Below are 72,089 nucleotides of genomic sequence, written 5' to 3'. Positions count from 1 at the left end.
AACATCAACATCCACATTTTAAAAATATTTTCAACCCTACTTTGCATGTACTGTAGATGTGATTTTTTTATGGAGTTTTTCACCTTCGGGGCCCTTTTAACATGACCCTCCCAACATCCTTTGATCTCCTAGTGATGCTGCCATCGTCTGGTCCCGTTTCTCAACATAGAGTTTGGTGGGAGTCACATGTGCCTGTCACCAACTTACTTGTCCGGGATCCAGCATCACAGTCTGGGGCTCGTACATGGATGGGCCGTGTGAGACGCACTGCCGGGGCGTGACCCTCGTGATGCGCTGCCTTACCACACCCTCTGGTGGCGTGAGCACATCCATGACAACCGTGCACTCACTCATCTCCTCCCCTCAGTGCGCACACGCTGGAGGAGATCCATGTAGTGATTTCAGTATTTATAAGAATTTGGTGTGTGTTCTGGATGCTAAGTGACAGCTCAGCCTGCCTATCTGTAGAATATTGGTGTTCTGGTCCAATGGGTGCTGAGTCCCTAGATCTATCAGGTTCTGTTTCAGGGACTTGGTGCTCTATTTAAATCCCCTTCTGGCAATACACAATTCTGGCCAGTTATGGGGTTTCTCCCTTGCTGTGCTTCCGGTTCTGTCTGTGCGTGCTGGATGTAATTTTGACCTTGACTTGCCTCTGGCCTCCCTCTGTCTAGTGATTCTGTAATGTGTTACCCATCTGGTTCTTACTTGGCTTGACTATTTTGACTACCTTCCGTCTTCTGATTTTGTTCCTCTCAGTTTTTACCTATTTCTGTATGACCTGTCTTTGTGTAGTTGTGTCTCTTTGTCTCTTGGTCTTTTTAAGGTGCATTCTTACAGGCTGGTAATGTGCCACAGGGTCGGTAGAGGTTTTGTGATGCAGTTTTGGCCACACAGTTTTTTCATCCAGTTTTTTTTTCCAGGTATTTTTAAAGTTTTTTTTAGATAACCCTATAGGAAAAGGCTTGAAACACCCCACTAATTACACTACTCATGCAAAACACAACACGACAGATTCGGCTTTGGGCTATTCTTGAGGGTGTTATTCTAGTAATACCCTGGTTGTCATTAGCGTTGAGTGCGAAGATTTGAATTTGCGAAGTAAATATTGTTGTATATGCTGGTCAGCATAAATTGGAGACCTGTAGCCTCAACTGTTTGAAAAAGTTAGAAATGATATCTAGTTGACTCTCAAATTAAAAAATTCAACCCAATTATTTCAAAAGATCCCGATTCTAACAAATTTTGTATAAGAGAGAGAAATAGAGAAAAATACTTTTCAGGCAATTAGAGCACTTTTAATTCAGGTCAAATTTATTCAGACCTGAATTGAATTGGACCAGAATCAAATTTTAAGTGATTCCCAATTTCTAAAAGTTTTTCGAGAAAACTGCTTTCAAGGTGCTCTGTATACTATTGGTCATTTGAGAAACATTTCCTCTACAGCCCTGTTATTTGCAGTCATTTTGTTTTTGTCTGTGTTATCACAGATAACATAGGAAACTTTAGGAGGCCAAAGTAAAAGAATAAGAGACTCTGGTGTATTATATGGTCCTTGTAACTCCATTCAAAAAAAAAAAAAAATCAACAAGCGTTTACCTCGTGTGCCCTTAGAAGCTATCACAGTCATGCCTACTAATGGCATGGCTGTGATTGGCCAGTGCAGCATGTGACCCAGCCTCTATATAAGCTGGAGTCACGTAGCACTGCATGTCACTCTGCTCTGATTAGTGTAGGGAGAGGATGCTGCTGCTGTGAGGAAAAGAATAGGAAAGAATCTTTAATCAGATGTGCTTGTTAACTTAGCGATTTACATAGATTTTGTTGTGTGGGTGCAGTGCATAATCTTTTTACCCTGCCCTGAACCCAGTGACACAGAAAAATAACTTTTATCCATCTGTTAGTTAGGTGGGCATCCATTGTATGCAAATTCAGTGCACCAGCACAGCATATGTGCATTTGTGACAGTCAAATACAAGATTGAAATACTGTAATTATATTCTTGGTTTCAAAAAAAATCAAAATTTTTTTGCAAGACCCTACATCTGGGGCCTTTGCAGCATTTGTCAGTATGAAATACAAGCTTGAAATACTGCAATACATTTCTGGGTTTAAAAAACATCAATTTTTGGCAATACCCTACATCTGGGGCCTATGCTGCATTTGTTAGGGTGAAATACAAGCTTAAAAAACTGCAATAATATTCTGGATTTAAAAGAAAACAATTTGTTTTGCAATTTCCTACATCTGGTGCCTTTGCAGCATTTGTCAGTGTGAGATACTTGAGCTTGAAATACTGCAATAATTTTCTGGGTTTAAAAAAAATACCCATTTTTGGCAAAATACTAAATATGCAGCCTTTGCTGCATCTGTTAGTGTAAAATACAAGTGTTAGATACTGCTGTTATATTCTGTTATTTAAAAAAAAACACCCATTTTGGGCAAATTACTAAATTTGCGGCATATGCTGCATCTGTCAATGTGAAATCCAAGCGTTAGATACTGCTGTTATATATTCTGTTATTTAAAAAAAAACACCCATTTTGGTAAAAATACAAAATTTATGTGTTTTCTGCAACTGTCAGTGTGAAATACAAGCTTGAAATACTGCAATAATTTTCTGGGTTTAAAAAAACCACACCAATATAGAATAATAAAAATCAATTTTATTGAAGTATTAATTAAAATGTACATGATTGCGTTTGAGAATTTATTTCACTTTTTTTTATTTCATTTTATAATCACTGCATGTATTATTAACTAATTATATATAATCATGTTGAAATATTTAATAAATTCATCAACTATCTATGGCACTTTGTATTGCACTTTGCACTTTATTGCACTTTGTTGTTAATAATGGGCAAGCTACTTTAGATTGTTCACACTGTATTGGGCCCTGGCAGCGGATTTGTAGAACGTCTAAATAGGATATATAGGATATATCGAGATACAACCTGGTGGCATAGGCTAAATTTGATCTTAAATCGATATGACACATTAGTGTCACCTGTGCGCCTGACTGCTCGGCCCGTACGTCCGCTTCTGCCCTTTCTTTCGTGGGTAGGTTGGTGGTGGCGACGGCGATCAGCATCATTGATGTGTGACCGCCCCCTCTCCTCCGCCGGCCTCAGGGGAAGGGCGGAAGTAGTTTGACGTGGCGGGCGCAGATTGGCCATGCGCCGCCACGGTGACGTGTAGTCTTGTGATACATCACATGACATAAATTCGGATATCGGATTGGTAGGCGGCACCTTCTTAATTCATCCCTTTTCCCCTGGTCACTAACTCCTCCTAAGGAAGCAAACAACACGCGAAACACGTGTCGAGGAGCGCCATTGCCCTGGTGTCAGCCCCAGCTTTTTGGTATGTACCCCTATTACTTAGTGCACCGCCTGATAGTTAGACTTGTCAGTTCTGGACCTTGGTAGTGTAGCCATTATGTATATTGGGGCACATATGCTTTTATATATATACCTCATGTCCTTTGATTGATTACATCCATTAGGATATTGTTTATATTTCTTTCACTGTATATTTGAGATATTTTCATCATGACTATTGTGATTGGGTTGACAGCAGGGTGATGTAGGACTGTTTTTGGTCCCCGCTTGTTTACATATAGGCATTACAAATCATGTACATTTTAATTAATACTTCAATAAAATAGATTTGTATTATTCTATATTGGTGTGGTATGCACTCCTCATTTGTGGTGTTATTTTGTATGTGGCGGGAGTGTACCGTTTACATTGAGACCGTAGGTGATTCAAAATATATAATTTGCAGCCTTTGCTGCATCTGTCAGTGTAAAATACAAGCATCAGATACTGCTGTTATATTTTGTTATTAAAAAAACAAAAATTTTGGGCAAAATACTAAATTTGTGTTGTTTGCTGCATCTGTCAGTGTGAAATACAAGCGTATGAGTATGCTGTTATATTCTGTTAATAAAAAAACACCCATTTTGGGCAATACCCTACATCTGGGGCCTATGCTGCATTTGTTAGTGTAAAATACAAGCTTGAAATACTGCAATAATTTTCTGGATTTAAAAAAACACAAATTTTTGGCAAAATACTAAATTTGCAGCCTTTGCTACATCTGTCAGTGTAAAATACAGGCGTTAGATACTGCTGTTATATTCTGTTAATAAAAAAAACACCCATTTTGGGCAAAATACTAAATTTGCGGCGTTTGCTGCATCTTTCAGTGTAAAATACAAGCTTGAAATACTGCAATAATATTCTGGGTTTAAAAAAACACAAATTTTTGGCAATACCCTACATATGGGGCCTATGCTGCATTTGTTAGTGTAAAATACGAGCTTGAAATACAAACTTGAAATACTGTGATAATATTCTGAGTTTAAAAAAAACACACCAATTTTTAGCAATATCCTACATCTGGGGCCTTTGCAGCATTTGTCAGTGTAAAATGCAAGCTTGAAATACTGCAAAAATTTTCTGGGCTTAAAAAACACACACATTTTTGGCAATATCCTACATCTGAGGCCTATGCTGCATTTGGTAATGGGAAATACAAGTCTGAAATACTGTGAAAATATTCTGGGTTTAAAAAAACGCCCATTTTTGGAAATATTCTACATCTGGTGCCTTTGCAGCATTTGTCAGTGTGAAATACAAGCTTGAAATACTGCAATAATTTGTAGCCAGCAGTGTGGTAGGTCAGAAAACCGTGTGGTGTGTGGCAGTTTCCAATGAACTGGGCCTGATCGGTGGAGCCCTGTTACCAATACTGTATGTTTCAACAGAAAACTGGGCCTTAACCACTTAGCGCTACGCTAACGCCGAAAGGCGTCATCTCTGCGGCGCTCCCAGGCTACGCTAACGCCAATAGGCGTCATCTCGCGTGAGCCGAGATTTTCTGTGAACGCGCGCACGCAGGCGCGCGCGCTCACAGGCACTGCAGGTAAGCGAGTGGATCTCCAGCCTGCCAGCGGCGATCGCTCGCTGGCAGGCTGGAGATGTGATTTTTTTAACCCCTAACAGGTATATTAGACGCTGTTTTGATAACAGCGTCTAATATACCTGCTACCTGGTCCTCTGGTGGTCCCTTTTGTTAGGATCGACCACCAGAGGACACAGGCAGCTCAGTAAAGTAGCACCAAACACCACTACACTACACTACACACCCCCCTGTCACTTATTAACCCTTTATAAACCACTGATCAGCCCATATAGACTCCCTGATCACCCCCCTGTCATTGATCACCCCCCTGTAAGGCTCCATTTAGAGGTCCGTATGATTTTTACGGATCCACGGATACATGGATCGGATCCGCAAAACGCATATGGACGTCTGAATGGAGCCTTACAGGGGGGTGATCAATGACAAGGGGGTGATTACGCATATAGACTTCCTGATCACTTCCCTGTCATTGATCACCCCCCTGTCATTGATCACCCCCTGTAAGGCTCCATTCAGACGTCCGTATGATTTTTACGGATCCACTGATACATGGATCGGATCCGCAAAACACATGCGGACGTCTGAATGGAGCCTTACAGGGGGGTGATCAATGACAGAGGAGTGATCACCCATATAGACTCCCTGATCACCTCCGTCATTGATCACCCCCCTGTAAGGCTCCATTCAGACGTCCGTATGATTTTTACGGATCCACGGATACATGGATCGGATCCGCAAAACACATACGGACGTCTGAATGGGGCCTTACAGGGGGGTGATCAGTGACAGGGGGGTGATCACCCCATATAGACTTCCTGATCACCCCCCTGTCATTGATCACCCCCCTGTAAGGCTCCATTCAGACGCCCGTATGTGTTTTACGGATCCACGCATCCATGGATCGGATCCGTAAAACGCATACGGACGTCTGAATGGAGCCTTACAGGGGGGTGATCAGGGAGTCTATATGGGATGATCACCCCCCTGTAAGGCTCCATTCAGACGTCTGCATGTGTTTTACGGATTCACGCATCCATGGATCGGATACGCAAAACGCATACGGACGTCTGAATGGAGCCTTACAGGGGGGTGATCAGTGACAGGGGGGTGATCACCTCATATACACTCCCTGATCACCCCCTGTCATTGATCACCCCCCTGTCATTGATCACCCCCCTGTAAGGCTCCATTCAGACGTCTGCATGTGTTTTATGGATCCATGCATCCATGGATCGGATCCGCAAAACGCATACGGACGTCTGAATGGAGCCTTACAGGGGGGTGATCAGTGACAGGGGGGTGATCACCTCATATACACTCCCTGATCACCCCCTGTCATTGATCACCCCCCTGTCATTGATCACCCCCCTGTAAGGCTCCATTCAGACGTCTGCATGTGTTTTACGGATCCACGCATCCATGGATCGGATCCGCAAAACGCATACGGACGTCTGAATGGAGCCTTACAGGGGGGTGATCAGTGACAGGGGGGTGATCACCTCATATACACTCCCTGATCAGCCCCCTGTCATTGATCAGCCCCCTGTCATTGATCACCCCCCTGTAAGGCTCCATTCAGACGTCTGCATGTGTTTTACGGATCCACGCATCCATGGATCGGATCCGCAAAACGCATACGGACGTCTGAATGGAGCCGTACAGGGGGGTGATCAATGACAGGGGGGTGATCACCCCATATACACTCCCTGATCACCCCCCTGTCATTGATTACCACCATGTAAGGCTCCATTCAGACGTCCGTATGTGTTTTGCGGTTCCGATCTATGTATCCGTGGATCCGTAAAAAACATATGGACGTCTGAATGGAGCCTTTCAGAGGGGTGATCAATGACAGAGGGGTGATCAGTGACAGGGGGGTGATCACCCCATATACACTCCCTGATCACCCCCCTGTCATTGATCGCCCCCCTGTAAGGCTCCATTCAGAATTTTTTTGGGCCCAAGTTAGCGGAAATATATATATTTTTTTTTTTCTTACAAAGTCTCATATTCCACTAACTTGTGTCAAAAAATAAAATCTCACATGAACTCACCATACCCCTCACGGAATCCAAATGCGTAACATTTTTAGACATTTATATTCCAGACTTCTTCTCACGCTTTAGGGCCCCTAAAAAGCCAGGGCAGTATAAATACCCCACATGTGACCCCATTTCGGAAAGAAGACACCCCAAGGTATTCCGTGAGGGGCATATTGAGTCCATGAAAGATTGAAATTTTTGTCCTAAGTTAGCGGAAAGTGAGACTTTGTGAGAAAAAAACAAAAAAAAATCAATTTCCGCTAACTTATGCAAAAGAAAAAAAAATTCTATGAACTCCCCACGCCCCTAATTGAATACCTTGGGGTGTCTTCTTTCCAAAATGGGGTCACATGTGGGGTATTTATACTGCCCTGGCATTTTAGGGGCCTGAAACCGTGAGAAGAAGTCTGGGATCCAAATGTCTAAAAATGCCCCCCTAAAAGGAATTTGGGCCCCTTTGCGCATCTAGGCTGCAAAAAAGTGTCACACGTCTGGTATCGCCGTACTCAGGAGAAGTTGGGCAATGTGTTTTGGGGTGTCATTTTACATATACCCATGCTGGGTGAGATAAATATCTTGGTCAAATGCCAACTTTGTATAAAAAAATGGGAAAAGTTGTCTTTTGCAGAGATATTTCTCTCACCCAGCATGGGTATATGTAAAATGACACCCCAAAACACATTCTCCAACTTCTCCTGAGTACGGCGATACCAGATGTGTGTCACTTTTTTGCCGCCTAGGTGGGCAAAGGGGCACACATTCCAAAGAGCACCTTTCGGATTTCACAGGTAATTTTTTACACATTTTGATTTCAAACTACTTACCACACATTAGGGCCCCTAGAATGCCAGGGCAGTATAACTACCCCACAAGTGACCCCATTTGGGAAAGAAGACACCCCAAGGTATTCCGTGAGGGGCATGGCGAGTTCCTATAATTTTTTATTTTTTGTCACAAGTTAGCGGAAAATGATGATTTTTATTTTATTTTATTTTTTCTTACAAAGTCTCATATTCCACTAACTTGTGACAAAAAATAAAAAATTCCAGGAACTCGCCATGCCCCTCACGGAATACCTTGGGGTGTCTTCTTTCCAAAATGGGGTCACTTGTGGGGTAGTTATACTGCCCTGGCAATTTAGGGGCCCTAATGTGTGCGAAGTAGTTTGAAATCAAAATCTGTAAAAAATGGCCGGTGAAATCCTAAAGGTGCTCTTTGAAATGTGGGCCCCTTTGCCCACCTAGGCTGCAAAAAAGTGTCACACATCTAGTATCGCCGTACTCAGGAGAAGTTGTGCAATGTGTTTTGGGGTGTCATTTTACATATACCCATGCTGGGTGAGATAAATATCTTGGTCAAATGCCAACTTTGTATAAAAAAATGGGAAAAGTTGTCTTTTGCCAAGATATTTCTCTCACCCAGCATGGGTATATGTAAAATGACACCCCAAAACACATTCCCCAACTTCTCCTGAGTACGGTGATACCAGATGTGTGTCACTTTTTTGCCACCTAGGTGGGCAAAGGGGCACATATTCCAAAGAGCACCTTTCGGATTTCACAGGCCATTTTTTACACATTTTGATTTCAAACTACTAACCACACATTAGGGGCCCTAGAATGCCAGGGCAGTATAACTTCCCCACAAGTGACCCCATTTTGGAAAGAAGACACCCCAAGGTATTTCGTGATGGGCATAGTGAGTTCATTGAAGTTTTTATTTTTTGTCACAAGTTAGTGGAATATGATACCATTGAGCATGGACTCCCATATTGTTGAGTGGATTAGGCAGTGGCTGAGTAACAGACAACAGAGGGTTGTAGTCAATGGAGAACATTCAAAACAAGGTCATGTTACCAGTGGGATTCCACAGGGATCTGTACTGGGACCAATTTTGTTTAATATCTTCATAAGTGATATTGCAAAAGGCCTCGATGGTAAGGTTTGTCTTTTTGCTGATGACACAAAGATATGTAACAGGGTTGATGTTCCTGGAGGGAAACGCCAAATGGAAAAGGATTTAGGAAAACTAGAAGAATGGTCAGAACTCTGGCAACTGAAATTTAATGTGGATAAGTGCAAGATAATGCACCTGGGGCGTAAAAACCCAAGGGCAGAATATAGAATATTTGACACAGTCCTGACCTCAGTATCTGAGGAAAGGGATTTAGGAGTAATTATTTCAGAAGACTTAAAGGTGGGAAGACAATGTAATAAAGCAGCACGAAATGCCAGCAGAATGCTTGGCTGTATAGGGAGAGGTATAAGCAGTAGAAAGAGTGAAGTGCTTATGCCGCTGTACAGAACACTGGTGAGACCTCACTTGGAGTATTGTGCGCAGTACTGGAGGCCATATCTCCAGAAGGATATAGATACTCTAGAGAGAGTTCAGAGAAGAGCTACTAAACTGGTCCATGGATTGCAGGATAAAACTTACCAGGAAAGGTTAAAAGACCTTAATATGTATAGCTTGGAAGAAAGAAGAGACCGAGGGGATATGATAGAAACTTTTAAATACATAAAGGGAATCAACTCGGTAAAGGAGGAGAGCATATTTAAAAGAAGAAAAACTACCACAAGAGGACACAGTTTTAAATTAGAGGGGCAAAGGTTTAAAAGTAATATCAGGAAGTATTACTTTACTGAGAGAGTAGTGGATGCATGGAATAGCCTTCCTGCAGAAGTGGTAGCGGCAAATACAGTGAAGGAGTTTAAGCATGCATGGGATAGGCATAAGGCTATCCTTCATATAAGATAGGGCCAGGGACTATTCATAGGATTCAGATATATTGGGCAGACTAGATGGGCCAAATGGTTCTTATCTGCCGACACATTCTATGTTTCTATGTTTCTATGAGACTTTGTAAGAAAAAAAATAAAAATAAAAAAAAATCATCGTTTTCCGCTAACTTGTGACAAAAAATAAAAAGTTCTATGAACTCACTATGCCCATCAGCGAATACCTTAGGGTGTCTACTTTCCGAAATGGGGTCATTTGTGGGGGGTTTCTACTGTCTGGGCATTGTAGAACCTCAGGAAACATGACAGGTGCTCAGAAAGTCAGAGCTGCTTTAAAAAGCGGAAATTCACATTTTTGTACCATAGTTTGTAAACGCTATAACTTTTACCCAAACCATTTTTTTTTTTTACCCAAACATTTTTTTTTTATCAAAGACATGTAGAACAATAAATTTAGCGAAAAATTTATATATGGATGTCGTTTTTTTTTGCAAAATTTTACAACTGAAAGTGAAAAATGTCATTTTTTTGCAAAAAAATCGTTAAATTTCGATTAATAACAAAAAAAGTAAAAATGTCAGCAGCAATGAAATACCACCAAATGAAAGCTCTATTAGTGAGAAGAAAAGGAGGTAAAATTAATTTGGGTGGTAAGTTGCATGACCGAGCAATAAACCGCTAAAGTTGTGGAGTGCCGATTTGTAAAAAAGGGCCTGGTCACTAGTGGGGTATAAACCTGTGGTCCTTAAGTGGTTAAAGAACACACTCATTTTTGGCAATACCCTACATCTGGGGCCTATACTGCATTTGTTAGTGTGAAATACAGGCTTAGAATACTGCAACAATATTCTGGGTTTAAAAAAAAAAATCAATTTTTGGCAATATCCTACATCTGGTGCCTTTGCAGCATTTGTCAGTGTGAAATACAAGTTTGAAACACTGCAATAATTTTCTGGGTTTAAAAAAAAAAAACATTTTTGGCAAAATACTAAATTTGCATCTTTTAGTGTGAAATACAAGCGTTAGATGCGGCTGTTATATTCTATAATTTAAAAAAACACCCATTTTGGGCAAAATACAAAATTTGCAGCTTTTGCTGCATCTGTAAGTGTGAAATACAAGCTTGAAATACTGCGATAACATTCTGGGTTAAAAAAAAACACCCATTTTTGGCCATACCCTACATCTGATGATGATGTATAGTCTTGTGTACACACAGTCTTACCCTTAGGGCCTCGATGCACTTATCTGGCTGATTCAAGAAGAAGGCATGACACTTTGCCATGGGCCGCAAAGGCCTAGAGAATAAGGTACCTATTAGGGATGAGCGAACAGTTCGGGTTTGTACCGAATTTTGGGGTGTCCGTGACACGGACTCGAACCCGGACATTTTCGTAAAAGTCCGGGTTCGGGTTCGGTGTTCGTCGCTTTCTTGGCGCTTTTTGAAAGGCTGCAAAGCAGCCAATCAACAAGCGTCATACTACTTGCCCCAAGAGGCCGTCACAGCCATGCCTACTATTGGCATGGCTGTGATTGGCCAGTGCAGCATGTGACCCAGCCTCTATTTAAGCTGGAGTCATGTAGCGCCGCCCGTCACTCTGCTCTGATCAGTATAGGGAGAGGTTGCAGCTGCGACGTTAGGGCGAGATTAGGCAGTGATTAACTCCTCAAAAAGACTTCAATCAGTGATCGATCTGCAGCTGTGGATGATTGAACTGCTGCTATTGAATTGCTCACTGTTTTTAGGCTGCCCACAGCGTTTTTCAGTCACTTTTTTCTGGGGTGATCGGCGGCCATTTTGTGTCTTGTGGTGCGCCAGCACAAGCTGCCAACAAGTGCATTTAACCCTCAGTAGTGTGGTTGTTTTTTGGCTAAAGCCTACATCAGGGTCAAGCTGTCACACCAAGTGCATTTAACCATCAATAGTCTGGTTATTTTTTGGCCATATACTACATCAGGGGCAAACTGAGCCTGTCACTAAGTGCATTTAACCCTCAATAGTGCGGTTGTTTTTTAGGCTAAATCCTACATCAGGGTCAAGCTGTCACACCAAGTGCATTTAACCATCAATAGTCTGGTTATTTTTTGGCCATATACTACATCAGGGGCAAGCTGAGCCTGTCACCAAGTGCGTTTAACCCTCAATAGTGTGGTTGGTCAAGCTGTCACACCAAGTGCATTTAACCATCAATAGTGTGGTTATTTTTTGGCCAAATCCCAGTCTAATTCTGTCCGTAAACGTATACCTGTCACCCAGCGCCTAAATAATAGGCCTCAAATTTGTAGTCTGCTAAATCTGTGGTTATTGCTGTGGCTGGGCGAGTTATTTAGTGTCCGTCAAAGCACAGTTTTTGTTCTGGGTTGAAATACAACTCCCAATTTAGCAATTCTCTAAATTAGTTGTTTCTGCTGTATCAGGGCTACTTTAAATTTATCCCTAAAAGGGAATCTTAGATTCAAGGTGATGATAGGGTCATTCTCAATAACTTCACACACACGCTACTGTGCATATCCAAGTCTAATTCTGTCTGTAAACGTATACCTGTCACCCAGCGCCTAAATAATAGGCCTCAAATTTGTAGTCAGCTAAATCTGTGGTTATTGCTGTGGCTGGTCAAGTTATTTAGTGTCCGTCAAAGCACAGTTTTTGTTCTGGGTTGAAATACAATTCCCAATTTAGCAATTCTCTAAATTAGTGGTTTCTGCTGTATCAGGCCTACTTTAAATTTATCCCTAAAAGGGTATATTAGATTCAAGGTGCAGATAGGGTCATTCTCAATAACTTCACACACACGCTACTGTGCATATCCCAGTCTAATTCTGTCTGCAAACGTATACCTGTCACCCAGCGCCTAAATAATAGGCCTCAAATTTATAGTCGGCTAAATCTGTGGTTACTGCTGTGCCTGTATTAGTGTAATACGGTACCTAAATAGATAGCCAGATAGTGTTAGGTGTCTTTAAAAAAAGGCCTGAATTTGAATTCAATACATTGGGCCAAATAATATTTTTGTTGTTGTGGTGAACGATAACAATGAGGAAAACATCTAGTAAAGGACGCGGACGCGGACATGGTAGTGGTGGTGTTAGTGGACCCTCTGGTGCTGGGAGAGGATGTGGCCGTTCTGCCACAGCCACACGTCCTAGTGTACCAACTACCTCAGGTCCCAGTAGTCGCCATAATTTACAGCGATATTTGGTGGGGCCCAATGCCGTTCTAAGGATGGTAAGGGCTGAGCAGGTACAGGCATTAGTCAATTGGGTGGCCGACAGTGGATCCAGCATGTTCACATTATCTCCCACCCAGTCTTCTGCAGAAAGCGCACAGATGGTGCCTGAAAACCAAGCCCATCAGTCTGTCACATTACCCCCATACATACCAGGGAAACTGTCTGAGCTGCAAGTTATGCAGCAGTCTCTTATGCTGTTTGAAGACTCCGCTGGCAGGGTTTCCCAAGGGCATCCACCTAGCCCTTCCCCAGCGGTGGAAGACATAGAATGCACTGACGCACAACCACTTATGTTTCCTGATGATGAGGACATGGGAATACCACCTCAGCATGTCTCTGATGATGACGAAACACAGGTGCCAACTGCTGCGTCTTTCTGCAGTGTGCAGACTGAACAGGAGGTCAGAGATCAAGACTGGGTGGAAGACGATGCAGGGGACGATGAGGTCCTAGACCCCACATGGAATGAAGGTCGTGCCACTAACTTTCACAGTTCGGAGGAAGAGGCAGTGGTGAGACCGAGCCAACAGCGTAGCAAAAGAGGGAGCAGTGGGCAAAAGCAGAACACCCACCGCCAAGAGACTCCGCCTGCTACTGACCGCCGCCATCTGGGACCGAGCACCCCAAAGGCAGCTTCAAGGAGTTCCCTGGCATGGCACTTCTTAAAACAATGTGCTGACGACAAGACCCGAGTGGTTTGCACGCTGTGCCATCAGAGCCTGAAGCGAGGCATTAACGTTCTGAACCTTAGCACAACCTGCATGACCAGGCACCTGCATGCAAAGCATGAACTGCAGTGGAGTAAACACCTTAAAAACAAGGAAGTCACTCAGGCTTCCCCTGCTACCTCTTCTGCTGCTGCCGCCTCGGCCTCTTCTGCTGCTGCCGTCTCGGCCTCTTCTGCTGCTGCCGCCTCGGACACTTCCTCCGCCTCTGGAGGAACGTTGGCACCTGCCGCCCAGCAAACAGGGGATGTACCACCAACACCACCACCTCCGTCACCAAGCATCTCAACCATGTCACACTGCAGCGTTCAGCTCTCCATCTCACAAACATTTGAGAGAAAGCGTAAATTCCCACCTAGCCACCCTCGATCCCTGGCCCTGAATGCCAGCATTTCTAAACTACTGGCCTATGAAATGCTGTCATTTAGGCTGGTGGACACAGACAGCTTCAAACAGCTCATGTCGCTTGCTGTTTCACAGTATGTTGTTCCCAGCCGGCACTACTTCTCCAAGAGAGCCGTGCCTTCCCTGCACAACCAAGTATCCGATAAAACCAAGTGTGCACTGCGCAACGCCATCTGTGGCAAGGTCCACCTAACCACAGATACGTGGACCAGTAAGCACGGCCAGGGACGCTATATCTCCCTAACTGCACACTGGGTAAATGTAGTGGCAGCTGGGCCCCAGGCGGAGAGCTGTTTGGCGCACGTCCTTCCGCCGCCAAGGATCGCAGGGCAACATTCTTTGCCTCCTGTTGCCACCTCCTCCTACTCAGCTTCCTCCTCCTCTTCTTCCACCTGCTCATCCAGTCAGCCACACACCTTCACCACCAACTTCAGCACAGCCCGGGGTAAACGTCAGCAGGCCATTCTGAAACTCATATGTTTGGGGGACAGGCCCCACACCGCACAGGAGTTGTGGCGGGGTATAGAACAACAGACCGGCGAGTGGTTGCTGCCGGTGAGCCTCAAGCCCGGCCTGGTGGTGTGCGATAATGGGCGAAATCTCGTTGCAGCTCTGGGACTAGCCGGTTTGACGCACATCCATTGCTTGGCGCATGTGCTGAATTTGGTGGTGCAGAAGTTCATTCACAACTACCCCGACTTGTCAGAGCTGCTGCATAAAGTGCGGGCCGTCTGTTCGCGCTTCCGGCGTTCACATCCTGCCGCTGCTCGCCTGTCTGCACTACAGCGTAACTTCGACCTTCCCGCTCACTGCCTCATATGTGACGTGCCCACCAGGTGGAACTCCACCTTGCACATGCTGGACAGACTGTGCGAGCAGCAGCAGGCCATAGTGGAGTTTCAGTTGCAGCACGCACAGGTCAGTCGCACTGCGGAACAGCACCACTTCACCACCAATGACTGGGCCTCCATGCGAGACCTGTGTGCCCTGTTGCGCTGTTTTGAGTACTCCACCAACATGGCCAGTGGCGATGACGCCGTTATCAGCGTTACAATACCACTTCTACGTCTCCTTGAGAAAACACTTAGGGCGATGATGGAAGAGGAGGTGGCCCAGGAGGAGGAGGAGGAAGAGGGGTCATTTTTAGCACTTTCAGGCCAGTCTCTTCGAAGTGACTCAGAGGGAGGTTTTTTGCAACAGCAGAGGCCAGGTACAAATGTGGACAGCCAGGGCCCACTACTGGAGGACGAGGAGGACGAGGATGAGGAGGAGGTGGAGGAGGATGAGGATGAAGCATGGTCACAGCGGGGTGGCACCCAACGCAGCTCGGGTCCATCACTGGTGCGTGGCTGGGGGGAAAGGCAGGACGATGACGATACGCCTCCCACAGAGGACAGCTTGTCCTTACCCCTGGGCAGCCTGGCACACATGAGCGACTACATGCTGCAGTGCCTGCGCAACGACAGCAGAGTTGCCCACATTTTAACGTGTGCGGACTACTGGGTTGCCACCCTGCTGGATCCACGCTACAAAGACAATGTGCCCACCTTACTTTCTGCACTGGAGCGTGATAGGAAGATGCGCGAGTACAAGCGCACGTTGGTAGACGCGCTACTGAGAGCATTCCCAAATGTCACAGGGGAACAAGTGGAAGCCCAAGGGCAAGGCAGAGGAGGAGCAAGAGGTCACCAAGGCAGCTGTGTCACGGCCAGCTACTCTGAGGGCAGGGTTAGCATGGCAGAGATGTGGGAAAGTTTTGTCAACACGCCACAGCTAACTGCACTACCACCTGATCCGCAACGTGTTAGCAGGAGGCAACATTTCACTAACATGGTGGAACAGTACGTGTGCACACCCCTCCACGTACTGAATGATGGTTCGGCCCCATTCAACTTCTGAGTCTCTAAATTGTCCACGTGGCCAGAGCTAGCCTTTTATGCCTTGGAGGTGCTGGCCTGCCCGGCAGCCAGCGTTTTGTCTGAACGTGTATTCAGCACGGCAGGAGGCGTCATTACAGACAAACGCAGCCGCCTGTCTACAGCCAATGTGGACAAGCTGACGTTCATAAAAATGAACCAGGCATGGATCCCAAAGGACCTGTCCATCCCTTGTGCAGATTAGACATTAACTACCTCCCCTTAACCATATATTATTGTACTCCAGGACATTTCCTCATTCAATCCTCTTTTTATTTTCATTTTACCATTATATTGTGGGGCTACTCAAAGTTGAATAAACATCTCCTCTGTCTGGGTGCCGGGGCCTAAATATATGACAATGGACTGTTCCAATGTTGGGTGACGTGAAGCCTGATTCTCTGCTATGACATGCAGACTGATTCTCTGCTGACATGAAGCCAGATTCTCTGTTACGGGACCTCTCTCCTCTGCCTGGGTGCCTGGGCCTAAATATATGACAATGGACTGTTACAGTGGTGGCTGACGTGAAGCCTGATTCTCTGCTATGACATGCAGACTGATTCTCTGCTGACATGAAGCCAGATTCTCTGTTAAGTGACCTCTCTCCTCTGCCTGGGTGCCTGGGCCTAAATATATGACAATGGACTGTTACAGTGGTGGCTGACGTGATTTACCTGCATGTTGCTCCCCTTTGCAGCCCTCTAGCTCTTTCCTGGGGCTGTTTTACAGCCTTTTTAGTGCCGAAAAGTTCTTGTCCATATTGACTTCAATGGGGTTCGGGTTCGGGACGAAGTTCGGATCGGGTTCGGAACCCGAACCCGAACATTTCCGGGAAGTTCGGCCGAACTTCTCGAACCTGAACATCCAGGTGTTCGCTCAACTCTAGTACCTATTCCAGAGACCAATTTCCTAGCACTTATCAAATGGAGAATCAAGAAAAAGGGAGGGAAGGTAGGGGGATCTCAAGGTTCAAAGGGTTCGGACGAGATATGGAGAAAGTGAAGAGAACAAAATTAATAAACGTGAGAAAAAAGTATCTTTAAAATAGAAGGGACATTAAATTACTAACTGTGAATTTATAGACTAAAATTTAGGAAACCCCCCAAAATTATATGAACCAAAAATAAGTGTTATATAGGAAGATCAAACACTTGCTTGAAAAGTAAGGTTTTCAGTGCACGTCTGAATGAAAAAAGACTGGGATTCGTTTTCAGCGCCAGAGGTAGGTGGTTCCAAAATCTGGCCCCTTGAGCCGAAAAGGATCTACCTCCACGTCTGATCTTGTTAACTTGCGGGATGTTAAAATTCACAGAGTTACTAGACCTCAATGTCCTCAACGGGGTGTACATAGTGAATTGGCCCCACACCATGGAATATCCTAAGCATAAAGCATCCAATTTGAACATCACCCATTGTAGAACAGAAAGCCAGTGCAAGGCATTGAGAGAGGAAGTGATATGCTCTAGATGGGCAACACCCGTTAGTAGCCTTGCTGTGGCATTCTGCATAAGTTAAAGTCTATGCAAGTTCTTCTTAGGGAGTCCCATGTACAAGGCATTACATGGGCTTGTACATGGGCCTGCTCCGACCAAGGCTTTCCTGAGAGGGGATTTGATGTATTTTAAGATTCTCCTCAGAAGTTTCAGCTTGTAGTGGCAGGTACTAACCTAATTTATCTGAGGAGCCAGGGTTAATCTGGAGTCCAAGACCACTCCCAAGTCCCTGACCTGGATGGCTGTCTCAGGGACAGGTCCAAAAGACAATGGCCATTGGGGTGCTAAGGGTGTAATTTTCTGGTCACTGAATGTAATACATTCAGTTTTGGTGCCATTAAGCTTTAGACGATTGGCACTCATCCAGTGTTCGATCTCCAAGAGACATCTTGTCATGGAACCATGAACCAGACGTACAACAGAGATAGGTGGAATAAGAAGGCTTTATTGAAAATCAAGCCGTAGCTAAAGTCCAAACGGATGGCTAAACTGAAGCAGGGTCTTGCGTAGACGGAGGTCAGGAACCAGGAGGGTAGTCAGACGTAGCCAGGATCAGGAACCAACGGGGTAGTCAGACGAAGCCAGGATCGGGAACCAACGGGGTAGTCAGACGAGGCCAGGATCAGGAACCAGAAGCAGCAGCAGTCTTTGAAGCATGTGCACACAGGAGGACCAAGCAAGGAACTGAAGCCACAGACCTTCTATATATATGAGCTAGGCATCCAGCTCCTACCAGTGGGAAGGAGGAGCCGCAGGGTGGGAGGCTACAAGAAACCCAGAAACCAAGATGGCCGCCAGCACATGTCAAACGAAGGAGAACAGTGAGAAGGTAAGACCATGACAGTACCTCCCCCTCAAGGGCCCCTCCTCCGCGGAGTAAGGAACGGTTTCAGAGGGAAGCGTGCGTGGAAGGCTCGGAGCAACGCAGGAGCATGGACATCTGTGGAGGGAACCCAGGAACGCTCCTCTGGACCATAACCACGCCAATGGACCAAAAACTGCAACCGACCGCGGACCAGGCGTGAGTCCAGGATATTGCTCACCTCATATTCCTCACGATTGCCCACTTGGACCGGACGGGGCCGAGGAACCGAGGAAGTGAAACGATTACACACCAATGGCTTCAACAGGGAGACATGAAACACGTTGGAGATCCGCATGCCAGGAGGAAGCGCAAGGGCATAGGCTACCGGGTTTACCCTGTGAAGCACTCGGAAGGGACCAACAAAGCGAGGCGCCAGCTTGGGAGTGGGCACTCGAAGGTTGAGGTTGCGGGTGGACAACCATACACGGTCTCCGACCTGGTAGGAAGGAGCGGGCGCTCGTCTGCGATTAGCCTGGAGTCTCTGGCGTTGCGCAGAGACCTCAAGGGACCTCTGGATCTGTACCCAAGAAGTACGTAGGACGGAAAGGTGATCCTCCACAGCCGGAGTATCCTGGGGAGAGAATACCTCCGGTAACACGGCAGGTTGGAACCCATAATTGGCCATGAAGGGAGACGTCCCAGAGGAAGAGTTCACCGCCGTGTTCCTGGCAAACTCAGCCCAAGGCAGGAGGTCAACCCAATTGTCTTGGTGATCGGAGACATAGCAACGAAGGAATTGCTCCAAGGCCTGATTGGATCGTTCTGCGGCCCCATTGGACTGAGGGTGGTAGGCCGAGGAGAAAGAGAGATGAATCCCCAACTGGGAGCAAAAGGCGCGCCAGAACCTGGACACAAACTGACTCCCCCGATCCGACACAATCTCCTTGGGCAAACCGTGCAACCGAAAGACCTCCCTGGCAAAAATCGAGGCCAACTCTTGTGCAGAGGGTAACTTCTTGAGAGGAACACAGTGGCACATTTTGGAAAACCGATCCACAATCATGAGAATGACCGTATGGCCTCGGGATGCAGGAAGGTCCACAATGAAATCCATCCCCAGGTGTGACCATGGACGCTCCCCGGTGGCTATGGGTTGCAAAAGGCCCAACGGAAGGTGCCGAGGGGACTTACTCTGGGCACAAACGGAGCATGCCGCTACATATGCGGCGATGTCGGAACGTAGAGAAGGCCACCAGAACAGACGTGAAACCGCCCAGGACAGCTGATTCTTTCCAGGGTGCCCCGCGGCCTTGGAGTTATGGTAGGTTCGCAACAACCGAGTGCGCAACTCCTCAGGCACAAAACATCTGCCGTTGGGTCTCCCAGAGGGAGCACCAGATTGAGCCGCCAAAATCTGCTCACCCAGAGGAGAGGTCAGGCTGGTGCGGATAGCAGCCAGGATCTGATTCGGGGGTATGACCGTAGTCGGAATCGACTCCTCCCCGGACAGCTCGGAGTACTGCCGTGATAAGGCATCCGCTCTGATGTTCTTGGAGCCGGGTAGGTAGGAGACCACGTAATTAAAACGTGACAAGAACAGAGCCCATCTGGCCTGACGTGGTGTCAATCTCTTGGCCTCAGAGAGGTAAGTCAGATTCTTGTGGTCCGTCAGGATGAGAACCGGAACCACCGAGCCCTCGAGCAAGTGCCTCCATTCTTTAAGGGCCTGCACGATGGCCAATAACTCCCTGTCGCCAATCTGATAGTTGCACTCCGCGGAAGACAGTTTCCGGGCGTAAAACCCACAAGGAAGCAGAGGACCCTCTGGTGTTCTACGCTGAGACAGGAGGGCGCCTACTCCCGTCTCAGACGCGTCCACCTCGAGGACAAAAGGCAACCCAGGGTTGGGATGCGACAGAATCGGAGCCGACACAAAGGCGGACTTTAGAGCCTCAAAAGCTCGGATGGCCTCGAGCGGCCAGACCTGAGGATTACTGCCCTTCCTGGTCAGATCCGTGAGAGGCTTGGCTAGCATGGAAAAGTCCCTGATGAACTTCCGATAATAATTGGCGAAGCCCAAAAAGCGCTGCAGGGCACGAAGCCCACTGTGCTGGGGCCACTGTAAGACAGCCGAAACCTTCTCAGGATCCATGGAGAACCCCTCAGCGGAAATGATGTAACCTAAGAAGGTTACCTGGGATCGGTGAAATTCGCATTTCTCAAGCTTACCGAACAGCTTGTTCTCTCGTAAGCGTTGCAACACTCGTCTGACATCCAGAATGTGGGCCTCCATGGATTCAGAATATACCAAGATGTCATCCAAATAGACCACCACACACTGCTGCAACAGGTCACGGAAAACATCGTTGATGAATTCCTGGAAGACTGCGGGCGCATTGCACAACCCAAAGGGCATAACCAAGGATTCATAATGACCGGTCCTGGTGTTAAACGCGGTCTTCCACTCATCGCCCGCCTTGATCCTTACCAGGTTATATGCCGCCCTCAGGTCGAGTTTGGTAAAGACCGTGGCCCCTTTGAGGCGATCGAACAGCTCGGAAATCAAGGGTATCGGGTAAGCGTTCTTGATCGTGATGCGATTGAGACCCCTGTAGTCGATGCAAGGCCTCAACTCACCGCCCTTCTTTTTCACAAAGAAAAATCCAGCCCCTGCCGGGGACGAGGATTTGCGAATGTGTCCGCGTGAAAGCGCCTCCCTCACGTACTCCTCCATGGCCTCATTCTCCGCTACCGACAGTGGATAGACTTTGCCACGAGGAGGAACGGCACCAGATTGTAACTCTATGGCACAATCGTATGGGCGGTGCGGAGGTAGGGCAACCGCACGCACCTTATCGAATACATCCCGGTACTCCTCGTATTCAGGAGGCAACAGAGAGTCCGAGGAAGTACACAGCAACTTGACAGGCCCATGGATGCAACTAGCCCCACACTGCGGTGACCACGAGAGGATCTCGGCCGATCTCCAATCGAAAGTCGGATTATGTTTCTGGAGCCAGGGGTACCCCAAGACCACCGAGTAGTGTGGAGACGAAATAACCTGGAGACAGACCGACTCTCTGTGAACGGCACCAATGGCCATCCCCACTGGAAGGGTCTCCTGAGTCACGTGTGGCGGCAGAAGGGGTCTGCCGTCTATCGCCTCAAGAGCCAGTGGGGAACCTCGAGGCTGCAGAGGAATGGAATTGGCGGCGGCGAACACACTATCAATGAACAAGCCACCAGCACCAGAGTCCACCAACGCCTGGGTCGTCACCGAGCCCCCGACCCAGGAGAGGACAACAGTAATCAGTGGTTTGTCAACACGGGAAACCGGGGACGAGGAGACTCCACCCAAGATCTGCCCCCGACAGGATCTCAGGTGCGAGCGTTTCCCGGACGGTTCGGGCATGCCAACCGAAAATGCCCACCGAGACCACAGTACATGCATCGGCCCTCGCGTCTCCGGAGTACCCTCTCCCCCTCAGACAGGCGAGCAACCCCCAGCTGCATGGGTTGACCCCCAGACCAGTCATCCCCAGGAGGCGTGGGAGGAGAGGGAGGCACGGGTGGGACAGCAAACGTAGGCGCCAATCTGTTAGAAGGCCTCCGCAGGCTCTCCTTAAAGGAAGGTCTCTCCCTGAGTCTGGTGTCAATCAAAATCAGGAAAGAAATAAGGGACTCGAGCTCCACTGGTAGGTCCTTGGCTGCAATCTCATCCTTCAAGGCATCCGAGAGACCATGAGAGAAAGCAGCGACCAGAGCCTCATTATTCCAGCCCACCTCTGCTGCCAGGGTACGAAACTCAATGGCGTATTCAGCTACGGATCGTGAACCCTGTCTGATGGACATAAGGAGCTTCGCAGCAGAGGCAGCACGAGCCGGCACATCGAATACCTTCCGAAGAGAAGCAACAAAACCGGAAAACTCGGCAACCACCGGATTGTTGTTCTCCCATAAAGGGCTGGCCCAGGCCAAGGCCTTGTCCGAGAGCAGCGAGATCAAGAAGCCCACCTTTGATCTCTCAGTAGGAAAGGCATGTGGCAGCAACTCGAAATAAATGGCCACCTGGTTAAGGAAACCTCGGCACTGAGTTGGCTCTCCCCCAAAGCGCTGTGGAAGGAGGGCAGAACCGGTCATACCCCGAAACACCGCAGGTGCAGCAACAGGTGTCGGGGTAGACTCTGGCGCAACAACCGGAGCGGCAGTAGGAGCGGGCCCAGGAGCGACAACCGACCCATCGGCAACGGAAGCTAAATGAGCCGTGCGTTCAAGCAGGGTTTGTAACGCCACAGCGAACCGACCCAACAGGTGATCCTGCTGATCAAGTCTGGCAACCAGCGTAGGTAGCGAGGATGGCCCTGTACCGTCAGAATTCATGGCTTGGTCCTAATGTCATGGAACCATGAACCAGACGTACAACAGAGATAGGTGGAATAAGAAGGCTTTATTGAAAATCAAGCCGTAGCTAAAGTCCAAACGGATGGCTAAACTGAAGCAGGGTCTTGCGTAGACGGAGGTCAGGAACCAGGAGGGTAGTCAGACGTAGCCAGGATCAGGAACCAACGGGGTAGTCAGACGAAGCCAGGATCGGGAACCAACGGGGTAGTCAGACGAGGCCAGGATCAGGAACCAGAAGCAGCAGCAGTCTTTGAAGCATGTGCACACAGGAGGACCAAGCAAGGAACTGAAGCCACAGACCTTCTATATATATGAGCTAGGCATCCAGCTCCTCCCAGTGGGAAGGAGGAGCCGCAGGGTGGGAGGCTACAAGAAACCCAGAAACCAAGATGGCCGCCAGCACATGTCAAACGAAGGAGAACAGTGAGAAGGTAAGACCATGACACATCTGGCCAGATCGACTTGATCAACTGTTCCTTTGGCAAGCCTAAAGTACAGTTGTGTATCATCCGTATAAACATGAAACTGAAGATTGTGGCTCCTGATGATCGGCCAATGGTCTTAGATAGATGTTGAACAAGACTGGAGATAGTGCCGAGCATTGTGGTACTCCACAGGACAGTGGGAGATCGGCTGAGTGAAATACCCCCAGCTCCACTCGTTGTACCCTGTCCTGGAGAAATGAGACCATCCATGCCATGGTCTTTCCATCTAATCCAGCTACACTTTCAACCGGTTCAGTAACACTTGATGGTAAATAGTGTCAAAAGTGGATGATAGGTCCAGAAGGACTAGGACCATAGAGTCGTTCTGGTCTAATGCCATCAGGAAATCGTCCTGGACATTGACCAGAGCGGTCTCAGTACCCCTTCTGGGTCGGAATCCCATCTGGAAGTTTGAATGTAATTGGCCTCCAGATATCCCTGTAGTTGTGCAACAAGCTCCCTCTCGCCGATCTTTGGTCTCGCCTATCTGGGGCCTATGCTGCATTTGTCAGTGTTAAATACAAGCTTGAAATAAGGCAATAATATTATGGGTTTAAAAAAAACACCCATTTTTTGCAATACCCTACATCAGAGGACTTTTCAGCATTTGTCAGTGTGAAATACAAGCTTGAAATACTGCAATAATATTCTGGGTTTAAAAAAACACCCATTTTTGGCAATACCCTACATCAGGGGCATTTTCAGAATTTGTCAGTGTGAAATACAAGCTTGAAATACTGTGATTATATTCTGGGTTTAAAAAAACACAAATATTTGGCAAAATACAAAATTTGCAGCCTTTGCTGCCTCTGTCGGTGTGAAATACATGCGTTAGTTACTAGTGTTATATTCTTTTATAAAAATAAAAAAATATTTTGGGCAAAATACAAAATTTGCGGCCTTTGCTGCATCTGTCAGTGTGAAATACACACGTTAGATAGTGCTGTTATATTCTGTTATTAAAAAAACACCCATTTTGGGCAAAATACTAAATTTGCGGCCTTTGCTGCCTCTGTCAGTGTGAAATACACACGTTAGATACTTCTGTTATATTCTGGTATGAAAAAAACAAAAATTTTGGGCAAAATACTAAATTTGTGGCCTTTGCTGCCTCTGTCAGTGTGAAATACACGCGTTAGATAGTGCTGTTATATTCTGTTATTAAAAAAACACCCATTTTGGGCAAAATACTAAATTTGTGGCCTTTGCTGCATATGTCAGTGTGAAATACACACGTTAGATACTGCTGTTATATTCAGTTATTTTAAAAAACACCCATTTTGGACAAAATACTAAATTTGCGGCCTTTGCTGCCTCTGTCAGGGTGAAATACACGCGTTGGTGCTTTTATATTCTGTTATTAAAAAAACACCCATTTTGGGCAAAATACTAAATTTGTGACCTTTGCTGCATCTGTCAGTGTGAAATACACACGTAAGAAACTGCTGTTATATTCTGTTATTAAAAAAACACCCATTTGGGCAAAATACTAAATTTGCGGCCTTTGCTGCATCTGTCAGTGTGATATACACGCGTTAGATAGTGCTGTTATATTCTGTTATAAAAAAAACACCCATTTTGGACAAAATACTAAAGTTGCGGCCTTTGCTGCATCTGTCAGTATGAAATGCACGCTTTAGTGCTGTTATATTCTGTTATTAAAAAAACACCCATTTTGGGCAAAATGCAAAATTTGTGGCCTTTGCTGCATCTGTCAGTGTGAAATGCACGCTTTAGTGCTGTTATATTCTGTTATAAAAAAACACCCATTTTGGGCAAAATGCAAAATTTGTGGCCTTTGCTGCATCTGCTGTGGCTTTCTGCAGTGTGCAGACCGACAAGGAGGGCAGGGTGAAGACTGGGTGAAAGATGGTGTGGAGGACGATAAGGTCCTCGACCCCACATGGAATCAAGGTCATGCAAATGACCTGTCTAGTTCGGCGGAAGAGGCGGTGGTCGCACAGAGCCACCAGCACAGCAGAAGAGGGAGCACGTTGCAAAAGCGGAGTGGCCGTCCACTAGACAGTACGCCTGCTACTGCCCAACTCAGCAAGGGACCGAGCACAGCAAAGCCAGCTCCAAGGAGTTCCCTGGCGTGGCAGTTCTTCAGAAAATCTGCTGATGACAAGACACGAGTGGTTTGCACGCTGTGCAATCAGAGCCTGAAGCGAAGCATAAACGTTCTCAAACTGAGCACAACCTGCATCACTAGGGATCTAAGTGCAAAGCACGAACTTGTCATGGAACCATGAACCAGACGTACAACAAGAAATAAGTGGAAATAAGAAGGCTTTATTGAAAATCAAGCTGTAAGCAAAAGTCCAAACGGATGGCTAAACCGAAGCAGGGTCTTGCGTAGACAGAGGTCAGGAACCAGAAGGGTAGTCAGACGAAGCCTGGATCAGGAACCAGCAGGGTAGTCAGACGAAGCCAGGATCAGGAACCAACGGGGTAGTCAGACGAGGCCAGGATCAGGAACCAGAAGCAGCAGCAGTCTTAGAAGCATGTGAACACAGGAGGACCAAGCAAGGAACTGAAGCCACAGACCTCCTATATATATGAGCTAGGCATCCAGCTCCTCCCAGTGGGAAGGAGAAGCCGCAGGGTGGGAGGCTACAAGAAACCCAGAAACCAAGATGGCCGCCAGCACATGTCAAACGAAGGAGAACAGTAAGAAGGTAAGACGATGACAGTACCTCCCCCTCAAGGGCCCCTCCTCCGCGGAGTAAGGAACGGTTTCTGAGGGAAGCGTGCGTGGAAGGCTCGGAGCAAAGCAGGAGCATGGACATCTGCGGAGGGAACCCAGGAACGCTCCTCTGGACCATAACCACGCCAATGGACCAAAAACTGCAACCAACCGCGGACCAGGCGTGAGTCCAGGATATTGCTCACCTCATATTCCTCACGATTGCCCACTTGGACCGGACGGGGCCGAGGAACCGAGGAAGTGAAACGATTACACACCAATGGCTTCAACAGGGAGACATGAAACACGTTGGAGATCCGCATGCCAGGAGGAAGCGCAAGGGCATAGGCTACCGGGTTTACCCTGCGAAGCACTCGGAAGGGACCAACAAAGCGAGGCGCCAGCTTGGGAGTGGGCACTCGAAGGTTGAGGTTGCGGGTGGACAACCATACACGGTCTCCGACCTGGTAGGAAGGAGCGGGCGCTCGTCTGCGATCAGCCTGGAGTCTCTGGCGCTGCGCAGAGACCTCAAGGGACCTCTGGATCTGTACCCAAGAAGCACGTAGGACGGAAAGGTGATCCTCCACAGCCGGAATATCCTGGGGAGAGAATACCTCCGGTAACACGGCAGGTTGGAACCCATAATTGGCCATGAAGGGAGACGTCCCAGAGGAAGAGTTCACCGCCGTGTTCCTGGCAAACTCAGCCCAAGGCAGGAGGTCAACCCAATTGTCTTGGTGATCGGAGACATAGCAACGAAGGAATTGCTCCAAGGCCTGATTGGATCGTTCTGCGGCCCCATTGGACTGAGGGTGGTAGGCCGAGGAGAAAGAGAGATGAATCCCCAACTGGGAGCAAAAGGCGCGCCAGTACCTGGACACAAACTGATTCCCCCGATCCGACACAATCTCCTTGGGCAAACCGTGCAACCGGAAGACCTCCCTGGCAAAAATCGTGGCCAACTCTTGTGCAGAGGGTAACTTATTGAGAGGAACACAGTGGCACATTTTGGAAAACCGATCCACAATCATGAGAATGACCGTATGGCCTCGGGATGCAGGGAGGTCCACAATGAAATCCATCCCCAGGTGTGACCATGGGCGCTCCCCGGTGGCTATGGGTTGCAAAAGGCCCAATGGAAGGTGCCGAGGGGACTTACTCTGGGCACAAACGGAGCATGCCACTACATATGCGGCGATGTCGGAACGTAGAGAAGGCCACCAGAACAGACGTGAAACAGCCCAGGACAGCTGATTCTTTCCAGGATGCCCCGCGGCCTTGGAGTTATGGTAGGTTCGCAACAACCGAGTGCGCAACTCCTCAGGCACAAAACACCTGCCGTTGGGTCTCCCAGAGGGAGCACCAGATTGAGCCGCCAAAATCTGCTCACCCAGGGGAGAGGTCAGGCTGGTGCGAATAGCGGCCAGGATCTGATTCGGAGGTATGATCGAAGTCGGAATCGACTCCTCCCCAGACAGCTCGGAGTACTGCCGTGATAAGGCATCCGCTCTGATGTTCTTGGAACCGGGTAGGTAGGAGACCATGTAATTAAAACGTGACAAGAACAGAGCCCATCTGGCCTGACGTGGTGTCAATCTCTTGGCCTCAGAAAGGTAGGTCAGATTCTTGTGGTCCGTCAGGATGAGAACCGGAACCACCGAACCCTCGAGCAAGTGCCTCCATTCTTTAAGGGCCTGCACGATGGCCAATAACTCCCTGTCACCAATCTGATAGTTGCACTCCGCGGAAGACAGTTTCCGGGAGTAAAACCCACAAGGAAGCAGAGGACCCTCTGGTGTTCTACGCTGAGACAGAAGGGCGCCTACTCCCGTCTCAGACGCGTCCACCTCGAGGACAAAGGGCAACCCAGGGTTGGGATGCGACAGAATCGGAGACGACACAAAGGCGGACTTTAGAGCCTCAAAAGCTCGGATGGCCTCGAGCGGCCAGACCTGGAAATTACTGCCCTTCCTGGTCAGATCCGTGAGAGGCTTGGCTAGCATAGAAAAGTCCCTGATGAACTTCCGATAATAATTGGCGAAGCCCAAAAAGCGCTGCAGGGCACGGAGACCACTGGGCTGGGGCCACTGTAAGACAGCCGAAACCTTCTCAGGATCCATGGAGAACCCCTCAGCGGAAATGATGTAACCTAAGAAGGTTACCTGGGATCGGTGAAATTCGCATTTCTCAAGCTTACCGAACAGCCTGTTCTCTCGTAACCGTTGCAACACTCGTCTGACATCCATAATGTGGGCCTCCATGGATTCAGAATATACCAAGATGTCATCCAAATAGACCACCACACACTGCTGCAACAGGTCACGGAAAACATCGTTGATGAATTCCTGGAAGACTGCGGGTGCATTGCACAACCCAAAGGGCATAACCAAGGATTCATAATGACCGGTCCTGGTGTTAAACGCGGTCTTCCACTCATCGCCCGCCTTGATCCTTACCAGGTTATATGCCGCCCTCAGGTCGAGTTTGGTAAAGACCGTGGCCCCTTTGAGGCGATCGAACAGCTCGGAAATCAAGGGTATCGGGTAAGCGTTCTTGATCGTGATGCGATTGAGACCCCTGTAATCGATGCAAGGCCTCAACTCACCGCCCTTCTTTTTCACAAAGAAAAATCCAGCCCCTGCCGGGGACGAGGATTTGCGAATGTGTCCGCGTGAAAGCGCCTCCCTCACGTACTCCTCCATGGCCTCATTCTCCGCTACTGACAGTGGATAGACTTTGCCACGAGGAGGAACGGCACCAGATTGTAACTCTATGGCACAATCGTATGGGCGGTGCGGAGGTAGGGCAACCGCGCGCACCTTATCGAATACATCCCGGTACTCTTCGTATTCAGGAGGCAACAGAGAGTCCGAGGAAGTACACAGCAACTTGACAGGCCCATGGATGCAACTAGCCCCACACTGCGGTGACCACGAGAGGATCTCGGCCGATCTCCAATCGAAAGTCGGATTATGCTTCTGGAGCCAGGGGTACCCCAAGACCACCGAGTAGTGTGGAGACGAAATTACCTGGAGACAGACCGACTCTCTGTGAACGGCACCAATGGCTATCCCCACTGGAAGGGTCTCATGAGTCACGTGTGGCGGCAGAAGGGGTCTGCCGTCTATCGCCTCAAGAGCCAGTGGGGAACCTCGAGGCTGCAGAGGAATGGAATTGGCGGCAGCGAACACACTATCAATGAACAAACCACCAGCACCAGAGTCCACCAACGCCTGGGTCGTCACCGAGCCCCCGACCCAGGAGAAGACAACAGTGATCAGTGGTTTGTCAACACGGGAAACCGGGGACGAGGAGACTCCACCCAAGATCTGCCCCCGACAGGATCTCAGGTGCGAGCGTTTCCCGGACGGTTCGGACATGCCAACCGAAAATGCCCACCGAGACCACAGTACATGCATCGGCCCTCGCGTCTCCGGAGTACCCTCTCCCCCTCGGACAGGCGAGCAAACCCCAGCTGCATGGGTTCACCCCCAGACAAGTCATCCCCAGGAGGCGTGGGAGGAGAGGGAGGCACGGGTGGGACAGCAAACGTAGGCGCCAATCTGTTAGAAGACCTCCGCAGGCTCTCCTTAAAGGAAGGTCTCTCCCTGAGTCTGGTGTCAATCAAAATCAGGAAAGAAATAAGAGACTCGAGCTCCACTGGTAGGTCCTTAGCTGCAACCTCATCCTTCAAGGCATCCGAGAGACCATGAGAGAAAGCAGCGACCAGAGCCTCATTATTCCAGCCCACCTCTGCTGCCAGGGTACGAAACTCAATGGCGTATTCAGCTACGGATCGTGAACCCTGTCTGAATGGACATAAGGAGCTTCGCAGCAGAGGCAGCACGAGCCGGCACATCGAATACCTTCCGAAGAGAAGCAACAAAACCGGAAAACTCGGCAACCACCGGATTGTTGTTCTCCCATAAAGGGCTGGCCCAGGCCAAGGCCTTGTCCGAGAACAGCGAGATCAAGAAGCCCACCTTTGATCTCTCAGTAGGAAAGGCATGTGGCAGCAACTCGAAATAAATGCCCACCTGGTTAAGGAAACCTCGGCACTGAGTTGGCTCTCCCCCAAAGCGCTGTGGAAGGGGGGCAGAACCGGTCATACCCCGAGACACCGCAGGCGCAGCAACAGGTGTCGGGGTAGACTCTGGCGCAACAACCGGAGCGGCAGTAGGAGCGGGCCCAGGAGCGACAACCGACCCATCGGCAACGGAAGCGAAATGAGCCGTGCGTTCAAGCAGGGTTTGCAACGCCACAGCGAACCGACCCAACAGGTGATCCTGCTGATTAAGTCTGGCAACCAGCGTAGGTAGCGAGGATGGCCCTGTACCGTCAAAATTCATGGCTTGGTCCTAATGTCATGGAACCATGAACCAGACGTACAACAAGAGATAAGTGGAAATAAGAAGGCTTTATTGAAAATCAAGCCGTAAGCAAAAGTCCAAACGGATGGCTAAACCGAAGCAGGGTCTTGCGTAGACAGAGGTCAGGAACCAGAAGGGTAGTCAGACGAAGCCTGGATCAGGAACCAGCAGGGTAGTCAGACGAAGCCAGGATCAGGAACCAACGGGGTAGTCAGACGAGGCCAGGATCAGGAACCAGAAGCAGCAGCAGTCTTAGAAGCATGTGAACACAGGAGGACCAAGCAAGGAACTGAAGCCACAGACCTCCTATATATATGAGCTAGGCATCCAGCTCCTCCCAGTGGGAAGGAGAAGCCGCAGGGTGGGAGGCTACAAGAAACCCAGAAACCAAGATGGCCGCCAGCACATGTCAAACGAAGGAGAACAGTAAGAAGGTAAACCATGACAGAACTGCAGTGGAGTAGACACCTCAAAAACCAAGAAAGGTCTCTGGGTCCTCCTGCTTCCTCTTCTGCTGCAGTCTCTGCATTTTCATTCACCTCTGGAGTGACAGTGGCACCTGCCACCCCGCCAACAGAGGATCTGCCAGCAACACCACCACCTGGGTCACCAAGCATCTCCACAATGTCCCACCTTATATCTCCCTAGCAGCACACTGGGTAAATACAGTGGTGGCTGGGCCTGAGGCGGATAGCAGTTTGGCGCATGTCCTTCCACCACCGAGGATTGCAGGGCACTTCCATTTGCCTGCTGTTGCTTTCTCCTTCTACTCCGCTTCCTCATCCTCTACCGCCTCCTTATCCGGTCAGCGTAACACCTTCACCACCAACTTCAGCACAGCCAGCGGTAAAAGACAGCAGGGAGTTTTAAATCTGTTTGGGGGACAAACCCCACACCGCGCAGGAGCTGTGGACTTACATGGAACAACAGACCGATGAGTGGTTGGTGCCAGTGAGCCTCAAGCCTGGGCTGGTGGTGTGCAATAATGGGCAAAATCTCATTGCAGCTCTGGGACTAGCCGGTTTGACACACATCCCTTGCCTGGCGCATGTGCTGAATTTGGTGGTGCAGAGGTTCTTTAAAAATTACCCCAATATGTCAAAGCAGCTTCAGAAAGTGTGTGCCTTCTGTGCTTTCGGCGTTCTCACCCTTCTCCCCTATCAGCGCTGCAGCGTAACTTCGGCCTTCCTGCTCACCGCCTCATATGCGACGTGCCCAAAAGGTGGAACTCCACCTTGTAGATGCTGGTCAGAGTGTGCGAACAGCAGCAGGCGATAGTGGAGTTTCAGCTGCAGCTCACATGGGTGAGTCGCTCTGTATAACAGCACTACTTCATCACCAATGACTGGGCCTGCATGCGAGACCTGTGTGCTTTGTTGCGCTGTTTCGAGTACTCCACCAACATGGCCAGTGCCGATGAATCCGTTCTCAGCGTTACTATCCCAATTCTCTGACTCCTTAAAAAAATGCTTCAGGTCGATGATGGAAGAGGATGTGGCACAGGAGGAGGAGGAAGAGGGATAATTTCATAGGGCTTCAGGGCAGCCATTCACAAGTGGCTCCAAGGGTGGGTTCCTGCTCCCACAAACGCCAGGTACACAATTGTCCAGCCAGGGCACAGTTCTGGAGGATGAGGAAGTGGAGGATGAGGAGATGGAGGAGGAGGAACCGTGTTCACAGCAGGATGGCACCCAAACCAGCTCATGGTCATCACTGGTGCGTGGCTGGGGGGATACAGAGGACACAGGCGATACACCTCCCACAGAGGACAGCTTTTCGTTGCCTCTGGGCAGCCTGGCACACATGAGCGATTACATTCTGCAGTGTCTTTGCAATGACTGCCGAGTTGCCCACATTCTAACTTGTGCTGATTACTGGGTGGCCACGCTGCTGGATCCCTGTTACGAGGACAACGTACTGTCCTTAATTCCATCACTGGAGCGAGTACAAGCGCACGCTGGTAGATGCTCTGCTGGTGGCATTCCCACCTAACAGCGGGGGCACAGTGGAAGCACAAGGCGAAGGCAGAGGAGGAGGAGGAGGAGGAGGAAGAGCAGCACCTCAGAAGGTAGGGTTAGCATGGCCGAAATGTGGAAAAGCTTTGTCAGCATGCCACAACAACCAGCACCACCAGCTGATATGGAACGTCTTAGTAGGGGGCAGCATTTCAGCAACATGGTGGAGCAGTATGTGTGCACACGCCTACACATACTGAATGACGGGTCTGCCCTCTTCAACTTCTGGGTCTCCAAATTGGGCACATGGCCTGAGCTTGTCCTTTACGCCTTGGAGATGCTGGCCCGCCCTGCAGCCAGTGTATTGCCTGAACGTGTGTTTAGCACAGGAGGGGGTATTATCACAGACAAGAGCAGCCACCTGTCCACAGCCAATGTGGACAAGCTCATGTTCATTAAAATGAACTAGGCATGGTTCCTACAGGATTTGTCCGTACCTTGTGCAGAATAGGCATGTATACCAGCCTTACCCAGCCATTGTTATACTACAGCGCAATTGCTCATTGTTGTATTTTTGATATTTCCCATTCTTTTGGGGTGTACCCTAATAAAAAATAATAAAAAAATTAAAACCAAAAACCAGTGTTGGCTACCTCGTCCTCCTCCACCGCCACTTCCACCTACACCACTACGTCCACCGCCTCCTCAACCTGCTACTCCATATGGACCTCCACCTCATACATCCAGATTTTTTTTTTTTACTTTTACGTATTTTATTTTATGTAATTTCACAAATTTGTCTGTTACATTGTCGGGTGAAATTCACCAATTTTTGGCTGTGATGAACCCCGGCTTTACCTAGTAGAGAGGTAAACAAATTTAACTAATTTGTCTGTTACATTTTTGGGTGAAATTCACCAATTATTGGCTGTGATATACCCCTGCTCTACCTAGTGGACAGGTTAATAAATTTCACTAATTTGCCTGTTACATTGTCGGGTGAAATTCACCAATTTTTAGCTGTGATATTCCCCCTTCTCTACCTAGTGGACAAGGAAATACATTACACTAATTCGTCTGTTACATTCTTGGGTGACATTTTACCATTCTTGCCGTGAATAAACCCCTGCTCTGCATAGGTGATAGGGACCGAAATTTTTAAAAATCGTCTGTTCCATTGGTGGGTGATTAACCCATTTTTGGCAATGAAAAACCCCTGCTCTGCATAGGTAACAGGGAATTAAATTTCAAAAATGTGTCTTTATTTGACGTGCGCCCCCTCCTTTCATTCGATGCTTCAACTTTAACAACTTGTCCCACATTTCCGCTCGATCACATTGGAGCCATTGACCTCCCTTGGATGTGGTATCTCTTTCTCACTCTCCCTCTCCGGAGTGGAACCCTTATTCCTTCTCCGGAGTGGAACCCTGATTCCACGCCGGAGAGGGAGCGTGAGAAAGGGAGACCACAATCACGCCGTTAACCTTGATCAACATGGTAGGCACAGAAAAAAACATTGAAAGTTTATATAGAAGATATCCAAATGGATCGTGGACATCACGGGGACGTGCGATCAGGCAAAAGTTATCTAGAGTCAACAAAGCGGCAGCAGGGCCTCTCCTGTCTAACGTTACCAAATCCCAAATATCCCAGTGACATTCCCTATAAGGTTTTATTAATCATTCCAATAACAAGGCATCTTAAGAGTCCTGTATTGTTATTTATCGTCACTACCTCTCCGAGTCAGAAGTGTAAAGGCCGATTTATTGGCCTGCATTTGTGGGAGGGGTGTAGCTGCCTTTATATCCGGCATACGCCCCTCCCTCAATGAACGTCTCGTCTTGTTTCCCCCTCCCACCCTCCCTTTCATATTAGCACTCTTAAGGGGATGCCCTCTATTCAGGCGTCCCTACATCGCAGCGGTTACGGCATAATTCTAGCCGCTTTAGAGTTGAGGGGGCCGTAGATGGGGTAAGTTCCTTCTCGCCATCGTTAACCCCGACCACAAGTGGGTAATTGCCCCCTCGTTTACTTGGAAGCTTCAGCTTCAATAATTTGTGCCACATTTCCACTCTATCACATTTAATTTCATACATTGACCTCCTTTGGATGTGGTCTCCCTTTCTCACGCTCCCTCTCCGGCGTGGAACCCTGATTTGCCGCAACCGTAATCAACATGGTAGGTGCAGAAAAGAACATCGAAAGTTTAAAGACCAGATATCCAATTGGATCTTGGACATCTCAGGGACGTGCGACATTGTGAAGCAGTATGTGTGCACACGCCTACACGTACTGACTGATGGGTATGCCCCATTCAACTTCTGGGTCTCCAAATTGGGCACACGGCCTTAGCTTGCTCTTTACGCCTTGGAGGTGCTGGTTATATTTCCCAATGTTTTGGGGTGTACCCTAATTTAAAATAAAAATTTAAAATTAAAACTAAAAAACATTTTGGGCTACCTCCTCCACCGCTGCTTCCACCTACACTGCCACATCCACCGCCTCCTCAACCTCCTACTCCATATGGACCTCATCCTCCTAGATCAAGATTATTATTATTTATTTTTATGTATTTTATGTTAATTTAAGTCAGGGTTTCTCAACTCCAGTCCTCAGGGTCCACCTGTCAATGCATCAGGACTTACCACAGGTATTCATTCTGTGGGATATTCTCAAATCCAGACTGGTAGGTGGGTCCCGAGGACCGGAGTTGAGAAACCCTGATTTAAGTCATTTCCCTATCCACATTTGTTTGCAGAGCACTTGCCATGCTCTTAACCACATTTTGATGTCATTTGCAGCCCTCTAGCCCTTTCCATGACATTTTTACAGCCATTTTAGTACTCCAAAGTTCGGGTCCCCATTGACTTCGATGGGGTTTGGGTTCAGGGTCAAGTTCGGGTCCCGAACTCAAACTTTTTTGTGAAGTTCGGCTGAGCCCGTTGAACCCGAACATCCAGTTGTCCGCTCAACTCTAGTCCCGAGTTCTGTGCTGACTGATTTCACATCCATTTCTAGCAGTGGAAGAACCTTTTCAAATGCCATCACCTGACTCATAGGGATAAAAATATCCATTGCTCTTCAGTACTCAAGTGAAGAAAACACCAAGTAAGTGCTTTTGGATTAAATAAAGCGTACATTGCATAGCGCTTGTACTTAGTATCAAAGCTCATGCCAAGGATTTGAATGGGACTGAGCTGTGCCTCAGCCATGTGACCCATGAGTCACTCACCGGAGTGTAGCGGCCTCTTCAAACAGTTGATTAGCAGGGGTGACAGGAGACGGACCCCCACTAATCAGATATTGATAGGCCATCAATTCTAAAATATCTGTAAAGAATAAATCAAGGCAACTGGACGTACTGTAGATTTCTTGAAAACGTTTCACTCGTTCTTCCAACGAGCTTTCTCAATTCTGAGCGATTGTACAAAAATTCTGGGAATAAATATGTAACTGAATCCACATCTGGTAATTGTACCCAGCATTGGGTCAAAGGTGTTGATTCCATTATCCTAATTGGAGTCAGTAGGTGATAAAGACTTCCCAGAAAAAGGTGTCAAGACAGCATTGTATGTGGCAGACAATAGATGTCTAACCCCCCCCCCCCCACCTCTATTCAAGCTTGGCTTCTCCATTTTTGCGTAGATGGCCTCCTTCAAGCCTCGTTTGTACCAATCGGCCTCCTTATCCAAAACACAGATGTAAGTACACGGCTGAATCTTGACCAGAGGTTTTGGCTCTTCTATGCTGAGCCATACGCTGATGTAGTTGTTGTTTTGTTTCGCCAATATACAGTTCTGAGCATTCCTCATTGCACTGGACTGCGTACACAATGTTGTCCATCTTGTGTTTAGGCGTTGGGTCTTTGGGGTGAACCAGTTGTTGCCTCAGTGTGTTGCTGGGTTTAAAGCAAACAGGAATGTGATGTTTATTAAAAATCCTTTTGAGTTTCTCAGACACCCCAGCTACATATGGGATAACCATATTTTTGCGTCTGTCATGCTTCTCGCCCTCACTGGTAGTCTTGGTGGTCTTTCTTCTCCTTCCTTCTGTTTTGACAAAGGCCCAAACTGGATACCCACAAGTTTTAAGTGCCCCTCTGAGGTGTTTGAGTTCCTTCGCCTTGGCCTCTGTGCTGGTGGGGATTTTCTCTGCCCGGTGGTGTAGAGTCTGGATGACTCCCAGTTTGTGGTCTAGAGGATGGTGGGAATCAAATAGCAGGTACTGGTCTGTGTGTTGGTTTTCGATAGACCTCTATTCCCAGCTTCCTTCCCTCTTCCACTGTTATAAGACAGTCCAGAAACACCAGTTTGTTGTTCTGCATATCTTCCCGCGTGAAATTGATGTTATGATCCACTGAGTTGATGTGGTCGGTAAAAGCCTGTAACTCTTGTTTATGAATTTTAACCCAAGTGTCATCCACATATCTGAACCAATGACTCAGTGTAATTCCCTTGAAAGTGGTCAGGGCTTTCCTTTCTACTTCCTCCATATACAGGTTCGCTACAATGGGCGAGACTGGCGATCCCATAGCACAGCCATGTTTTTGCTTGTAGAACTTGTCCTTATACTTGAAATAGGTGGTACTCAGACAAAGGTCCAGTAAGGCCAGGGGTGTGGAATTCCTATCGCCCGACGCCCGGGACATGCAGTTCCGGGCGCCGGGCAGGTAGTTTGTGCAGGCAGCTTAGCCCTGCGGGCAAGTAGCAGGGCTGACTGATCCGTTTGAAACGGCTCAGCTCAGTCACACAGACAATGCAGAGACGCTGGCAGCAGGGAGGAGCCTGAGGGAGGGACGGGGAGGAGCGTAATATGATCTCAGAGTGGAAGCTGGCTTCTGCCAGCCCCTCCCCTCCCCGCCCACCAACCAATCACCGACCAGAGCTGAGGGGGCAGGGCAAGCACACTAGCAGCTCTGAGTCACACAGGGGAGTCTAAGAATAGAAATGAATGGAATGAGTCACAAGTTAAAAGAATCTAAAGATCCGACTTAGTTTGTGACTCATTCGATTCTTTGAGTTAAAAGAGCCTTGAGTCAGGCTGTAGAGCAGTTACACTGAGGCTGTCTGGCTACTTTTGTTGCAGCAGTGATAAGATTAAGGGATAGGAGAAGTGACAGATGACACAAGAGTTTAGATTACAGGTTGAATTAAATTAACCCTTTAGGATCAAATTGGCTTCTCAGGAGATATATATGTTAAAGGCATCTCATTCAGTTAAGTAGCTATATAGCTAAGGGTGGGTTCACATCACTTCACTTGGTTCATTGTACTAATGTCAGTGTCAGACTGTTGTCACTGTGGGTAACAATGCACTTTGCACACCACAGTGACAGCTTCTGACTCCTGTCCAGCGTCAGCCTCAGCTTCCCTTCACTATCCCTATAATAAATCACTCTTCCTGATCCTGACTCGCTCATTACTAATTAGAGAGCTGAAGAACCGACTGCACTGAGTCAGCAGCAGCAAGTGATTGTGAATCGACTGTATAGCATCTGCGCATGCGCATCGGCACCTAGAGTCTTTGGTTCACTTGCGAGTCAGCTCAGCAGTCTGACTCACCAAGTGAACCGAAGATCCGATTCATGAATCGGTTCATTTGAATGAGCTGATTCAAATGAACCGATTCACCTAAAAGATCCGAACTTCCCATCACTAGTTATCAGCGCTCCTGTGCAGGCCGAAGTCGGGCGCCACGGGCCGGAAGTCAGCTCCCAGCGGAGGCACACGTTAGTCAGCGGCTGTAGTAGGAGCTCCTGACATGGTGGCAGCCCGTGCCATGATAGATAGCCCAGCAGGTAGTGTGTGTGGTGACTGCTCTGGGTCAGCTATGCTCTGCTGTCAGGCTGCCGCTCTGCTTCTTCTCCCTGGCATTGAAGTGTCAATAGGAGTGCTGTCAGGTTCCAACTTCCAGCCACTCACCCTCCATGAATAGGGGGGGACGGGGACTTCCCCATACTGGCATGTACATTAAAGGGATTCACTGGCCCAGTATGGCATGTACATTAAAGGGATTCACTGGCCCAGTATGGCATGTACATTAAAGGGATTCACTGGCCCAGTATGGCATGTACATTAAAGGGATTCACTGGCCCAGTATGGCATGTACATTAAAGGGATTCACTGGCCCAGTATGGCATGTACATTAAAGGGATTCACTGGCCCAGTATGGCATGTACATTAAAGGGATTCACTGGCCCAGTATGGCATGTACATTAAAGGGATTCACTTAAATATGGTTTTGATTTAAAATTACTTTTTGTATCAGGACAAGTAGATTGTCATGAGGGACAAGTAGATTGAGACCCCGCTTTAGTCCTTCGACAAGTAGTTTTTTTTAAAAATTTCCACACCCCTGAAGGCACACACTTGGTCTGGGCTAAGTTCTGTTCTGCATCGTAAGGTGTTGTCTAATAGCAACTGTTTCCTGACTGTTTCAATTGCCTCTGTAGTGGGTATGCAGGTGAAAAGGGATGTAACATCATAGGAGACCATTGTTTCTTCTGTGCCCAATACCAAGTTCTGTATTTTGGTGGTGAAATCTTGAGAGTTCTGTATGTGATGTTGTGTGTTTAGGATTCTGGCTAAGTATTTGGCCACATTGTAGGTCACAGAGTTGATGCTGCTGACAATTGGCCTGAGAGGGATCCCGCCCTTATGTATCTTAGGAAGTCCATAAATACATGGAGGGGCTTTCCCAGGGTAGAGGCGATGATACATGGCCCGATCAATGATTTTGTCCTTTCTAGTTGTTGTAGTAGTTCTATAACCTTCTTCTTGTGGCCACTGGTTGGGTCTCGTCTTAGGGCGTCATATGTGTTGTTATCATCCAGGAGTGTGGTCACCTTGGCATCGTAGTCAGACGTATTAAGTACAACTGTGCATCTTCCTTTATCCGCAGGCAGGATGGTGATGTTTGTGTCTTTCTTCAGGGATGTAACCGCCTTCCTTTCTTCTCTAGTCAAGTTTGAAGGAGGTGGTTTGGCACTGGCCAGAGCTGCAGACACTTTAAGGCAAAGTTGTTCAGCCTCACCCTGGGGTACTTTGTTGCTGTGGATTGAGGCTTCAGTGGCTGAAATAATATCAACTATTGGTATGGTTCTTGGTGTGATTGCGAAATTCAACCCTTTCGCAAGGACATCCATCTCAGGCTGAGTGAGAACCCAGTCTGAAAGATTCTGCACCCATTTCTCTTTGTTTTGCACTGTCCTTGTTTCCTCCTTTCGCCTCCATGTCAGTTCCTCACTGGTATGGCTGTTTGCAGTTCGGGATAACAAAATGCAGAACTTGTTCTTCTGCCTCCCCTTGCTCTTAGTGTGCTGAGCTAGCTGTGCATGTACTGTGAAATCTGCTACTTTCCTCCACATTTCAGCGGGTAGCTGCAAAATCAGGTCCTCTTCCAGGTGACTGATAGTTTGTTTCAAGGCTTCAACTGTGAAATGGGTCTGTCATACCCGTTCATTTAGTAGTTGCTTCTGGGCTTTCTGTAGAATCATCTCAGCTCTGTGACCCTTCACCGTGGATTCCAAACTGATGCTGCATGGTACCAGCTCCTGTTTTCGGCATCTGAGGTTGAAGTGCAGGTGGTTTCTATAGTCTGCCAGTTTTCTTGCTGTCTTTTCATATTCTCATACAAGTTTAAGGGTTTTCCCTCCAAAATGTGTTGCAATATGTCTGTGAAGGTTCTCATTTATCCAGGTCATGGTATATATCTGTAAAGAATAAACCAAGGCAACTGGACATACTGTAGATTTCTTGAAAACGTTTCACTCGTTCTTCCAATGAGCTTTCTCAATTCTGAATGATTGTACCTACTGACTCCAATTAGGATAATGGAATCAACACCTTTGACCCAATGCTGGGTACAATTACCAGATGTGGATTCAGTTACATATTTATTCCCAGAATTTGTGTACAATCACTCAGAATTTAGAAAGCTTGTTGAAAGAACGAGTGAAACGTTTTCAAGAAATCTACAGTACATTCAGTTGCCTTGATTTATTCTTTACAGATATATACCATGACCTGGATAAATGAGAACCTTCACAGACATCAATTCTAAAAGCTCTGACAATTTATTTAATAAATATAGGAGACTGGCTGTTCTTTCATCAGATCCTCCTTCGAATCAGAACAATTGGTGTATGTGCAGGGCCCCCGACCAGGGGTTTGGTCAGTGGTTTGGTAATGACTGTACTGTAATTTTATGTTTTAAAATGATATGCAATGTGACACACCCAGTTTTTCATGACTACAATGTGAGAGTCATCAAGGCAACCAGCATAGAGCATTAAAAACTTTACTACTGCATCAGAGATTCAAGTTAAAACATCCAATGCACTCCAGATTAGAGAATTTACAGATAATTGTTGGATGTACTACAATTCCTATTTGGTGCACAGAAAAGACAGACTGTTTTAAGTTCCATCTGGCCTGGTTACTGACTCTACTAATACCATGCGCAAGCTTTGCCTTGCGCCCACACGGGCATTTAACACCAAGGGCACACCAAACTTCCAACCGACAGGGCGACCAACAGCTACACATAGTGTCCTGAGGGAATATAGGGTGCCCTTTCTTCACTGCACAAATTCCAGGGAGGGATGGCCTGAGGGAGTACACCGTAACAAATCTACATCAGGTCCACTACCACTCCCATCCTCTGCTGCTCCTCAGGGGCTTGCTGTATCTGCATTCTTGCTTATATTGACCAGTGTAATTTTCTGCAATAATTAGACTCTTTAGGGTGAACTGAGTTTTCGTGACATTCCTCCGCAGACTAAATTCTCTACTCTAACACTACTATGGAGCAATATAGATGGAACTCTTCCCCCACAGAAGCGATGCTTCCAGGAAACAAAAAAAATCAGTGGAGCATATCCCAATATCTGTCAGAAACTGCCTCTTTTTAAAATTGTAGGCATATGTATGAGAGCCCTATTATTTCTCTACACAAAGCAGTGCTACGATTTGGACATAGGCACAAGCCCTAACAGTGATAATGTCTATTTTACTCAATTTTTCTCATCTATATTTTTTTCCTATGAGGGAAAAGCTCATTGTGTCTCTGGCAGAAGTCATGTAATTCATTATTCTGTTTAATTTCTGGAGAGTTATTCTAATAATCATTATTATCTTGGATTAGTTGAACGTTGAAAATTGGCTGAAGCCAGTCAGGCAACCAAAAGTATCTGAAATACATTAAAATAAATTAGTCATCTTTTTATTTCCTTTCCGCTTTTCATGAATATCCAGTGGCAGTGAAATCAGATCTTTGTTGAGTTATGCTGTCATAATGAATATGAATACAGTATAACCAACGAGCCCTCTGTCTCTAGCAAATCTCCAGGGAGAATTGATATCCAGAGTTCAAAACGTTTCCAGACTAGAAAATGGAGATGGGATGACAATTATGTATTTATGTATATCTACATTTATCTAATATCTGGGCTATGAATGTAATTGTCCATACTATGTGTATGTACGTGTCATGATCAATATTCTCTTGGGAATTACAAATGTCACCAACCAAATACTTACATGATTCAAACTAGCAAGCACCGAAAAGAAGACTTTGACAGCAAAATTAACTGTTTTGCTTAATTTACACATAATATTCCTGCTTACAGATCATTGTAGGAATTCTGTTTTATTCTAGGTTTTCAGCGACAATATGCAACATCTTTAAAGCAAAGCAGCCCCTTAATTATTTCCCATCAACTAATACAGTACAGTGTGTGCATCTGCGTTGGAGGCGCCATTAAAAAAGGTGGCAAAAACGTCTAGTATAATGACAGGCTCCCTGATAGGAAGTCAATGGACTCCTTTATAGTCAATGGGGAAGCTATTTGTTTCAGTCATATCCGTTGTTCAGCTGCGGCTCCCGCAATAAATATTGCCAATCTGAACAATGGGAGTCATTTTCTAAGACCAGCTATTAACACGCAAAACCCAGTTTCGGACAAGGTTTAGCTGTTGGAAAGATGTCCTCACGTTTGACTCTAGAATACTTTGGTATATAGATGTGGTCATGGTGAACTCCATGACTGCAAGTTGCCCAGGTTCTGTGGCTTCCACCACCATGTTCCTTAGTTGCTATGAGGTGTTTGCGCTGATATACTGTGCTTGATTTTTTGCCAAACGTGGTGCTGTAGCCAAACATCTCCACTTTGGTCTTGTCTGACCAAAGAACATTGTTGTTGAAGTCTTGCAGTTTGTTCAGATGTAACTTTGCAGCAAACTTAAAGGGATCAGCCACTTTCTGGCTACTGTTGATTAATGTGTTTATAAAATGTGGCACTTACTAATAATGTCTTTGTTGATATTCTACACTACGTTCTACATTTCATAATCTTTACAGCTTTACCACTTTTTTTAGTCTTTTGTTCTTTCCACACAGAGGTCCTGTCCATAAGATGGATGCTGATGGTGGGTCATGTGACCAGACACACCACTTATTCTTCTCCAAACACACTGCACCTCCACAAAACTCTCAACAGTGCAAGTGGAGGTGGCAGATGTGATGTATTTGAGTGGAGGAGACTGAACGATGTGCCTGGAGTTATTGTTGCCTGGTCACATGACCCTCCATCAGCAGTCAGTGTGGACAGCACAGAAGATTTGCCCAACAAGGGGACATGACTTATGAAATATAGCAAACAGCACAGAAAATCAACAAAGGCTATATTAGTAAGTGTCATATAGTTATCTTACCTACTTATTGGTCAAAAGTAGCCAGAAAGTGGCCAACCCCTTTAAGCCGCGCTGCCATATCCTTTTCAGAAAGAAGAGGTATGCTTCTGGCAACCCTTCCAAACAAATCATACTTGATTAGTCCTTTTCTAATCATACTATCATGATCTTGAACATTTAACTTGCTACCTGAGGCTTGTAGAGTCTTAAGATCCCTTTGCACTGCCCAATGTTAGAGCGGATAATTGCTAATGAGTAGTGTTGTTCGAGCACCAAAGTGCTCGTGTGCTCGAGTAGAACACTTTGTGATGCTACCCGAGCACAATGGAAGTCAATGGGAGAACCGGAGCATTAAACCAGGCACCCCCTTCTCTGAAGAGGGGAGGGTGTCGGCACTCTAGTTCTGCTTAGGAGTCCCTGCTCTGACTCCATATATAGCTATATCCATATATGGAGTCAGTGCTTAGGGACACCCCAGTGTAGTTAAATCTAATTTAGCCTGTATTTCAGAAAAGTTTCTGTCAGGATGCCAACTCACAACCTTCTTTATTATAGGCAAGGCACTTAACCACTCAGCTATAATAGCTGCATAGCCAGTTACTTAAAAAAAATAATAATAATAATAATAAAAAAATAAATATATATATATATATATATAAAAAAGGAAAACAATGGCGGCACTGGAAACACAAGGAGGGTGCTATGTCCAGGGATGTAGCAGCTTACCCCGTCAATAGGAGATGAAAAAAGGGCAGCACTCCGGGTAAAAGTTAGTGATGTTTTAATCACCCATGTGAAGGCAACGTTTCAGCTCATACAAGAGCCTTTCTTGGAAACTGAAAGGCTCTTGTATGAGCTGAAACGTTGCCTTCACGTGGGTGATTAAAACATCACTAACTTTTACCCGGAGTGCTGTCCTTTTTTCATCTCCTATATATATATATATATATATATATATATATATATACAGTACAGACCAAAAGTTTGGACACACCTTCTCATTCAAAGAGTTGTCTTTATTTTCATGACTATGAAAATTGTAGATTCACACTGAAGGCATCAGAACTATGAATTAACACATGTGGAGATTTATATATATATATATATATATATATATATACATAACAAAAAAGTGTGAAACAACTGAAAATATGTCATATTCTAGGTTCTTCAAAGTAGCCACCTTTTGCTTTGATTACTGCTTTGCACACTCTTGGCATTCTCTTGTTGAGCTTCACGAGGTAGTCACCTGAAATGGTTTTCACTTCACAGGTGGGCCCTGTCAGGTTTAATAAGTGGGATTTCTTGCCTTATAAATGGGGTCGGGACCATCAGTTGCGTTGTGGAGAAGTCAGGTGGATACACAGCTGATAGTCCTACTGAATAGACTGTTAGAATTTGTATTATGGCAAGAAAAAAGCAGCTAAGTAAAGAAAAACAAGTGGCCATCATTACTTTAAGAAATGAAGGTCAGTCAGTCCGAAAAATTGGGAAAACTTTGAAAGTGTCCCCAAGTGCATTCACAAAAACCATCAAGCGCTACAAAGAAACTGGCTAACATGCGGACCGCCCCAGGAAAGGAAGACCAAGAGTCACCTCTGCTGCGGAGGATAAGTTCATCCGAGTCACCAGCCTCAGAAATCGCAGGTTAACAGCAGCTCAGATTAGAGACCAGGTCAATGCCACACAGAGTTCTAGCAGCAGACACATCTCTAGAACAACTGTTAAGAGGAAACTGTGTGAATCAGGCCTTCATGGTAGAATATCTGCTAGGAAACCACTGCTAAGGACAGGCAACAAGCAGAATAGACTTGTTTGGGCTAAAGAACACAAGGAATGGACATTAGACCAGTGGAAATCTGTGCTTTGGTCTGATGAGTCCAAATTTGAGATCTTTGGTTCCAACCACCGTGTCTTTGTGCGACGCAGAAAAGGTGAACGGATGGACTCTACATGCCTGGTTCCCGCCGTGAAGCATGGAGGAGGAGGTGTGATGGTGTGGGGGTGCTTTGCTGGTGACACTGTTGGGAATTTATTCAAAATTGAAGGCATACTGAACCAGCATGGCTACCACAGCATCTTTGAGCGGCATGCTATTCCATCCGGTTTGCGTTTAGTTTAACCATCATTTATTTTTCAACAGGTCAATGACCCAAACACACCTCCAGGCTGTGTTAGGGCTATTTGACCATGAAGGAGAGTGATGGGGTGCTGCCTCCACAGTCACCGGACCTGAACCCAATCGAGATGGTTTGGGGTGAGCTGGACCGCAGAGTGAAGGCAAAAGGACCAACAAGTATCTCTTGGAACTCCGTCAAGACTGTTGGAAGATAATTTCAGGTGACTACCTCTTGAAGCTCATCAAGAGAATGCCAAGAGTGTGCAAAGCAGTAATCAAAGCAAAAGGTGGCTACTTTGAAGAACCTAGAATATTACATATTTTCAGTTGTTTCACACTTTTTTGTTATGTATATAATTCCACATGTGTTAATTCATAGTTTTGATGCCTTCAGTGTGAATCTACAATTTTCATAGTCATGAAAATAAAGAAAACTCTTTGAATGAGAAGGTGTGTCCAAACTTTTGGTCTGTACTGTATATCTGTGCTATTCAGCGGGTTTTAAATATGTACCCCTGGTGGTGAAGGGCGATGGAGCAGTCCCACTTTCTCTATAATACAGTATGGCGGATTTACAAATTGCCTCCTATAATGTAAAGGGTTTCAACGCCCCTTTCAAATGCTGCCAAATCCTCTCCGAATTAAAAAAAAATGGGCTGTTCCATTGTCCTCCTCCAGGAGACACATTTCAAAGTTAATCACTACCCGAACCTATCCCACTCTTACTTCCCCACTTGGTATCATTGTGGTACTAACTCATCCGCTTCTAGAGGGGTCAGCGTGGCCTTTAGTAAAAATACTCCATTCACCTACTTGGATCATATCCAAGACCCTGAGGGCAGATTTATTATTTTAAAAGGTAAAATAGCAAATCAGACATACACATTTATTAATGTGTATGCTCCAAATGTCAACCAGGCTACATGGCTCCATAAAATTCTCCAGATGATGGACCATTTCAGAGAGGGAGTGACAGTCATGGGAGGCGACCTCAACCTTACTCTGGTCCTCCCCAATGGACTGTTCCTCCTAAAAGTCTGCTATCTCAAATAAAGCTCTAAGCAAATTTAGGAAATCTCTCCATGACAGGCTCCTGGTTGACATTTGGAGAACTCTAAACCCTAGCGTTAAGGACTATACATTTTATTCCAATCCGCATAGTTCTTACCAACGCTTGGACTATTTATTGGTCTCATCCGAGCACATTCAATTATGCTCTAATGCCTAGATTGGCTCTATTAGCCTGTCAGAGCATGCCCCTATATGGATTATTATACTTACACCCGACATACTCATTAATACGTTCAGATGGAGGCTTAATGAGCAATTAATCCAAACCCCAGAAAACAAGTAAAAGGTCCTTCAATGGCTGAGAGACTTCTTCTCATCCATCAATACCCCTGGTATCCACCCCTATACCCTTTGTGACACCCATAAAGCGTATATCCGGGGTCAACTCATAAGTTTAGGCTCCTATGCAAAAAAAATAAGACTTGCCCGCATTGACTCCCTCCTGAAAAACATTAGAGATATTGAGATCCTTCATAAAAGATCCCTGTTAGACTCCCATTTTACAAAATTAGCGCTCCTCAGAGCTGACCTAAAAAACCTTCTAAACACCTGATAAGTACTTTCTCCATGCACAATATAAATACTTTACCCACAGTGACAAGGCGTCCAAATTTATGATGCCTAGATAAAAAAAAAAAGGAAGGCCCAAGACTTTATTTTCAAAATTCGCAATAATGAAGGTAACATGCTTACTAATACTTAAGACATAGCCCGGAGGTTTGCAGAGTTTTATCGCTCCCTATATAACCTACCTTCCCAGGAAAGTGATACCCCGAACATCACACATCATGACTCGATAAAACTTTTCCTCCGATCTATTAACATACCCCAAATAAACAAAACCCATATTAAAGCCCTAAGTTCGCCATTTACTAGCGAGGAACTTCTCCTAGCAATTAAACAACTCCCAAAAGGAAAGGCCCCCGGCCCTGATGGGTTCCCAGCTCTTTATTTAGCTCATTTAACTCCGTCCTCCTGCCGCACTTGCTTAAAGTCTGCAATCAAACCTTACAGGGCGACCCTCTCTCCCACGAGATGACTAAAGCTAATATTACCATTATCCCCAAAGAAGGGAAAGACCCCACTGAATGTGGCAATTACCGCCCCATTTCTCTATTAAATTTGGACCTAAAACTATTAGCTAAACTGGCAGCAAACCGCTTAGCCCCCATCCTTCCCCAACTTATCCACAGAGACCAAACAGGCTTTATCAAGGGAAGGGAGGGAAAAGACAACACAGCTAGAGTACTAAACGTACTGCTACATGCCTCAAAATACCACCTTCCCTTAGTCATGGTCAGCACCGATGCCGAAAAAGCTTTTGACCGAGTACATTGGAATTATATGTATAGCACCTTGGAACAATTTGGAATTCCCTCTGCCTTTATACGCTCTGTTCAAGCCATGTATACCAGTGCCTCGGCATCAGTGCTGATCAATAACACTATTTCCCATCCTTTTCCCATAAAAAATGGGACTAGACAGGGGTGCCCCCTATCCCCCTTGATCTTCATCTTGGTAATTGAACCCCTCCTTATCCTCATACGCTCTGAGAACGCCATTGAAGGCCTTAAACTAGGCGACCAGGAACATAAAATTGCAGCTTTTGCTGACGATCTCCTAATAATGTCCTCCAATCCTGATGCCTAAAAACATGGTCATGTCTCTTTTTCTACCTAGACTAAATTACCTCCTCCAGGTCCTCCCGATCCCTATACCCAACCCCTTTTTTCAATCCCTGGAGAAATCCATTCTCTCCTTCATATGGAATGGCAAAAAGGCAAGAATTAATATCAACACCTTACAAAGACCTAGAACTCAGGGAGGTATAGGCCTTCCCAATCCCCTGTTATATAACAAAGCCCTACTTCTTTCCAAAGCCCTGGACTGGTTCAGAAACCCTTACCATAAGTCTTGGATTGGTATGGAAACCCCTGCTTACCTCCCGACCTTAAGTGCCCTATTAGTGGACCCTCACCACAATATATTCCTAGCCCTTAAACATAATTCTTTGGCATCAGCTACTCTTGAGGCTTAGAGATGGTTCCAAAACTCGAATTGGGGTTTCCCATCTCCCTCTCCCCTTGCCCAAGTCAGAGACGTGATTGGCTTAGCCCCTTTAGAACTTAAACATAGTGTCCCCAAAAGCCTATGCTCCTCTGAGGTACCTATACTCACCATATTATTAAAGTGTGAGAAGGGACTGTTAGACTGAGAAGCCCTCATCTCATCCCTACCTGAGATCAAATCCCATCCCCACATGCTCTCTTTTCTGATTGCATACATTAACAAACACATTCCTCTGAGCTCTCTTCTCAGACCTCTCACCTGGTTTGAGAGCCTTATCCACAACCTTTCTCCCCCGAGGAAACCTATATTTTCACTATGCAAATATCTTAGTACGACTATTTTACCTTCCAAACCTTCCTTTATAAACCAATGGGAACGGGATTTGAATGTCCACTTCTCCTTCTATTTAAAATACCACATATATCCCCAAGATGCACCAGAATCCAGGAGAATAGATTTAAAGTGTTAACTTGATGATACAAAACGCCTGACATTACCTGCAGTTACAATAGTAGTGGTTCCGACGTCTGCTGGAGATGTGGAGAAGGACGTGGAAAAATGTTTCATATTTGGTGGTCCTGCCCTCTGATCTTTGATTGGTGGAATAATATATTTAAAAAATGCAACAAAATTTGCAACTCTAATGTCACCCTGTCAACATTATTGGCTTTATTGGGTCTGTTACATGACCACAAGACAAAATCTCCTCCCCTCTTAGAGGTCTTAATAGTTGCCGGCCGACTCCTAATCCCAACACATTGGTTGTCGACAAATACCCCTTCTTTAGACCACTGGTTCAATAAAGTTGACTATATATAGATTCGAAGAGATAGCAGCTTGGGGAAACAGATCCCACCACAAATGTATAACTCTAACTGGGAAAACTGGAGATCCTTTGAGGCTTCCATTGACATAGCCATCTAAACCACCCTGCCTTATAGAAATACTTATACCTAGGGCCCTCTTCCAAAATCCGGATAAGAACTCTATGAAATTTAGCTCTATTAACATACATCCTCTTTGTTGTTATTTATGTTGCTTCTTGTTTACTATTTGTAACCAAATCAAATTTATATATTATGGGAGCTCACTCCTCTTTTTCCAACAAATCAATACAATTGTAACTGATATTTATTTTTCAATAAAGCTTTAAAAAAAAAAAAAAAACTACAGGAAACTTTTGACCTCTGTAATAGCAAACTAAGGCTTCCGTACTAAATATTAACACTGATTTTCTCAGGTGTTCAAATAATTATGTTCAGCAGTGCAAGACAAATAAATTCTTTAAAAATCATACAATGTGATTTCCTTTAAATTATTATTTTTTTTTTTACATTCTGTCTCTTAGAGTGGGAATGCACTAGGCCTGCACGATATATCGCCAAAGCAATGGTATCGCGATAATCGACGATTGCGATATGGCAATTTGGCTGACCCAAAAATGCTGCGATTAACTACAATGATACACGGCCACCGCAATGCCGCACAGCGCGGTCGTATCAAGAAAGGGAGGAGGGGCTGGGGGCCAGCATCTCTCTGCTACAGAACATAGTTGTAATACAGCTGGATTACACATGAATATTATATTTTAACAATGCCTACAGGTTAGATAAAATTATACATCAGTGAACGGGGCCGGTGCATTAGAATACAGGGACTGCACCGGTCCCCGCTGTCATTCCTAATCCAGATGCCGACCCCCAGCCCCTGTATTGGGGGTCATTCACACTGCAGGGACACTGTTATGGGGGGATCTGTGGATGGCACATAGTATAAGATGATATATATGTGTCATCCACAGATCCCCCCATAGCAGTGTCATCCACAGATGCCCCCATCACAGTGCCATCCTCAGATCCCCCATAACAGTGCCATCCACAGATCCCCTCCATAACAGTGTCATCCACAGATCCCCCCATAACAGTGCGTCATCCACAGATCCCCCCCCCCCATAATAGTGTCATCCACAGACCACCATTAGTTCAAAACCCACCAAAAGCACACCTTTTGGTTAAAAATATTTTTTTTCTTATTTTCCTCCTCCAAAACCTAGTTGCATCTTATGGACAGGTACATCTTATAGGGTGAAAAATATGGTATATTACCTTATATTGCTGCTAACTATGTTGTTCAATAAAAAGTTCCTGTTTGATCAGTGTTCGGAAAATCTTATTTTAATGAACACATGTTCTTATAGCTATTCTATTTTATTTATCTGTTCTGTGCAGTGCTATTAAGAAAATGGCAAGTTTTGTATTTTGTACTTTTGCAGTAATGCAAATATGTTATTTAATTTAGTAAAAGAGGTTTTCTTTTGGAAAACACTGTGCATTTCAGTTCTTGAGTTGAGCATAACTACATTTCAGCATTATCAGTGATTTCTGTGTGCTTTTGCCTTGAAAATCCAAGCAAATAGACCTCTAGCACAATTTCCTTAAAATATTGCATCGCATATAGTTATCACAATTTTTAGGGCCCTAATCGCAATCACACGAAATTCCCATATCGTGCAGCCCTAGAAGGCACCTACAATGTGAATTTCAGACCCCTCCATGATTTCTAAGTGGGAAAACTTGCAATATCGCAGGGTGTTCAAATAATTCTGTTACTCACTGTATATAGTATTCTGCAGATTACCTTTTTTTTTTTTTTACAATGTGCAGATAGTAATGTACTACTAACCCCTCCATCCACCCCTACATACAGGGTAATACAGCGCCACATACCTCTTACATCCAGTGACGTCTCTTTGATGTAAAATGTTCTCTTTCCTCATCTTCTCCTATCAGATCTTCAGACCAGACCACCATTTTTCAGCCATTTCTGCAGTTTGACAAACAAAATCTTAGTTCACTACTTTTCAATAATCCTCCCATCTTCTGGACAAATCACCCTACCTCCCCAATACTGTGCCGCTCTGCTCCCCATAACAATACTGCAGAAACAGATACAGTCATGTGAAAAAATTAGGACACCCTTTGAAAGCATGTGGTTTTTTGTAACATTTTTAATAAAAGGTTATTTCATCTCCGTTTCAACAATACAGAGAGATTAAAGTAATCCGACTAAACAAAGAAAACTGAAGAAAAGTCTTTTCAAGATCTTCTGTAAATGTCATTCTACAAAAATGCCTATTCTAACTGAGGAAAAAGATAGGACACCCTTGCCCCTAATAGCGAGTGTTACCTCCTTTGGCTGAAATAACTGCAGTGAGACGGTTCTTGTAGCCATCTACCAGTCTTCGACATCGGTCTGAGGAAATTTTACCCCACTCCTCAATGCAGAACTTTTTCAGCTGTGAGATGTTTGAGGGGTTTCTTGCACGTACAGCCCTTTTCAAGTCACCCCACAGCATCTCAATGGGATTCAAATCTGGACTTTGACTTGGCCATTCCAGGACTCTCCATTTCTTCTTTTTCAGCCAATCTTTGGTTGATTTACTAGTATGTTTTGGGTCATTGTCATGTTGCATGGTCCAGTTCCGCTTCAGCTTTAATTTTCTAACTGATGGTCTCACATGTTCTTCAAGCACCTTCTGATACACAGTAGAATTCATCGTGGATTCTATGATGGTGAGCTGACCAGGTCCTGCTGCAGCAAAGCAGCCCCAAACCATGACACTTCCACCTCCATGCTTCACAGTTGGTATGAGGTTCTTTTCTTGGAATGCTGTGTTTGGTTTACGCCAAACATGTCCTCTGCTGTTGTGTCCAAATAATTCAATTTTGGACTCATCTGTCCAAAGAACATTATTCCAGAAGTCCTGGTCTTTGTCAACTTTATCTCTGGCAAATGTCAGTCTGGCCTCGATGTTTCTCTTGGAAAGCAAAGGTTTCCTCCTTGCACACCTCCCATGCAAGTTAAACTTGTACAGTCTCTTTCTGATTGTAGAGGCATGTACTTCTACATCAACAGTAGCCAGAGCCTGCTGTAGTTCTCGAGATGACACTTTAGGGTTTTTGGAGACCTCTTTTAGCATCTTGCGGTCTGCTCTTGGGGTGAACTTGCTGGGGCGACCAGTCCTGGGCATGTTGGCAGTTGTTTTGAAAGCCCTCCACTTGTAGACTATCTTCCGGACAGTGGAATGGCTGATTTCAAAATCTTTTGAGATCTTTTTAAATCCCTTCCCAGACTCATAGGCTGCTACAATCTTTTTTCTGAAGTCCTCTGACAGCTCTTTTGCTCTCACCATGGTGCTCACTCTCACTTCAACAGTCAGGAGCACACCAAACTAAATGTCTGAGGTTTAAATAGGGCAAGCCTCATTCAACATGCAGAGTAACGATCTACTAATTATGTGCACCTGGTGTGATATACCTGTGTGAGATCTGAGCCAATTTAAGAGGGAATACATGTGAGGGTGTCCTATCTTTTTCCTCAGTTAGAATAGGCATTTTTGTAGAATGACATTTACAGAAGATCTTGAAAAGACTTTTCTTCAGTTTTCTTTGTTTAGTTGGATTACTTTAATCTCTCTGTATTGTTGAAACGGAGATGAAATAACCTTTTATTAAAAATGTTACAAAAAACCACATGCTTTCAAAGGGTGTCCTAATTTTTTCACTTGACTGTAAACCCCTGATAATATTAGTACCATGCAGATAGTGCCCTTCAATAATTATTGGAACACAGTGCCCTAAAATAACTGCACCCAGCAAATAGTGCCCCTGATACTAATAGTGTAAACATAACGTCCCCCAAAAATAATTGTGGTTTACTGATGCCACCACAGTAATAGTGCTCCCAAAAGTCCCACCAATAGGAATAATTCTCTGCTAGAGCACACATGGTAGTAATAGTGCTTCTATAGTGCCCCCAACATGTCCCCACTGTGCCCCAGAAGTAATAAGGCTCCCATAGTACCCATACTAGTAACCATGTGCCCCATAGACCCCCAGTAGTAAAAAAGCCCATCATAATGCCCCCAGTAGTAATAATTCTCTTTATAATGTGCCAGTGCAAAAAATACCCCATTTTAATGCCCCCAGTTGAGCTAATGTCCCCATAGTGCCCCCATAATGTGCCAGTATAACATACCCCTGTATAGTGCCCCCAGTAAATTCCCGATAATGATCCTTTCCCCCTTCTTCCTAGTGCCCCCCATAATGTACCAGTATAAAATGCCCCATATATAGTGCCCCAGTAGATGCCCTCAGTGTCCCCCATAATATGCAAGTATAAAATACCCCTACTTAGTGCCCCCCCATAGATGAGCCCATAGTACTCCTCTCTCCCCTTCCCCATGGTACCCACCATAATGTGCCCCAGTATAAAATCCCCTTATACAGAGCCCCCATATAAAATACCCCTTCTTTGTGGCCTCAGTAGAAACCCTCATAGTGTTCCTCTCCCCCCTTCCCCCATAAAAAATACCCCTTCTTTGTGGCCTCAGTAGATGCCTCCATAGTGCCCCCAATAATGTGCCAGTAAGAAGTGCCCCTATAGATGCCCCCATAGTGCCACCCAATAATGTGCCAGTAAGAAGTGCCCGATAGATGCCCCCGCAGTGCCCCCAATAATGTACCAGTAAAATGTTCCCCCATAGATGCCCCAAATAATTTGCCAGTAACAAGTGCCTCCATAGATGCCCCCCAATTATGTGCCAGTAACAAGTGCTCCCATAGATGCCCCCCTATCTTGTGCCAGTAACAAGTACCCCCATAGATGCCCCCCAATCATGTGCCAGTAAGATGTGTCCCTATAGATGCCCTCAATATTGTGCCAGTAACAAGTACGACCATACATGCCCCCCAATCACGTGTTAGTAACAATTACCCCCATTGATGCTCCCCAATCATGTGCCAGTAACAAATATCCCCCATATATGCCCCCCCAATCATGTGCAAGTAACAGGTGCCCCCATAGATGCCCCCAATCATGTGCCAGTAATAGGTGCCCCCATAGATGCCCTCCATTAATGTGCTACTAACAAGTGCACCCATAGATGTCCCCCAATCATGTGCCAGTAACAAGTGCCCCCATAGATGCCCCCAATCATGGGCCAGTAGTAGTACCATATAAAAAAGAAACACTAATACTTACCTCCATCAGGCTGGCAGCGATGTAGGCCTCTTCCAGCCTGTGTCCTGCACTGTACGGCTCAGGCAGCGTGATGAAGTTATTGCACTGCCTGCACCGGACTATGATAGGCTGCAGGCCTGGTGCCGACAGCCTATCAGAGGAAGCAGCATTTCCATCTGTATCGCTGTCCTGAGGATGGCGATACAGATGAATATGGAGATGAGCGCTTCCACAATGGAAGCGCTCATCTTCCCTGTGCCATGCCGCCACCCCCCATGTCACCAGTGGCCAGCGGGGCTCAAGAAGGAGCTACCCCCAGGAGCAACTGGGCCCGGGACAGCTGCCCTTTTTGTCCCGCAATAAAGACGGCCCTGGCAGTGATATACTCTAAAGGCCTGTTTGCCGTGTATTAGTGGCAAAATAAAAATATATTTGATCTAACATTTGGTCATGTGATCTAAGGGTACTTTCACAGTAGCGTTAGTGTGATCCGGAAGGCAGTTCCGTCGTCGGAACTGCCTGCCGGATCCGCCGATTAGTGTGACAACTGACAGCATTTGTAGACGGATCCGGGTGCGGATCCATCTACAAATGCATTGCAAGAATGGATCCGTCTCTCCGCTTGTCATGCGGATGGACGGATTCGTCTTGCAGTATATATATTATTTAACGTTCAGCGGTGCAGTTATATGTTCTAAAGCCCTTTTTTGGCATGTATTAGTGGGTAAAAAAAGGGCTTATTAAGCCGTTGTGTGATGAAGTGAGAAAATTAAAGACTTTTTTTTAGGTGTTTTAATTTCCTTTTTATTTACTTATTTGATCTAACAGTATGTCAGACAGAGAAATGTCATTCCCTGCACAGTGGAGTGGCAGAGGCCTAAATGTTTCTGGCGCAGGAAGAGGTCGCAGCAGCTTAAGGGGACGTGGCAGTCGGGGTCACACCCGGTTTCATCTAGCGGTCTTGACCAGCAACCCTTGAATGGTTGACTCTATCATCAGACACCCCCAGCCAAGAGTCAGTGGATTCCCCTGACACAAAGCTTAGTTGGCATGGCCCGGGAGGAGTCCCTGTGCCCCCACCTGTCCTGAACCTTCTTCACTCGTTTTCAGTTCCCTCACCGCGAGAAGTATTATATGCCGTAGGCTCGGCTCCACTTTTCAGCAAGGAACAGCTACTAGAGGGCAGTCAGCAGCAACTGCCCAGCCAAGATCTGGAGGAAACATCCGCCGCTTCCTGGGCGGGCAAGTAGTGATAAGGAGAGTGGCATCGGAGCTGGTATTGTGAGCCATCAGGCTCCTGACCCAGAGACGGTTGAGGAGAACATCAGTGACGTGCAGACACTACTCGATGATGATGATGTAGCTGATCGCACTTGGGAGCCGGGAGACAAAGGGGCCTCACTATTATCGGGAGAAGAGGGTGGCAGCTTGTCCGTGAGCCAATGACAGAGCCAGCAAGTCGCTAGCATAGCCGGGATTCAGCAGGGTGGCAGCAGTGGCAGGTCTGGAGCCAATCATGCCCAGGGTAGACCATCTGCTTCTCTGGAGCCTACCTGCCTGGGAAGTAGTGGTACAGGGGTTCAAGGAGACAGCTGTGGTAGCAGACAGTCAGTGCGTAGTGTTGGGGGTAAAATCACCTACTCAGTGGTGTGTCAGTTTTTTTCTAAGCCGACAGAGGAGGTGAACGTGGCCATATGTAGAATCTGTGGGCAAAAGGTGAAGCGTGGCCAGGGTGCCAATGTTGGCACCAAGGTACTGCGTCAACATATGCAGCGTCGCCATAAAGTGGCCTGGGAGAACCGTGGTTCAGATGTGGTGGTCCAGCCTGCCATAGCAACCGCTGCATCAAACAGTGGCACACACTCAGTTTCAGGTAGTCAAGGCTCCAATACCTCAGCCGAAGGGAGCTGTCTGTCCTTCCCATCATCTGCTGGTCCTGATGCTCCTGCTCCTTCTCCTACGCCTCGTCTTCACTCATTTAATCAGCAATCGATTACCGAAGCAATTGCCAAGAGACAACAGTATGCATGCACTCATACATCGGCGCAGAAGCTGAGCGTGCTCCTGTCCAAGTTGCTGGTGCTGCTGTCCCACCCCTTTCCAAGTGGTGGACTCTGCACCTTTCAGAGAACTGATGGCTTGTGCTGAGCCGAGGTGGAGAATCCCAAGCCGTCATTTATTTTCCAAAAAGGCAGTACCAGCCCTGCACACACATGTAGAACAGAAAGTGGGCCAGTCCTTGAGCCTGTTGGTGTCTGCCAAAGTGCACCGCAGTGCCCACGTGTGGAGCTGTAACTACGGTCAGGGACAATACATGATCTTTATGGCCCACTGGGTGAATGTGGTTCCTGCACAGCCACACCAGCAACTTGGCTGTTGGTCCAGCGACAATGTCCACCTCTGCCTCCTCATCCTCCACCGTGTCCTCAGCCTCCACTACAGGGACAATTAACAGTGCCCCTCCAGCATACCACATGTGCAGGGCACGGCAGTGTCACGCTGTTCTGCATCTCGTTGCCTGGACGAACTGAGTCACAGAGGGGAGGAACTGCTCCATGTCCTACAGCAAGAAATCGAATCTTGACTTTCTCAGCAGCAACTGAAAATCGGAACCGTGGTGACCGACAACGGGAAGAACATTGTGTCGGCGCTGCGTCAAGGAGGGCTGAGCCATGCGCCCTGCATGGCACACGTGTTCAATCTGGTTGTCAAGCGGTTCCTGAAGTCTTCCACCCATGTGCAAGACATCCTAAAAATAGCCAGGAAACTTTGCATGCACTTCAGTCACTCGTACACTGCCAAGCACACCCTCCTCGTGCTGCATCAGCAAAACGGCATCCCCCAACATAGGCTGATATGCGACGTTTCCACCTGTTGGAATTTCACCCTCCATATGTCTACTGTACGAAGAGAGAAAGGCCATAAACGATTTCCTGATGATCCAATTGGACAGGAGAACTCCCCTGTGTAACTTCAATGTCAGCCAGTGGCAGATCATGCATGACATCTGCCTTTTGCTCAGGCACTTTGAGGGGGCAACGTTATTTGTCAGTCGCCAGGACTACGGAATAAACTATGTCATCCCACTGCTTCATGACCTGGAACAGATGCTGGTAAATCTGGCTGGTCAGGGATCTGGAGACGTGGCTCCTACATCTTGAGCCCTGTGGGGACTAAACTAGAGGAGGAAGAGAAGGAGGGGGAGGACATTGGTTCCCAAGCAATGTGTAGCAAAATGGGTGGTTTTGCTGCACATGTGACAGGAGACGAGAAGCAGGAGCATCCAGAGGAGCTACAGGGCGATGAGGAAGATGAGTCAGAGGACCCAGACACACCGTGGCAGTATGCAGTAAAGATGGAGGCAGGGAGTCCCTCCGAGTCACTTGCGCAAATGTCCCACTGCATGCTTACTTCCTTGCGTTGTGACAGTTTAATTGTCACCATTCGGCAGAGGGATGACTTCTGGCTCTCCACCTTGTTGGACCCTTGCTACCGGTCCAAAATGGGGGCCATTTTTACACCCGCTGAGAGGGAGGTCAAACTGAACTACTATAGAGACATCCTATGTAGTCAGTTGGCCACTGCCTATCTGCGCCATCGTCCATCCTCTTGCAGGTTGCAGGTCTAACTGGAGGGGCCCTCTGCTCTAACGTTCTACTACCATGGCTGCTGGGGAGGGGTGGGGTGGCAGGAACAGTACCAGCTCCATCAGCAGCAGCCTGAGTCTACAGTCACTGATAAGTAGCTTTCTTTACCCGCCTAGTAAAGAAACTTCTCACCAGCAGCTAGACGTAGAGCAGAACCTGAACTAGCAGGTGGATGCATACTTGGAGTGCACCCTGCCAGCCATCATTGAAGATCTGCTGGACTACTGGGCAGACAGACTGAATTTGTAGCCACAACTGGCAGAGTTTGCCCTGGAAAAGCTGCCCTGCCCGGCCAGTAGTGTGGCATCAGAGCAGGTGTTTAGTGTGGCGGGGGCCATAGTTACTCCAAGAAATACTCGCCTGTCCACCCAAAATGTGGATAGACTGACCTTTGTCAGGATGAATCAGGCATGGATCATCCAGGATTTCCACCCACCAATTCCTGATGCATCAGGCTAGATCATCCATGGTGCCACACCAACATTTTGACAAAAGAGACCATTTTTTTCTGGCTACCTGCCCTCTTCCTTCTTCCACCCACCATCTTCAGCGGGTACTGGTATTGCCACCCACCTCCAAACTATGTCACCTTGCCACTCTGTGGCATCCTGATGCTGCTGCTGCAGTGTCCCACTACGAGGCTGTGGGCACTGCAAACTTGTTTTTATTGTGTTTTAATGTCTTATATTATTCCTGTATGCTGTATTTCATCTCATGTCAAATTCTCCCATGTCACTATGTGATTCCACATGTAAGATCCTTTACACATGCCTAGTTAGGGTGCACTACACTAGTTTCTCCACAAGATGGGGCAGACCATAGGTACATTAATATAGACCATCAAGGGCACCTCGAACCACCATCTGGCCTGTTTCCCTTACACCAGAGTGTGCCCCAGAGAATTATTGTGCCGTCCGCCTCTTCACTTATGCGAGCCTGCCCAGGGACGACACAACCGTGAGTAAACAGAACTGTATTTACCTTTGCCCACCTATTGCTCACACCGTGACCTGATGCATAATTCTCCTGTCGGTCTGGCATACTGCACTGCCACCCCCACACTATGTCACCTTGCCACTCTGTGGTTTTCTGATGCTGCCACCACCTCCACTCTCTGTCATTGTGCCACTCTGCGGCCTCCTGATGCTGCCGCCACCTACAGACTCTGTCATTGGGCCACTCTGTGGTCTCCTTATGCTGCTTCCACCTCACTACTATGTCACCTTGCCATTCTTGGACCTCCTTATGCTGCTGCCACCTCCACACTATGTCACCTTGTCATCTGTTTTGGATCCACTACAGTTTTTTTTGGGGCATTAGCAATACTGATGGATTATTGACCAAATGCTGAGTGAAGGTGGATGCTCTACAGACAGGATTCGTTTTTTGTGGGTTATTGTTCTGACGGATCAGAGGAAGGGCAAAATAATCAGTGATGTCATCACAAACTTACTGCTGACACCCTTTCCACTCTGTCAGGGGGGCTCTACTTGTATACATGTTTAATAGCTCAGGTTCTGTAGACATCTATGTGGAATCAGCTGACAATGGTGTAAAAGGAGTGTGATTCTTCTTGGCGCTAACATTGACCTGTAAGGTTCATACTTATTTGGTCAGTTTGGCCTCGTGACTGCCCAAATAAGCGAAGTTTGCATCTGCATGTCATACTGACTCACAGTATTGTTTCACTACCACAGCAGACTCCCTATGCGTGTTACTGCAAGGCACTGTGTTCTACACCACAAAAAAAAAGTCTCTCTGTAGACATTTAAAAATTGCACCATTCGCTTTATAAGACTCACTGCCCTTTTCCCCCCACTTTTGGGGGGAAAAAGTGTGTCTTATAAAGCGAAGAATACAGTACTTATTTTTCCCATTACAACAATGGTTATATAACAATGTTGGTTCACTGCAGACCGGCTAATAAGATGTATTCTTTTTCCAATTAATACACCCCCCCAAAAAAAATAACAATCACAAATTACCTCAGAACGGCTAATAGCACGTAATTATCTATCCTATTAATATGGCTGTAGTACAATGGAACTTCACCACTGAACTGAAAATGTATATTTTTTTGCCACTAATACACTCCAAAAACAGCTATATTTTTCCTACTTCACCACACAACGGCTAATAAGCCCTTTTTCTTCACTAATACACGCCAAAAAGAGGCTTTAGAACATATAACTCCAGTCGTGAACGGCAAATAAAGTTTTTTTTTGCACTAATACCAGCTAAAAAGGATGTAAATGTTCCCACTTCACCACACAACGGCTAATAAACACTTTTTCTTTTCCCCCACTAATACACACCAAAAAAAGGCTTTAGAAGATATAACTGCGGCCGTGAACGGCAAATAAGGTTCTCTTTTGCCACTAATACATGTCAAAAAGGGCTTTAATTTTCTCACTTCAGAACACAACGGCTAATAAGCCCTTTTTCTTTTCCCCCACTAATGCACAGCAAAAAAAGGCTTTAAAACATATAACTGCGTCTGTGAACGGAAAATAATATTTTATTTTGCCACTAATACACGCCAAAAGGCCTTTCGTTTTCTCACTTCTCTCGTTTTCTCACTTCACCACTTCACCACACAATGGTTAATAAACCCTTTTTTTTTCCCCCCACTAATACCCGCCAAAAAAAGGCTTTAGAACATATAACCGTCCGTGAACGGCAAAGATTTTTTTTTTTTTGCCACTAATACCAGCTAAAAAGGGCTGTAATTTTTCCACTTCACCACACAACGGCTAATAAACACTTTTTCTTTTTCTTCACTAATACACGCCAAAAAAAGGCTTTAGAACATACAACTGCGGCCATGAACAGCAAAGTTTTCTTTTGCCACTAATACACGTCAAAAAGGGCTTCAATTTTTTCACTTCACCACACAATGGCTAATAAGCCCTTTTTCTTTTTCCTCACTACTACATGACAAAAAAAGCTTTAGAACATAAAGTCAGGTCCATAAATATTGGGACATCAACACAATTCTAACATTTTTGGCGCTATAACCCATCACAATGGATTTCAAATGAAACATACAAGATGTGCTTTAACTGCAGACTGTCTGCTTTAATTTGAGGGTATTTACATCCAAATCAGGTGAACGGTGTAGGAATTACAACAGTTTGCATATGTGCCTCCCACTTGTTAAGGAACCAAAAGTAATGGGACAATTGGCTTCTCAGCTGTTCCATGGCCAGGTGTGTGTTATTACCTCAGTATCCCAATTACAATGAGCAGATAAAAGGTCCAGAGTTCATTTCAAGTGTGCTATTTGTATTTGGAATCTGTTGCTGTCAACTCTCAAGATGAGATCCAAAGAGCTGTCACTATCAGTAAAGCAAACCATCATTAGGCTTAAAAAACAAAACAAACCCATCAGAGAGATAGCAAAAACATTAGGCGTGGCCAAAACAACTGTTTGGAACATTCTTAAAAAGAAGGAACGCACCGGTGAGCTCAGCAACACCAAAAGACCCAGAAGACCACAGAAAACTGTGGGGGATGATCGAAGAATTATTTCCCTGGTGAAGAAAACACCCTTCACAACAGTTGGGCAGATCAAGAACACTCTCCAGGAGGTAGGTGTATGTGTGTCAAAGTCAATAATCAACAATTCAGACGAATGCTTCAGAACTCAAAGCATACTGCAAAAGCAACCAAAGAGTTTTTAGGGGAAAGAAGTGGAATGTTATGCAATGGCCAAGTCAATCACCTGACCTGAATCCGATTGAGCATGCATTTCACTTGCTGTAGACAAAACTGAAGGGAAAATGCCCCAAGAATAAACATTGCCTGACAGAGCATCACCAGGGATGAAACCCAGCATCTGTTGATGTCTATGCGTTCCAGACTTCATGCTGTAATTGACTGCAAAGGATTTGCAACCAAGTATTAAAAAGTGAAAGTTTGATTTATGATTATTATTCTGTCCCATTACTTTTGGTTTCTTAACAAGTGGGAGCACATATGCAAACTGTTGTAATTCCTACACCGTTCACCTAATTTGGATGTAAATACCCTCAAATTAAACCTTACATGACAAAAAGTTTAATAGCAAGCGATCAAAAAGTCATATAGCCCCCTAAATAGTGCCAATAAAACCGCCCTCTCAAATAATGATCCCCTACATAAGCTAATCGGCTAAAAAACAAAACAAAAAATGACTCAGACTTTAGAGATACCCCCAAAAAATGTTTGTATCAAAGAGGATAATATAGTCTAAAACCTAAATAATTAGACTTATTAGGTATCACTGCGTCCGTAAGAATCTCCTCTATAAAATACCCCATGACCTAACCCCCCAGATTAACACGGTCAATTATTATTTTTTAAACAGTACCAAAACAGCTATTTTTGGCACTTTTCCTTTTCAATCTGTTTTTTCCGGTAACAAAGCAAGGGTTAACAACCAAACAAAACTTAATATTTATTACCCTGAAACTGCAGTTTACAGAAACGCCTCATTTGTGGTCAGAAACTGCTGTATCACTAAAAAGCAGGGCACAAAACGAAAGGACCGACATGGTTTCTGGAAGGCCGATTTTGATGGCCTTTTTTATTGACACCATGTCCCTTTTGAAGCCCCCCTGATGCACCCCTAGTGTAAAAACTCCCTAAAAGTGACCCCATCTAAGAAACTACACCCCTCAAGGTATTCAAAACTGATTTTACAAACTTTATTAACCCTTTAGGTGTTCCTCAACAGTTAATGGCAAATGGAGATGAAATTTCAGAATTTAAAGTTTTGGTAACCTTGCCTCACAAAAATATAATATAGAGCAACCAAAAATCATATGTACCCTAAAAATAGTCCCAACAAAACTGCCACCTTATCCCATAGTTTCCAAAATGGGGTCACTTTTAGGGAGTGTCTACTCCAGGGGTGCAACAGGGGGGTTGAAACAGGACACAGTGTAAATAAACTAGTCCATAAAAATCGGCCCTTTAAAAACCACACGGCGCTCCTTTCCCTCTATGCCCCGCCGTGTAGCTATACAGTAGTGTACAACCACATATGGGGTGTTTATGTAAATGGCAGAGTCAGGGCAATAAAGATACAGTCTTGTTTGGCTGTTTACCCATGCTTTGTTAGTGATAAAAATGGGTTAAAATGGAAAATTTGCCAAAAGAAAAAGAAATTAGCTAATTTCATCCCCATTTGCCAATAACTCTTGTGCAACACCTAAAGAGTTAACAAGGTTGGTAAAATCAGTTTTGAATACCTTGAGGGGTGTAGTTTCTTGGATTGGGTCACTTTTATGGAGTTTCTACTCTAGGGGTGCATCAGGGGGGCTTCTGTTAATTTTCTGTTTACTGAGTTTGTTTTTTGATTTGTCTCAGAATTCTAGACTCTTCTTGTTGTCTCACATCTTCTGGTCACGCCATTGCCTCACTACTATCTCCTTCATCCATTTGTACTGTCATCCATTTGCCATCAAAATTTGTTTCCTGCCATTTATGGATGAGTTTACTTCTACTGTAAGTCCTTGGGTGTCTGAGTACCAGCAGACAGTTAGTACCTGAGAAATAGGACTGTTATAGGTGAGAGCCAATTCTTCAATCTTGTGGACAATTGGCATCACTGTATAAGCTTTTTACTGGAAATAAAAATCCAACTCCCATAAAGATTTGTTATAAATGAGCACATCGTTTTGGACCTGGCATTCAAAGAGTGGACATATACTGTAAGTAAGTCTCACTTTGTTTGCCTGTAGTAGGTTTTACCGCACGAATTGGAAACCTATGGAAGCACTACCGAGTGCTTCCGTGGGTTTTCTGCCCGTGCCTCCACACTGAAAAAAAGTAGTTACTTTTTTTGCGGTGCAGACCATCGGATGCGGATCGCAGATCCAATTCAAGTGAATGGATCCATGTCCGCAGACAGTGGCCACACAGTCGTTGCATGTGCATTGTGGATCGCAATTTGTGGTCCGCAGCTCGGGCAAGGCCAGCACATGTTCATATGCATGAACCCTAATACATAGTGAATTCATACAGGAATGTATTAATCAGTCTTACAGAAAAACATACAGACTTAAAACTATATTATTACATACATAATACCTAAGGGCCAAGGCAAGGGTAAAGTATGAGCAGGGGCATAAGTACCATTGCGGCAAACCATGCAACTGCTATGGGGCCCAGGGCAAGAGGGGGCCCAGTCTTAGTTGGGATTATCTCCTCTTCTACTGGAGCTGAAAACTTTGTTGGCAAATGAGGCAGGGTCATCGAAAAGGGTTTAGGCAGAAACCCTTCTGTCCTGTGTGTGTGTGTAGGCCTGGTTTGATCCTTGCTATAGGGCCCTTACTTCTCTATGTACGCCACTGAACATGCAATAACGTTTTTCCTTGGAGTGATTCTATGACATGTATATTTGACATTTTAAAGTAGCTATATGACATAATTTGAACATCACCAGTTAATCAACTGGGCTCCAATCTTTGTTCCCAAACTATAAAAAGCTACCACTACCACAATATCCTAGAGCATAATGAGAGTTGTAATGCAGCGGACCGGACCGTAGGGGCAACACATGCGGCTATGGTGGGCCGATAGAGGTAGTAGTAGTTTTTGGTACTCACGGTTAGCAGACCCTCCCTGGGCCAGTGTGAAATGATGGGGAAGACAGCACTAAATCCTCCGGGGCACTCTCTATTGCAGGGAACACCAGCCAGATGTTGGTTGAGATGCCCTTGATGGTAATAGGTATACTTAGGGTGCTTTGTCGGCTGGGGCCCTGTGTTCGTGATGCCAGCACCGTCAGGTGCAAATGAAGTTGGTAAAACAACAGAACTTTTACAAAATCACTGGTCTTCAGGTAGTCAGTACAGTTCATTGGTACAGAAGAAGGTAATAGTTCAAATATCCAATAGGCAGTAATCCTTCTATCAAGCTGGGCAGTTGTCAGTTGAGGAGTTTTTCTAATGCTGTTACTTTACAGGCAATAAATAGATTGTTTCTGATATAGAATTACACTAGGTCCACTTTCTAGCACTCAGGTACTGAATATAATTCTTTCTTTACTTTATATTGAGCAACCCAATAAGGGTGTTCTCCCTCATGGCAGGCAAACTCTCTGCTACATTATTTATGTAGGATGCTCTCCTGAAGTATTCAGGTTCACTATGTCCCAGAAGGCATGTAGTGAAAAAGGACAATTAGGCGCCTTTAATCATCCGGCTGTGTCCAGCTACTTTTAAGTCTCTCTCGATCACTGATGCTTGTGAAGTCCATTAGCTGAACTCAGCTCTAATCTTCACTAGTCTTTCTCTATACTCAGACATAGACTTACTTGTATGTGCTGTGCTGCTGTAAATACAGTGTTGATCCTCTCCAGGCAGCTACATTGTGGACCAGGCCTGTTCTGCTCCTCCTTACACTTGCTTCCTTCTTCTCTCTCTTTCAACTCTACTTCCTTTTTTAAAAACCCAACTTTATTAGCTAACCCCAGACTATATTTATATATGTAAATGATGCCAGCACCACCTAGGGGCTAATAGATGCAATAACTCTTCCAGCCTGGTATTAGGAATTACAGCTTAATTGGAAATACATTAAATAAGACAAAATAAAGTAACCAAATGCAACACATAGTGGGACACTGCAGTAGTATTATAACAGAATCAAACCATTTTATTAACCTAACTGCAGCAACAAGCACAACAACAGAACGTCGATGGTCTTAGTCTGTAGAGCAAGCTTATTCTCCTGAAGTCTTAACCTTCACACAAATTCTTTAATTCAATTCATCCAAGGTTAGAAATGTTTGTATCTAGTGTTGCAAATCAATTCAGAGGTGAATGGTCATCACAATAATCATTTTGCTAATTAAATTGAGACCAAGGTCATGTCAACATGGACCAACCTCCTCTGTAATGAGGACCCAGTAATAGAGTTCTGGAATGTCTATGCCCTTGAACCTTGTACTAAGGTTGCCTACCCTGCTACACTTCATACATTGAGTGGGTTGCCATTAATAGTTTACATTTTTAGGCAGTATGAATTTTGCACATTGACTAATGTTTTCACAGCATAATAAATCTCGTGATAAGGTGAAGTAAACTACTATTACCAGTTGTCTATAAGCTAGTGGTTCCAGTAAAAGATAGTAATTTTAATTAATTGTGGGGCTTCCTCATATAATGACAAGTGGTGAAGGTAAATTTCCACTTAGGAAACTAGAGATGAGCGAAGTTATCAAAAATTCGATTCGGCTGCTTCAATAAAGTTCACAAAGAAATTTGATTTGTTATGAATTACTTTGTCACAAATCGCATTCCATTATATGTAACGGGCACAATGATGGGGAACAGCAGTCGCACCACCATCCGTCATTGAACCTCTCTGATTCTGTGCACAACGTTAAATGCGGCAACACATTCAAGCCTTTCAAGGGTTAATCAGGGGTTAAAAACTAAAAAATACATACCTCATCTATTTGCTTGTGAAAAGGCCATCATGGCCATCATTAGAGATGAGCAAATCAAAGCTGACGGAGTGGAATTCAATCCGAATATCAGAAAAAATGTGATTCACACTGAAGCCGAATTTCCTCGCGCTTCATGGTAACTAATCAAATTTTTTCCTAAAATGGCTGCTTCATTTGAGGACATGAAGAAAGTAACTTTGGGAAGGCGGAATCACCCATAATGCCATGCATGCAGCCAATCAGCAGCCAGCAAGCCCTGTGATGTCACAGCCCTATAAATTGCGTCAGCCATCTTAGATACTGCCATTTACCAGTGTACTTAGTGCAGGGAAAGACATCCGCATACTAGGGACAGTATTAGAAAGAAAAATCAATGTGCTAAAAAAAACTATTTACAAGTGCAGGGAAAGATTATTCAAGGTGTAGAGAGAGGATGGGGAAGAATCATTCCACAGCATTTATGTTGAGCCGGGTTCAGTAGGGAAGGTTACAGCCTGGGTAATAGGAACAATCCTATTACACCTTGCTGCACTGACTGGGGATCCAAATTGCCATTATACTGCTCTGTAATTCCAGCAAACTGTTCTTATTAGGGTGCAAGTTCTATTTGATACAGGCATTAACAGGGTTTATTACAAGGAAATATTTCTACAGTATGTCTTATTTGCCCTTGTGCAGTGCAGTTATATGTTCTAAAGCTTTTTTTGGATTGTATTAGTGGGAAAAAAGGGCTTATTAGCTGTTGTGTGAAGTGTTAAAATTGCAGCCCTTTTTGGCGTGTATTAGTGGCAAAAGTAAAGTATATTTGCCGGCCAGTGGTGCAGTTATCTGTTTTAATGCCTTTTGTGTCGTGTATAAGTGGAAAAAAAATTAAGGGCCTATTTGCCACTCAGAGGCGCAGTTATATGTTTTAAAGCCCCTTTTTGGCGTGAATTAGTGGCACAAAAAAGTATTTGCCTTTGTGTAGTGAAGTGAGAAAATTACAGCCCTTTTTGGCATGTATTAGTGGTAAAAAACAAAAGGGCTTAGTTATTAGCTGTTGTGTGCTGAAGTGAGAAAATTACTGAGTTTTTTGGGGTGTTTTAAATGTACTTTTTATTTATTTATTTGATCTAACAGTATATCAGGCAGAGAAGTGCCAGGCCCTGCACAGGGGAGTGGCAGAGGCCTAAATGTTTCTGGCGCATGCTGAGGTCGCAGCAGAGTAAGGTGGCGTGGCAGCAGGGGTTGCAGCGAGAGGCTCCCGTGTCATCTATCGGTCCTGCCTTGACCAGCAACCCAGTGGTTGTTGAATGGTTGACTCGGTCATCCACTTCATCCCAAGTGACACCAGACACCCCCAGCCAAGAGTCGGTGGGTTCCTCTGACACAACGCTTAGTTGGCATGGCTCGGGAGCAGGCCCTGTGCCCCCACCTGTCCTAAACCTTTCTCTGTCAATTTCAGTTCCCTCACGGTGAGATGTTTTATATGCCGTAGGCTCGACTCCACTTTGAAGCGAGGACGAGCTACTAGAGGACAGTCAGCATCTACTGCCCAGCCAATATCTGGAGGAGACATCTGCCGCTTTCTCCGGTAGGCGGGCAAGTAGTGATGAGGAGAGTGGCGTGGGAGCTGGTGCTGCGAGCGGTCAGGCTCCTGACTCTGAGACTGTTGAGGAGGACATCGGTGACGTGAAGACAGTACTCAATGATGATGTAGCTGATCTTGAGAGCCAGGTGACGAAAGGGCTTTATCATCATCAGGAGAAGAGGGAAGGCAGCTTGTCCATGAGGCAGCAGTGGAGCCAGCAAGTGGCTAGCATTGCCGGGAGTCAGCAGGGTGGGGGCAGTGGGAGGGCAGGAGCCAAACATGCCTGGGGTAGACCACCCCCATTGCGGGAGCCTACCTGCCCGGGAAGTAGCATTGCACGGGTTCACGGAGGCAGCAGTGGCAGCAGTCAGTCAGTGCGTGGTGTTAAGGATAAAAATCACCTACTCGGCAGTGTGGCATTTTTTTTGTTAAGCTGCCAGAGGAGGTGAACAGGGCCATATGTAGAATCTGTGGGAAAAGGTGAAGCGTGGCCAGGGTGCCAATTTTGGCAACACGGCCCTGCTTCAACATATGCAGCGTCGCCATAAAGTCCTGCGACAATATCCGCCTCTGCCTCCTCATCCTCCACCGTGCGTGTCCTCAGCCTCCACTGCAGGGACAATTCACTGTGCCCCTCAAGCATACCACATGTGCAGGGCACGGCGGTGTCAAGCTGTTCTGCACCTCGTTTGCTGGTGCGAACAGAGTCACACAGGGGAGGAACTGCTCCGTGTCCTTCATCAAGAAATCAAATTCTGGCTTTCTCCACGGCAACTCAAATTCTGAACCATGTTGACCGAAAACGGGAAGAACATGGTGCAGGCACTGCATCAAGGAGGGCTGAGACATGTGCCCTGCAGGGCACATATGTTCAATCTGGTTCTTAAGTGGCTCCTAAAGTCTTCCACCCATCTGCACGACATCCTAAGAATGGCCAGAAAACTTTGCATGCATTTCAGCCACTTGTACACCGCAAAGCCTCCTTTAGCTTCAGCAGCATAACAGAATCCCCCATCATAGGCTGATATGCGACGTTTCCACCCTTTGGAATTCCACCCTCCATATATTGGACTTACTGTATGAAGAGAGAAAGGCCATAAACGATTTCCTGATGATCCAAGTGGACAGGAGTACTCCCCTGTGTAACTTTGATGTCAGCCAGTGGCAGCTCATGCGTGACACCTGCCGTTTCATCAGTCGCCAGGACTACGGAATGTACAATGTCATTCCACTGCTTGATCTCCTGGAACAGATGCTGGTAAATCTGACTGGTCAGGAGACTGGAGACGTGGTGCCTAGATCTCACGGCCACATGAGCCCTGTGGGGGATGAACTGGAGGATGAGGAGGACATTGGAGCACAAGCAATGTGTAGCGAAATGGGTGGTTTTTCTACGCAGGTGACATAAGAGGGAGAGCAGAAGCACGCAGAGGATCTACAGGGCGATGAGGGAGATGAGGCAGAGGACCAAGACACACCGTGGCAATATGCAGTGTAGATGGAGGCAGGGAGTCCCTCCAAGTCACTTGCACAAATGGCCTGACGCATGCTCTCTTGCTTGCGTAGTGACAGCTGAATTGTCACCATTCGGCAGCGGGATGACTTCTGGCTTTCCACCTTGTTGGACCCTCGCTACTGGTCCAAAATGGGGGCTTTTTTTACACCTGCTGAGAGGGAGGACAAAGTGAACTACTATAGAGACATCCTATGTAGTCAGTTGGCTGCTGCCTATCGTCCATCCTCTTGCAGGTCTGACCAGGGAGCCCTCTGCACTCACGTTCCACTGCCATGGCTGCTGGGAAGTGGTGGGGTGGCAGGAGCAGTACCAGCTCCATCATCAGCAGCCTGAGTCTAGAGTCACTGATGAGCAGCTTTCTTCACCTGCCTAGTGAAGAAACTACTCACCAGCAGCAGCATCTAGACCAGGAGCAGAACCTGAACCAGCAGGTGATGGCATACTTGCAGTGCACCCTGCCAGCTGTAATTGAAGATCCGCTGGACTACTGGGCAGCCAAACTGGATTTGTAGCTGCAACTGACCATGCTTGCCCTGTCTGGCCAGTAGTGTGGCATCAGTGCGGGTGTTTAGTGCAACTGGGGCCATAGTTACCCCAAGAATAACTCGCCTGTCCACCCAAAATGTGGAAAGACTGACGTTTGTAAAGATGAATCAGGCATGGATCAGCCAGGATTTCCACCCACCAATGCCTGATGCATCAGACTAGATCATCCATGGAGCCACACCAACACTTTGACAAAAGAGACCGGTTTCTTCTGGCTACCTGCCTCAGCTACTATTCTGATGTTGTCACCCGCCTGATGCCACACATCTGATGCCAAGTGCTCCTTCTTTCACTTTGTCACCATGCCACTCTGTGTCCTCCTCATGCTGCTGTCACCTCCACATTATGTCACCTTGCCACTCTGTGGCCTCCTGATGCTGCTTTTACCTCCACACTATGTCATCTTGCCACTCTTAGGTCTCCTCATGCTGCTGCCACCTCCACACTATGTCACTTTGCCACTCTTGGACCTCTTCATGCTGCTGCCACCTGCACACTATGTCACCTTGCCACTCTGTGGCCTCCTGATGCTGCTGCCACCTCCACACTATGTCACCTTGCCTCTCTGTGGCCTCCTCAGCCACCTCCACACTATGTCACCTTGCCACTATGTAGCCTCCTGATGCTGCCGCCACCTCCACACTGTCATTGTGCCACTCTGTGGCCTCCTCATTCTGCTTCCACCCTCCCCACTTCATGATTGGGCCACTATTTTGCCTTTCATATAATGAAATTGAGGCACACAGATTTTTACTGTTGCAATTAAACTCTTTATTTAGTTTTGCAGTAGTTTCATCCAATTGCCCAATATTTATCTTCAAGGTACAAACAGAATATATAGATTGGACGTTTCGGTCACATCAGACCTTCATCAGCGGTCACATTTTTATCTGTTCTGAAGGAAGGAGTAAGTCATCAGGGCTCGGATGTGTGGCTGCACATCCGAGCCCTGATGACTTACTCCTTCCTCCAGAACAGGTAAAAATGTGACCGCTGATGAAGGTCTGATGTGACCAAAATGTCCAGTCTAGATATTCTGTTTGTACTTTGAAGATAAATATTGGGCAATTGGATGAAACTACTGAAAAACTAAATAAAAAGTTGAATTGTGTGTTACTGTAAGGCACAGCGTTCTATACCACTATAAAGGCTCTCTGCAGTCAGGAAATAGCCATTTTTTTAACAAAATTTGTCGCAAATATAATAGGATCGAAAATAATTTTGTAAAAAAAGAAAAAATTGGCGAACAGGCAAATCTAGTTTTTGAAAAATTTGCTCATCTCTAGCCATCATGATTAAAGAAAATGCGTCAAATCTAGCATGCGCTGACCAGTCGCACGCACGAGATTTGGCACATTTTTTTCAATCAAAATTACTGCAACGGCCTCTCTCTGTGAGCAAATTAATGAGGTATGTAATTTTTGCTTTTTACCGCTATTCCAGGAAAAATGGATTTGTTACCAAGAAGCGCGAAGAGCGAATCAAAGTTTACAATTCAGCGAAGTAACCAAATCCAATTTTAGAGAACTTCATTCATCTCTAGATACGTCAATGTTCATTCTACAATACTATCTAGACCTCATAACATTTGCATAGATAGTCCTAGTCTATCTGCTACATGGGACAGAAAGTAAATTGGGTTCTGTGTCACTATGACTGGCCATTTGGTGAACTCAACTGCATGATCGGTCATCATCCCGGCTTCTACTGAGGAAATGTCTGGCTGACTACATTTATCCCCAGCAAAAAGTCTGCGTCGATCAGATGACTGTGAAAATCTATAAGGCTGCGTTCACACGGGCGAGATTTCCGCGCGGGTGCAATGCAGTAGGTGAACGCATTGCACCCGCACTGAATCCTGACCCATTCATTTCAATGGGGCTGTGTACATGAGCGTTTTTTTCATGCATCACTTCTGCAATGCTTTAAAATCGCAGCATGTTCTATATTCTGCGTTTTTTCTCGCAGCCCTGGCTCCATAGAAGTGAATGGGGCTGCGTTAATAACGCATTGCATCTGCAAGCAAGTGCGGATGCAATGCGTTTTTCACTGATGGTTGCTAGGAGATGTTGTTTGTAAACCTTCAGTTTTTTATCACGCGCGTGAAAAACACATCAAAACGCACTGCACCCGCGCGGAAAAAACTGAACAACTAAACGCAATTGCAGCCAAAACTGACTGAACTTGCTTGCAAAATGGTGCGAGTTTAACT

The 72,089-nt window shown here is 46.0% G+C and overlaps 1 pseudogene; it reads right to left on the bottom strand.

The window, feature by feature from the left end:
- Positions 1-33,008: 33,008 nt before the first annotated feature.
- Positions 33,009-39,888, bottom strand: LOC122925662 (annotated as a pseudogene).
- Positions 39,889-72,089: the final 32,201 nt, after the last annotated feature.

Source organism: Bufo gargarizans, chromosome 2, assembly GCF_014858855.1.
Source record: "Bufo gargarizans isolate SCDJY-AF-19 chromosome 2, ASM1485885v1, whole genome shotgun sequence".
In the NCBI taxonomy this organism is placed as follows: domain Eukaryota; kingdom Metazoa; phylum Chordata; class Amphibia; order Anura; family Bufonidae; genus Bufo; species Bufo gargarizans.
This window is presented reverse-complemented; position numbering and strand designations above follow the sequence as displayed.